This window comes from Chenopodium quinoa, unplaced genomic scaffold (genome assembly GCF_001683475.1).
Source record: "Chenopodium quinoa cultivar QQ74 unplaced genomic scaffold, ASM168347v1, whole genome shotgun sequence".
In the NCBI taxonomy this organism is placed as follows: domain Eukaryota; kingdom Viridiplantae; phylum Streptophyta; class Magnoliopsida; order Caryophyllales; family Amaranthaceae; genus Chenopodium; species Chenopodium quinoa.
In genome coordinates, this window is record NW_018742390.1 from 8,276,061 (window position 1) to 8,348,149 (window position 72,089).

The 72,089-nt window shown below is 36.2% G+C and overlaps 2 long non-coding RNA genes and 1 pseudogene across 3 annotated transcripts; 2 read left to right on the top strand and 1 right to left on the bottom strand.

Moving 5' to 3' along the window:
• The first annotated feature begins 614 nt into the window (after positions 1-614).
• On the top strand, positions 615-39,271 carry LOC110701429 (annotated as a pseudogene).
• LOC110700752 lies at positions 28,923-31,095 on the top strand. The gene is made up of 4 exons (XR_002507269.1): positions 28,923-29,067; positions 29,868-29,939; positions 30,046-30,472; positions 30,589-31,095. It is a non-coding gene; the product is annotated as an uncharacterized LOC110700752 (long non-coding RNA).
• Positions 33,134-36,112, bottom strand: LOC110700766. 2 transcript variants are annotated; one of them, XR_002507273.1, is made up of 7 exons: positions 35,064-36,112; positions 34,910-34,987; positions 34,067-34,223; positions 33,840-33,980; positions 33,663-33,737; positions 33,494-33,573; positions 33,134-33,397 (listed from the first exon to the last, which is right to left on the bottom strand). It is a non-coding gene; the product is annotated as an uncharacterized LOC110700766 (long non-coding RNA). The 2 variants fall into 2 exon arrangements; XR_002507272.1 differs by having other exon boundaries at positions 34,067-34,752.
• Positions 39,272-72,089: the final 32,818 nt, after the last annotated feature.

A 72,089-nucleotide genomic window follows, 5' to 3' on the forward strand; every position in this document is an offset into this window, starting at 1 on the left:
ATGCTTATCAACCATGACACTCATCATTGTTCTTGTTTCTCTATTGCTTATCATATATTGCTCAGGTTCCTTATATATATATATATATATGTGACATTAATTACTCAGTTTCCTTGTATTCTGTTCCAAGAACAACTTGTTCTTTCTATGCACAACTTAACAAACACGTTAGATAGATAATCATCATTAGTTTACAATAAAATCATAAAAACCTAATTAATCAACACACTTAATTGATGACTTTTTCCTCCTTAATTCCTGGTCGTTTTACTTTCTCCATTGCCTTATAAATCAACCTTATTCACCTCTAAAAAACATAACAACAAAAAATCAGCCATCTTTGATTTCTTACCTTCTCTTAAAAAATATCCTTTCTGTTTTTGGGCAAGTATTCTGAGTTCCAGCCGGGTTTGTGAGTGCACACAAATTCCAGCGTCGTGCTTATCCTGGAGGGTAACCACTTGTTGTCTACTGCACCAGGGTAGCGCGTAATCGTCTTTTAGGTCAGTGGTTCACCACGACGCGACAATTGTCAATTTGGTCTACACAACATTGAGATAAGTATATTCCGTTTAATTTGCTTATTTACTAACACTCGTAACTCATTCTCAGCCATGACCGAACAACAAACATTAAACCCGATTAAGCTAGTAGAAAATGGTGCTTGGCAACTAATTGCTGCAAAAGAATCAGATGTTTCCATAAAGCGTCTTGCCTCTCTTAAAAAACCTGAAATCCCAACCCTTGTGCTTGGATGTTTATCTGCAATTGTCAGTGGCGCGATTTTTCCAATTATTAGTATAATTTTTGCTAGTGCAATTGAAATGTTTTACAAGCCACATGATACTTTGAAAAAATATTCAAGGTTTTGGACGCTATTGGCTTAGCAGTATTGTTATCATATCCAGCAAGAACTTATTTCTTTGCCGTAGCTGGTTGTAAATTAATACAAAGACTCAGAATGTTATGTTTTGAGAGAGTAGTCCACATGGAGATTGGTTGGTTCGATGAGCCAGAGAATGCTAGTGGTGCTGTTGGGGCAAGACTATCTACTGATGCTGCATCAGTACGTGCTTTAGTTGGAGACGCTTTGGGATTGCTCGTTCAAAATATTTCATCTGGTGTAACGGGTTTGGAAATCGCTTTTCTAGTAAGTTGGATCCTTGCATTTGTTGTTCTCATATTAGTCCCTCTCATAAGAATAAGTGGTTACCTCCAAGTAAAGTTTACAACAGGATTTAGTGCAGATGCAAGGTTCTATCTTCTTTCTCTTATATATATTCGACTACTAGTAATATCTTTTCTTTGTTAACTGTGTTAATTGTTATTTCTTCCACTTTTGTAGAAGAAGTTTGAGCAGGCTAGCCAAGTTGTTAATGATGCTATTGGGAGTATAAGAACAATTGCATCTTTCTGCGCCGAGGAAAAAATAATGCAACTGTACAAATTGAAATGCAAAGCGCCTTTAAAAGCTGGTATAAACAAGGGATTGATTAGTGGGGCGGCTTTTGGATTGTCTTTTGCTTTCCTTTTTGGAGTACATGGCTTATGTTTCTTCGTCGGAGCACAGCTTGTTGGCCACGGGAAAACAACCTTTACAGACGTTTTCAAAGTATATTTTTCTTTTACAAGCATCAACCCTGTCTCATAACCATTGAACATTTTGAATGAAATATGGGGAAATCCGGATATCCCCTGATTCTCATATTAAGAAACGAAATTTGTTTCTCATGGGTCATTTTCGAGGATTAATTAATACGGAGTAACTTTTTCATAATTATGGGCTCCATAATTAAATAAAGTTGTTAGTTTATTTACGAAAATGTCACGTGAGCAATAAATTTTGTTTCTCACTCTGAGAAAATAGGGTATCATCATATGTAAGTACGTATATTTCTCAGACATGTCTCATAATTTTTGCAGGTTTTCTTTGCACTTGCTATGGCAGCAGTAGGAATATCACAAACAAGTTCATTTGTTCCGGATACAAGTAAAGCCAAGAGTGCTACTGCCTCTGTATTCTCGATCCTCGATCGAAAGCCTATGATAGATTCGAGTGATGAATCTGGGGCAACAATTGATCAAGTGAAGGGTGACATTCAATTCAAAAATGTTCGCTTCACCTATCCCACTAGACCTGATATTGAGATCTTCCAAGACCTAAACTTGACAATTAATGCAGGACAGGTAATTATGTCACAAATGTATACTTCCCTCTGTTTCACAAGATTGCAATTACTACCTCCGTTACATGTTATGTGCAACGATTTGACATAAATCTAGAGAGGGAAAATGTCTAATCGTTGCACATAACCTGTAATGGAGGTAGTATTTGACTTCATCATTTCTCTTTATATAAACTAAATTTGAGCCTTTTTTTCACTAAAATATAATTTGTAAGTGCTGATATAAATAAAAAATTCTACAATGGTCATGTTAAATAAATGTCACTATTCTTCAATCTAATTGGTTGGTTTTTCCTTTTTTAAACATACTTGGTCAAATCTCTTATTTATTTATTTATTTATTTTAATTCATTTTCTTTTTTCCAAAAATTAATTTTTTTTTCTGATTTTAGGAAAATTAATCTTTTATTTTCATAACTATTTCATTAAAATAAAAAAAATATATATATTTAAAAAAATCAAAATAAGGTTTATCAAAAAAAAAATCAAAATAAGAAAAAATTGTTAATTGTTAAGATAGAATATATCTTAATATTTTCAATTCTCAAAAAAAAAGAAAGAATATATCTTAATATAGGATAGGAAAGAATATATTGTGTGTGATCTTGTGAGGGGAATTGTTCCCCAAGGCATAAATTTTGTATAAATATATCATATTAATGAATGAGAAGATCAGGAATTTGAGCTCAATTTGATATGGTATCATGAGCCAAAGTTGAAACCTTACAATTTTTTTCCAAGAGATTTTATTCAGTAAAACATGGGTGAGAAAACTTCGATTGATTTAGTTTATTACCTAGGGTCGAGTGATAGTCCCGGCAATTGCGTGGTGAGAATTATGATGAATGGTCACAAGCTATTCGAATTGCTTTGATGACTAAGAGAAAATTTGGTTTCATAGATGGAACTATCACAAAACCAGAAGAACCAGATACGAAGGTTGATGATTGGATTGCTGTGCAAACTATGCTAGTGTCGTGGATAACAAATACCCTTGATCCGAAGGTGCGTTCGACGATTGGTGATTATGATGATGCAAGTAGTTTGTGGACAAACCTGAAGAATTGATTTTGCGTGGTGAGTGGTACCCGTATGTGCCAATTAAAGACAACATTAGGTGAATGCAAGCAAGGTAGTGCCAATGAGTCTGTGGTTGATTTTTTTGGCCGCCTCTCGAAGGTGTGGAAGGAGCTTCTCACATTCATACGTGTGCCCAAGTGTGGGTGTAGTGTACCTGCAATATAGTCGCTCAAGTTGAGGAAATTAGAGAAGAAGAATACCCTCATTATTTTTTAATCGGGTTGGATGGTCATTATGCATCAATTCAGACTCATCTTCTTGCTCAAAAGCCTTTGCCGTCGGTAGATATTGCCTATCAAAATATTATGATGACTGAGCGACTCCGTGATGGTGCCACGCTCAAGGACAATAAAGACACAGTGAGTGCCTTTTGATTGGATGCCCGATTGAAACAAAAATCTGGGGATAAAAGTGACAAATTTTATAACCATTGTAATCGGGAAGGCCATGATGAAGAAGGATATTTTCAATTACATGGTTATCCCGAATGGTGGGGAGATAGAGTTCGTGGCGGACGAGGTCGTGGCCGAGGTGGAGGGCGTAGCAGTGGAGGTCATGGGTCACGCACAGATAGCAGTGGCATGGCAGCTGCTCCTTCTTCATCTTCTTCGCAGAACATGCGTGCAAATAAGGTGGCTGGTTGTTCAAGTAACACGCAGCACTCAAAGGTGTCCTCTACTGATGCAATGAGCCTGGTTGGTGTGAATGATACCCAAATTCAACAAATATTGGATGTCTTAAATCCAAAAAAATAGGCAGTTACATGGTAAAGAAAATAATATCCCTTGGATTGTTTATACGGGAGCATCCAATCATGTGACGTGTGATTTTTTGATACTCAAAGATGTGTAGCGAGAACAAACCTGTCCCGTTGGATTGCCTGATGGAAAATCGACAAATGTAGATCAATTGGGATTGGTGATATTGCCCGGAGGCTTACAGCTTGATAATGTTCTTTATGTTCCTCAATTAACTTGCAATTTAATTTATGTAACTCAATTGAGTGATGAATCTAAATGTGTGATGCAATTTACTAACAAAATATGTGTTATACAGGACCATCGGATGAAGAGGGTGATTGGTGTGGCTGAACGTGAAGATGGATTGTATCTTTCCGTGGTGTTCCTCAAGTGAAGGTTCTTGCGGTTGATGGAGAATCTTTGTTTGATTTATGGCATCAACGGATGGGTCACCCTTCAGAGACGGTATTTAAGATGCTTCCGATTGTGAGTAGTTCTTCTAGGAAACATAATAATAAAGCATGTGATGTTTGTCCTCGTGCTAAACAAACTAGATGTAGTTTTCCAATTAGTGAGAAAAATGCAAGCCGTATTTTTGAACTCATTCATATAGACTTGTGGGGGGTCGTATAAAACTCCTTCCTCGTGTGGTGCACATTATTTTTTAACTATAGTTGATGATTTCTCTAGAGGTGTTTGGATTTATTTATTGAAAAATAAAACCGATATTGAAAGGATGTTCTTTAATTTTATTGCTATGGTTAAACGATAATTTAATCAAGAAGTAAAAATTGTTAGGAGTGATAATGGTACGGAGTTTAACTCCTTGCGTGATTATTTTTGTAAAAATGGCATAATATTTGAGACATCGTGATGTGTGGGAACCCCACAACAAAATGGGAGAGTTGAGAGAAAACATCAACATATTTTTAATGTTGCGAGGGCATTGAGATTTCAAGGAAATTTGCCATTAAAATTTTGGGGGGAGTGTGTTTTGTCGGCTTGTCATTTGATTAATAGAACCCCGACACCATTTCTTGGTAATAAAACCCCGTTTGAAATTTTGTTCAATTAACCACCATCTTATGATTATCTCCGTGTGTTAGGGTGTTTGTGTTATGCACATAATCAAAATAGTAAGGGTGATAAACTTTCGAGTCGGAGTAGAAAATGTGTTTTTTTGGGGTATCCATTTGGGAAGAAAAGGTTGGAGAGTGATTGATTTAGAAACCAAAGAAATTTTAATTTCGTGAGATGTGCGGTTCTTTGAGGCTATATTCCCATTTAATACCCCTATGTGTGAGAGTACATCGAGGGAAGGTCACTCACAAATGGTGGAAGCTTATGGAAGTGATGATGATGAGTGGTTGTTTGGAGAAGTTAGTGTGTGTGGGAGAGAAGAGCCACAGATAGCAGGCTCCACAGCCAGGCCGCGGCATAAAGGGGCAGACCGCAGCCCGCCTGTGGAGGGGACTGCCCGCAGTCCAGCTTCTACTGTCTAGCCCCATGCATGGAGAGCCAGCAGGCGCTGGACTGGACAGCTCGTAGTGCCGAGGTGATTTACAGTAGCCTGGTGCGTGTGATGGGGCTGCTTGTGTAAGGGAGCATCAACAAAATTGTGAAGATGAGGTGGCTACTAGCATGCGTGAGCAGGGAAGTAAGGTTGAGGAGTTGGGAAAAGGGAAGCGACCAAAAATACCATCGATAAAAAATGCGTGATTATGTGACTCATACAATCCGGAAAAAGAGTCCATCCAACACGGTCACATCTACATCATCTTCCTCAGGTACTCCTTATCCCCTCACATATTTTGTTGATTTCTCACGTGTTTCTGAAAAGCATAAAAAGTACATTGCAGCTATAATAGAAGGTCATGAGCCTAAAACATTTAAAGAAGCTATGAAGCATGCAGGGTGGAGAGACACAATGGCTGCTGAAATTAGAGCTCTTGAAAAGAAGGGCACATGGGTTCTTGAGAAACTGTCGCCTGGGAAGAAAGCTCTAGGAAGCAAGTGTGTGTATACTGAGAAGAGAGATGAACATGGCAACCTACAGCGATTGAAGGCGAGATTAGTAATCTTAGTTAATCACCAAGTTGAAGGCATAGATTACAATGAGACCTTTGCACCAGTAGCGAAGATGGCAACGGTTAGAACATTCCTGGTAGTTGCAGCTGTGGAGAATTGGGAAGTACATCAGGTGGATGTGCACAATGTCTTTTTACATGGATACTTAGAGGAAGAAATATACATGAAAATTCCTCCTAGTTTCAATAAAAATATTTTTTACTATGTGTGTAGGATGAAGAAATCGTTGTATGGTCTAAAGCAGGCTCCGCAATGTTGGTTTGATAAATTGATTGCTGCTTTGAAGAAGTATGGATTTAAACACTCCTATGGAGATTATTCTTTGTTCACATTGAACAAAGATAAATTGCAGTTGAATGTGTTGATCTATGTTGATGATTTGATTGTTGCAGGGAATGATAAAAACGCTTTGTCGAAATTCAAGGAATATTTAGGAAATTATTTTAAGATGAAAGATTTGGGAGTGTTGAAATACTTCCTAGGTCTTGAGGTATCTCGAAGCAAACAGGGTTTCTATATTTGTCAGAGGAAATATTCCCTTGACATTATTTCTAAGACTGGATTATTAGGTGCTAAGCCTGCAGATTTTCCGATGGAACAGAATCACAAGTTAGCTCTCGCGGAGGGAAGATTGTTGGAAGATATCAAGAAGTATAGGAGGCTTGTTGGCCGCCTAATTTATTTAACTTTGACTAGACCAGATCTTGTGTTTTCTGTTCATATATTATCTCAGTTTATGGAGAGTCCGAGAGAAGAACATTGGGAGGCTGCACTTCGTGTGGTTCAATATTTGAAGAAGAATTCGGGCCAAGGAATACTTCTTAGGTCGGACAGTGCATTGAATCTTGAAGGATAGTGTGATTCTGATTGGGCGAGTTGCCCTTTGACTAGAAGGTCGTTGACTGGTTGGTTTGTGTTGCTAGGTTTTTCCCTAGTGTCTTGGAAAACTAAGAAGCAACCTACGGTGTCAAAATCCTCTTCGGAGGCGGAGTACAGGTCTATGGCAGCAGTGACTTGTGAATTAAAATGGTTGAAACAAATTTTACGAGATTTGGATGTGCGACATTCTTAGGGTATGAATTTTTTCTGTTATAGTCAGTCGGCTTTATACATTGCTCAAAATCCGGTGTTTCATGAGAGAACCAAACATATTGAGGTTGATATGCATTTTGTGCGAGATGCGATTAAAGATTATGGTTTGATATGTCCTTCGTATGTTCCGACTAAGATGCAGTTGGCAGACATATTTACGAAGGCATTGGGTAAGGCTCAGTTTGAGTTTCTACTTGGCAAGTTGGGCATTCGGGATCTCCATGCTCCAACTTGAGGGGGGATATTGAGATAGAATATATCTTAATATAGGATAGGAAAGAAAATATTGTGTGTAATCTTGTGAATATTATCTTGTGAGGAGTATTATTCCCTAAGGCATAAACTTTGTATAAATATATCATATTAATGAATGAGAAGATCAGGAATTTGAGCTCAATTTGACATTAAATGTTCTTTACCGTGGTCGTTCATTGTTCCAACATTAAAGGTGATTCTTTAACGTTGATTCCTTAGGATTCAAGCTCTGTAACATAGATTTACTATTCCGTTGATGGAAAACCATTACTTGATTCTTCTATCCTTCGTAAGGTGTTTTAGTTTCTTCAGCCTCATGAAGTTCAAGAGGAAGTGTTAGATTACAATCAATGTTCATTATCAAATTAATGTGGTTTGGTTAGAAATTAGACATTATTGACTATAGGAGTAAGCTATTTAACATGAAATTTAAAGAGTTGCAACTATAACAAAAGATAATTAATATTTTTCACTAGTATATAGAAATATTGCATCTTTTTAAGGCCCGGTTTGGTTGGGGGTAAAATGTTTTCAATGGAAAATGATTTTCCATGAAAAACCTTTTCCATTAGAAAATGTAATTTCCTACACGTTTTCTTTTGGTTATATTTAAAAACATTTTCCCTTTCAAAAAAATATGTAAAACAATTTTCCAATTTAAACATTCCTTTAAACAAAATAAAACTAATATTAAGTGAGGCAATTTATCAAGCACTTTGTGGACATGATAAAAACATGTAAATATATGAATAAAAATAAAATTCGCAACAAGTAAATTGCATCTAATAACAAATTCCCAATTTATAATCACCTTTAGAAAATTTAATCACATCAAAAAAATAATTTCGAATTGATGTATTTAATAATTTTTGTGCAAAAACACCATAAAATAATCAAAAAATGGATAAAAAAATACCCTAACATAATAAGATTTTAAACTAAATTAAACCCTAGAGTAATAATCATGTCAAGAAGAGATTGAATATTACCAATTTGCAGCAAGAGATAGAGTGAGGAGATGTACTTGAGTTTTCATCTTAAGAAGAATTGAAGAAGGGGAAAGATAAAGAGCTTCCACCAGTTCATAAGCCTTATGAACGAAATTCGTTCATAAGATGGCATTTTCAAAAATATTGAAACATCTTTCATTATTTTATTATTTTCCCTCTTTTTAGCTGACATGGCACTTAACTGGGAATATTTTGGCCGTTAGATTGTGGGTAAAAGTACTCCAATTCACATCCCGTTTTGTGTTCTCCTTCAGAAGCTATGCCTCACTATTCGTCTGAGAACACGATCTCATCAAGCTGTGCTCTCTACATCTGCACTCCATTTTTTTCAAGGTTTGAATATTGCGAGATTCCGAATTGATGCCCCTTAGCGTAATCTATTATTGGTACCAGCTGAATTGGTAAGTATTCCTTAGTTTTTCGAAAACCCTAGTTTTTGGAACGTCGTTAATTGGTGTTAATTTCTGAAATTGGTATATCTCGTCTGTTGTAATTGGGAAATATATGCATGTGAAGTGGTGAATTGAAGTTAAATCAAGTTGAAAAGGCAATTGCTTTATACACATAATAGGGGTTTTAATTGCTGAAACTAATTGGAAGTAAGTGAAGAAAGAGGTAACTAGCAATTTGATTATGAATTATTATCGACATGCTAAGTAATTGTGTTGAATTTTGATCGCATTATATTTGTAAATATTAATATTCAATTTGGCTAATTTGAATTGGAATTTTCATAGTAAATATTGCATCTGCTATTGCGTGTTGTTGATTATTCCCCGCTATTTAGGTTCAAAGTTACATAAATCATGTTGTTTGTTTCTGAAGTGGCATTCACACTGTATGTTGGTAACCATTACTCACTTTGGGTATGAAATCATGACTCAGTTTGGGTATGAAATTATAGTGTCTTGTTAATTGATGTCCTTTCATGAATGCTAAATTGCATGAGTTTGGTATTATATCAACTGTGTGTTGTTTTTAGTCATTTTGCTATAGAAATATGCAATTTGAAGTGAAATTGACTCAGTTTGGGTATGAAATTATAGTGTCTTGTTAATTGATGTCAATATGAAGTTATAGTTTTTATAATGCAATATGGTTATGGAATCAGATTGTGATCCTGGAAAAATGGGAGAGCCTATTTGGAGTTCCGCTATTGATGTTGAGGAGGGACAATTATTCACTTCTGGTGTTGGTACTGATGTTCCCTCTCTTAACCTTGTGCCATGGAATGTTCCAAACTCTGCTGACAGATTAGCTGCCATGTCTCCAATTAAAACGGTTGAAACAGTGGAGACAATTGTCTCAACAAACATGGTGACCATGTACAGTTATGTGGAATCACCTAGGTTAGGGATGGTTTTCAAATCCTTTGAAGATGTAGAAACTTACTATAAAGAGTACACCGAGCAGAAAGGTTTTGGAGTATCAAGAGTTTCATCCAATTTTTCTAAGAAGGATAAGGAGCGGAGAGGGGCGACATGGAGGTGTGAGTGTTATGGTCCACCTGATATGAGGGCAAGGAGGGAGGCAAAGAAAAGGTCCAAGTCTATGGATGCTTGTGGCACAGGTGGAATAGTGAATGGTGAAGTTGGGGAATATATGTTGCATCGGGCGAAAAGGACCTCCAAAAATTGTGAGTGTGGTGCCATGTTATACGTTGGGGTTAACAGTGATGGGTTGTGTTATTAGGAAATTGCAAAATGAACATGATAACCATGCCCCTATACCTAGTGATGCTAAGTTGGTAAAGGAGTATCGAATGAAAAATTACACATCGAATGTAAGGAAGAAATTGTTCAATTTCTACAATGAAGGTGTCCCCATAAGGCAAATACATGGGTGTATGGGTACTGAGAATGGGATCGACAACCTCCCTAGTGTTAAGGACCTTGAACATGAAGTGCAAAAGGAAAAGGTAAAGCGGTTGAAAATGGAAGATGGTGTTGCGGCTGCTATGATGGCGTACTTTGACCAGATGCAAGAGGATAATCAGAATTTCTATCAAGCACACCGTTTAGATGAAGAGGGTCATTTGAAGGACGTATTGTGGGTTGATGCTCGGAGTACAGTGGCTTTTGAAGATTTTGGTGACGTTGTTTGTTTTGATGCCAAATATCTCACTAATGAGTATGAGCTCCCTTTTGCCAATTTTATGGGGTTAATCACCACGGTAAATCTATATTGTTAGGTTGCGCACTCGTTTCACATGAGGATTCAGACACATTTGGTTAGGTATTTAGGCAATGGCTGTCATGCATGAGAAATAAACAAACCGGGGCTATTCTCACTGATGAAGCCGCTGCTATTCGCAAGCCGTTGGAACAAGTGATGTCCAATGCTCGGCATCGTTGGTGCATTGGCACATACTGAAGAAAATACCAGATAAGCTTGGAAAATGTGAAGGGTAAGTAGTATATTGTGTATGTTTAGTAAGTTTCGACACACATATTTGTGAAATTAAATATAAGTGCAAGCTAAATTTCAATTCTATTCCTGTATTTGAACAGTCTGACATTGTCATGTTGTTTATGAATATGCATTTGTTTTCTTATGTTATGGTCACATATATCAGTTGACAATTATTTTGTTCATGTGCAGAAATTTTGTACTTAGCTTATCTGGTTATGAAGTGAAAGTGTGGAAAGTTTAGTGTTGCGGATAGTTTTAATTTCTTTTCTCTTCTCTCTGTTTTTGAAAACCTATTTTAAGAAAACAGCCAATCCAGTTTGGTTTGTCCATGATAAGGGTCCAATAGTAGTGTAGTTGGATAGGGCTTGAAAAGATCTTTCAGACGATATATTATAAGCCCAATTCCGATAAGTATTGAGGAAGTTATGGCCAAGTTACTGAACTGGGCCCGGTTTGAGCCTCATATGCGGCCCAATGATCTAGAGGAGGGCCTAACATAGATTTATCATTCCTAATGCAATTAGGAATGGTTTTAGTCTTCTAGATTCTTCTAGAAGGTTCTTTTCATTCCTAATTCAATTAGCATTCATAAATTGACTTTTTAGAGTTTTAATCAGAATAAAAGAATGTTTTTGAGGAAAATACGATTTTATCCTTCTGTACGGGCAATTTCTATCTGATTTTTAGAAAACGCGTCAATAATTAAGTCAGCGCCAAACGCCAGCATTAGCGCCTGACGCTAAGCTTGCCGCTTGGCGTTAGCGTTAGCGCCTGGCGCTAATGTCATCGTCTGGCACTAATCTGGTTTTACGCGTCAGAACTCTGTTTTGATTTTTTATATTTTTGGTTGATTTTCTTTTTAAATAGCTTTCTAAATACTCCGTTTTCATTCATCAATTCTCATTAATAATCACCAACTCTCATCAAGAATTTCTTGATTCTCTCTTTTTTTCTAAACCAGCCCTTTTTACAAACACAATTCCTCATACATTAGCACTAGACACACCTAGCCAAGTTTGAAGTTGCCTTTGCCCTAGACGTAAAAAGGTTTGATATTTCTGATGGTTTGGTCCCAATTCTCTATTTAAATTATTTAATTTAATTGTTTTAATTATTATTTTCCTTGAAGTTACTAACGTGTGTATTTTGTTATTAGAAAGAGGTACGAGGCATCCAAGTAAGTTCTTTAATAGTTTGCATTGTTATTATGATATATAGAAATCATGCATAGATTATTATTATGATTCCTAGTGTTTTGTTAGGGCGTTTTGATCTTCCTAGTATCATGTCTAGGTTGTTATTATGATTCCTAGTATCATGTCTAGGGTAACTTTAATATCAAGTATGATTAAAAGTATGATGCTTCCTATGTTCTTCCTAATATTTATGATGGTTAGTATCATGTTAGGGTTAAAGCTTTGATCTTTAATGTTTAGTGACATGCTAGGGTTTGTTATTAATCTTATTAGTATCATGCCTAGGATCTTGCTATTAATATTATGCTTTAACATGATTATTATAATTATGATTATGATTATAATTATGATTTATTGTTGTTATGTTGCTTGATTTATAGTTATTGCTTGATCACACCTTTTTATGCATGTTTAAAGGGAATTGGTACATGTTATCACGCTTAATAAGATAATTAATAACCTTGTTTAGGGTTAATCTGATTATAATTCAAGTGATCGCCAATAATAGTTTTGTTTGTGCATTAATATTCAACCAACATAGATAAACAGGTTTAGGGTTAATCCTATTGATTGCATGTTAGTCATAAAGTGCACATGAATACGATCAGAATAAAGTATAGGCTTATTATTAGGGCAAGTTCAATCTCTTTTAGGTTGGATTTGTACCTTCATCACCGAACTACCAGTCATGGTTCAGGACCTATTGGAGTTGACGATCTCCTGGATCATTAAGGTTTGTAACCTTCACCCTGTGAACGGTTTACAAGTTCCTAAAACTTGTTGGCGACTCATTTTCTCTAGCTTCTTTCCCTTTGACGCCACCATACTTTAGCGTATGACCACAGTGGGGTTTAAGCTAGGGGTAATGCTTGAAATATTCCCTATAGTTTTTGGCGACTCCATTGGGGAGGATTTCTATTTTAATTCCTGAAATTTATTTGGCAATGATTTAGAATGAGTGGATGAGACTCGAAAAGTTCTAAGTATTTCATGTGCGTAATTTTTATTAATATTATTGTCATATGCATAAAAAAGATCTCATTGGAAAGACCATCCGTAATGAGTTAAAACATAGGATTTTTACACGTAGGAAATTTGAGGAATATCTTTCACAACTAGGACTGAAATAACACTACGCGAAACTGGAAAATTTTATCGAGCACCGAAAGCTGCTGAGGCATGTAGGCATGTAGGAATTAGCGTCAGCGAACACAAGTTAGCGCCAATCCTTTGACTTTAGCGCCAGACGACAGCTCTGTCGCCAGGCGCTAAAGCCAAAAGTTGGCGCCAATCTCTGATTGCGGCGCCAAATTCTTCCAATACCGAGCCAGTAATATGCGTTCTAATTTCGACCAGTTTTTAGCATTGTTTGCTTGATCCTACTTCCTGATTAAGTTTTTCTCACTTTTCTGAAACCCATATGTGTTATACATATGGACATAACCCTCTGGGAATTCATGCTCCATCTACCTGATTGAACGCTCTGTGCAACAAATGGTACATCCGAGAATATTGAATTCACCAAACCATGGAAGCGGTTAGGCTTCCGCGCGGTGCATCAGGACAATTAACCATGGAACCTCTTTGACTAACCCATATCCCGAACTTTAGAGAACTAGAGCCATGGTTAGGTTGCAAACTCATTGCATCATGTTGTAACTACTTGACTACATGGGCATCTCTTACTTGTGCATACTTATTATGTGACTAAACCAATCGTTTGGTTTGACTTGTGATTAAGCCTAAATAAACTAATTAATGACTAAAGAACTTTGTTTAATTAATTAATTAATTAATTTGAGCTAAAAAAATATACCTAAAATCGAGTCATAGCTCCTTTAAGTCAACCCGGATTTTTATTCCCATATACTGCACAAGCGTCAACTTTTTTTTGTCATATCTAGAGTTCTAGGAAGAACTACGAGTCGTGAAACATATGGATCTATAGCCCCGAGTTTTATATTTAATTTTGCGTTGGTTTAATCCCAATCAGAGTCATAGATCAAAAGTTATGACTAAAATACCACAGCCTGTCCAGTTTAATGCATATACGTGGGTCTTAACTTAGTCTTTGCTTGAGTCTAGTCACATAGTCTAGCCACATGGTCATGACAAGAGTCTTAACTTGTCACCTACACTCACTAGTCCTAGCACACACTTTGTATATGTCACCATGACCATGTATTAGGTTCATGCATAAGTCGGGTTTTTTTCCGTCATTTGAGTTGGGGGTACATTCTATTCCTAATTTTTTATTTCATATCTCTCCATCTACATCATCTTTCCATTCTCTACATGCTTTCTCCATATCACAACCTTCATTCTTCCTACCTTCTTCCATCCATGTATGTTGAATCGAGTTTGAGTCATGTGATTGACAAACAAAAAATGAGGGTAATGATGAAACAAATGCACAAGGCAAGCTTCAACGACGAGATTTCGTGACCTCTTTTTTCTATTTCTTTTTCATTTTTTTCCTTTCCCCAATGAGTCTAGCATAGGCACCTTTATTTTCCCTTAAATTTATTTTTGTAGGTTTTTTCTTTTTTCCCTTTCAATAAAATGAGCACTTATTTCCTTGCATATGATCATTGCATTGCATTGCAAAAAAAAAATAAAAAATAAAAATCCATGTCAAACTAAGAACAAGGTATACCAATAATTTGAGGCACCCCTTGTAGCCACATCATATCACCTTTCACCCTTCAAATTTACAATCCTTTTTTGATAAACCACTTTGAGCCTCGTTTAACGATAGACCTTTCATTTTTCAACCCATATCTACCTAACCTTGCGATGGGATGGTGTGCAACTTGTGCAATTTTCAATTTCATAAAAAGGTTGAGTGACTTCAAAAGATTAAAATAGCAAAAGATAAATAAATAAATAAAAGTGTACAAAAGGGCAAGTGTTCCAATGTCTTTGATATGAAAATGTCTTTGATAAGAACACGTCTCATATTGCGTCTTTTATCGAGTGCTCGGTACCGTGCCTAAGAAACATGAATGCCAAGTGAGTGATAGACTGCATGATCGGGATTGCTCACACTTATTAAAATAAAATAAATGCTAAAGCAAAAAAAGAGCTAAAAAGAGTAGAAACTCAAGCATAAAAATATAAAGCTTTCAAAAGCAAGGTTGAACACCTTGGGGGCTTATCTAGGGTCTTGAGCCTTTATCCCCTTCTTCTTCAACCTTTAGCCTAACCACGTTACAACCCCTTAAAAAGACCTTTTTGAGTTATACACACACTTGTGCGAGGTTCGGCTAGAGCTACGGTCGGCCTGATTCCTAATGGATACGTAGGCAACCTCACATCGAGGTGCGGTCGTAATAAACATGCATTCGTATTCACATTCACACACCATGATCATATCAAGGGATCTCCTATGCTCATCCCTATTTACTTAGAGCTAGACTTGGGAGCTTGATCCCTACATCATTAGGTTACCTAGCCTAAGAGTCACCACCATTTGACTCTTTTCAATATATTTTCCCACACACTTAGCCCTCGCGGCCTAACTTTAGTGTCACTATCACACACATCACACATACATGACCAAATATACTTCCCTTAGGAACCCTTTGTCATGGAATCTTAACACAACGCTGAAGCATGCCTTGTCATATCAACATCACTCATCAATCATAATTGTTATTGCATCACGAAGTATGAAGTGCTTAGCCTCCATCCCTAAGTACCCAAATGCTTTCATCATTGAGTCAAAAATTGAGATAGCCTAGGATGGGTTAATCCTTGCACCTTGAGAGATAGTATCAAATGACATTTGACTAAGCTCATTCAACATGCACCTTCAAAAACTTCGCTTCTTTCTTTTTTGCGTCTTTCTTTTTCGGGAGAAATTCGGTACCCTCCACAAAAATGACGGAAATTTTTTGCTTTTTTTGCATTTTCGAGTCGCACGATCACATTACAATGCACACACGAGTCATGTACACATTGAGTCATGTCGTGTTATCACATTGAGTCAACACTATGCACACACGAGTCACATGAGGTGAGTCGTCTTACCTTGAGTCAAGAAACACTAAGTCTTAGGTCAACCCTAAAGAAAGATAAGCAAAGTCCTATGGTCAAAGATATAAATGCAGGTGCATCAACAAGCGAGGACATTCCCGGATCTTTTTTTTGAAAAATCCGCGAGTATGACACAGGAGATTCCTCCAAGATAAGAAGAGTTACATAGATCAGTAAATTAGAGATGAAGAGCTTTAATTTACAAAATATTTGAGCGGATTTGGTTGAAAGAAAATGACCAAGCTCAAAGTTCGGTGCAAAACCAAGCAACAACGGCAACAAGAGCAGAATAGGGAAGACCCGACTCCAGCACCAGACGACAAGGTTGTCGTCTAGCAACAACATCTGGCGTCTGGCAATAACATCTGGCGTCTGGTAACAGAGTTTAGCGCCTGACTCTAGATCCCAGCGTCTTGTGACAGAGCCCATTCTTGACGCCAGAGATATTTCAGCAGCGACATAGCTCGAAGCCTCTCAGAAAGGTGATTTTGACCTCATGCAGCAATTTCGGGTTCCTTGGTACGCCAGTTAGCCCATATAAGAAATTTGTCATGATCAAGTAGTCAGCTTGATTACAATCGCAATAAGTGATCGACCTAACGAAAGATCGTCTCACCTAGCTTAAAGCGCCTAAGCATTGGCTTATCTCAGAGACGCCGACGTACTGGTTCATAAATAACAAAGACACCATGTAAGGAATAATTTCAAGCCTTTAAAAAATTCCACTAGCTTGAACCCCACTGTGATCATACACTAAAGTACGGTGGCGTCCAAAAGGGAAGAAGATAGAGCAAAAGAGTCGCCAACAAGTTTTGTAGGAACTTGTAAACCGTTCACAGGGTGAAGGTTACACCCCTTAACGATCCAAGAGATCGTCAACTCCATAAGGTCTAGAACCAAATAAGGGTTCGGGGATGAAGGTACAAATCCAACCTAAAAGAGGTTGAATCTGCCCTAATAATAGGCCTCTACTTTATTCTGATCGTATTCATGTGCGCTTTTTAATTAACATGCAATCAATAGGATTACCCTAAACCTGTTTATCTATGTTGGTTGAATATTAATGCACAAACAAACCTATTATTGGCGATCACTTGAAATCTTAATCACATTAACCCTAAACAAGATTGTTAATTATCTTATTAAGCGTGATTACAAGTACAAATTCTCTTTAAACATGCATAAAAGGCGTGATCAAGCAATAACAATATAAATCAAGCAACATAATAATCAAAGTATAAAATATAATCATGGTCATAAAATTATAACAATGAAATAATCATCATAATAACAATCATATTAACCATAATAATAATCATGTTAATATTAAAGCATAATAATAGCAAGATCCTAGGCATGATACTAACAAGATTAATAACAAACCCTAGCATGTCACTAAGCAATAAAAATAAAATCTTTAACCCTAACATGATACTAATATAAATATTAGGAAGAGAATAGAAAGCATCGCATGAATCATAATAAGCATATTTGATATTAGAAATTATAGTTATTACCCTAAACATGATACTAACAATCATAAATATTAGGCATGATACTAACAAGATTAATAACAATAGCAAGATCCTAGGCATGATACTAACAAGATTAATAACAAACCCTAGCATGTCACTAAGCAATAAAAATCAAATCTTTAACCCTAACATGATACTAACAATCATAAATATTAGGAAGAACATAGGAAGCATCACAACAATCATATTTAATATTAAAGTTACCCTAGACATGATACGAGGAATGTCATAATAACAATGTAAACATGATTTCTAAATCATAACATCAATAAATCATTAAAGTACTTACTTTGATGCCTCGTACCTCTTTCTAATAACAAAATACACACGTTAGTAACTTCAAGGAAAATAATAAACAAACAATTAAATTAAATAATTGAAATAGAGATTTGGGACCAAACCCTCAGAAATGAAAACCTTTCACGTCTAGAGCGAAGGCAACTTCGAATATGGCAAGGTGTTTCTAGATCTTGTGAATGCGGAATTTTGTATGAAAAGCAAAGTAAGAAGAAAGAATTGAATAATTAAGAGAACACTAATTAAAAATGATTGTAGATGAGAACTCGTGAATGATGAGAATTGGTGAATGAAAACGGAGTTTTTAATACGTTATTTATAGAGAAAATTAGCCAAAAAGATAAATTAAACAAAACAGAGTCTGACGCGAAGAAAACAGAGTTGGTGCCAACCCTGGCTAACTGGCGTCAGGCACCAACACTAGCGTCGGGCGCCAATGGCTAGCTCCAAGCGCCAAGGCCTGGGGTTAGGCGCCAAGCTCAAATTTAACGCGTTTTCGAAAATCCGATAAGTTTACCGTACTGGAGGATAAAATCATATAATTTCCTCAAAAATGCTATTTGATTTTGATTAAAACTCTGAAAAGTCAACAAAAGTCAATTTATCAATGCTAATTGAATTAGGAATGAAAAGAACCTTCTAGAGGAATCTAGAAGACTAAAACCATTCTTTATTGCATTAGGAATGATAAATCATATTAGGCCCTCCCCTAGATCATTGGGCCGTACATAAAGCTCAAACTGGGCCCAGTTTGGTAAATTGATCATAACTTCCTCAATATTCATCGGAATTGGGCTTATAATATATCGTTGGAAAGGTCTTTGAAAGCCCCATCCAACTAAACTACTTTTGGACCCATATCATGGACCAACCAAACTGGATTGACTGTTTTCTTAAAAATAATTTTTCAAAAACAGAAAGAAGAGAAAAGAAATTAAAACTTTCCGCAACACTAGACTTTCCACACTTTTGTTTCATTCGATTATGATTCGACGTGAAAGGTACTCATCATTGGGTTTGGTTTTGGGGAGACACAAATGGGTGTCTATAGAAGCCCCCACTTTGACTGAGTTTGGAGAAACGCGAGTTTCGAAAACAAAAGTCAATGTAGCGATAGGGACGGAGAATGATTTAGAACGTTCTGCGATCCTAAATCAATCTTGCAACGCTGATACCTGCAAAACTAGCATTAGTTAAATAGATAAAAGAGTTAAGAAACGCGTATCTTGCACCATCGACCACACGTCTCTGAAAGTAACCGATTTGCTGTTTCGATGACCTCCTGCAAGCTAGAGAATGCCATCTTGCTTGAAAACTGCTGCGCCTGTAACTGCTTCCAAATTTTGGAAGATTGCTTCGCCTGAAAGACCCTCCTCCGCATTGATAATATTCTACGTCTAAGGGAACACTATCGAAGATTATTTCTCTTGAAATAATCCTCATCCGCATTATGACCATCTTCCATGCCTAAGGGAATATGATCGAAGACGACTTCGCCCGAAATTACCTTCAGTTGTTTGTGACAACTCTCCGCAAGCTAGGGAATGCCGTCGAAGATATCTTCTCTTGAAGTCATCCTCATTTGATGCGATAATTCTCTTAAGAGAATCACCGAAGATCCACATCTGTCAATCTTTAAAAGTTCGCCTGAACTTTGCTCTCGCTATGCCCGTACGTCGGCGCTTTCGTTGCTTGTGAACCAGTATGTCGGTGCTTTTGCTGTGATGACAAGCCTCTTTTCTTTGGGAATAGTTTCCAACACAACTCTTGTATGATGTATGACAATCCAATTTAGGTAAAGTTGTCAATGCTTCGTAATAATCCATCCTTGGAAATGTTGCCACGATGAAGCGACAATCCGTATCTCCGAAAATTTGCCAAAATCCAATTTTTGGAAAATTTTCCAATGCTTTGTAACAATCTTTCATAAGAACTTTGCTACGATCGACAATCCACATCTTGGAATATAACTCTTGAAAGCAATCCATCTTGGAAATTTGTCGATGCTATGCGACGATCCTTTTGGGAAAATATTACCACTATTGACAATCCGCGTCTTGGAACATTTGCAAAAAAGAGTCGATCGAAAATCCACTTCGGGAAAATTTGCCACTTACTGAAATGAATGACAATCCACGTTGAGGAACCTTTGCCGAAATTTATGATGAATAGAGACCTACAACAATCCTTTGGGAAATTTTGCCATAGGGAACTGTGTGTATGACAATCCAATCTCGGAAAACTTGCCAAAGATCCATGAATGTATGACAATCCGAGCTTGGAAAAACTTGCCAAACAAAGAAGGAGCACGACAATCCATGCTTGGAAACTTTGCCAGAGATGACAATCCAATCTTCGAAAAATTGTCGTTGAAGAAGATGCACGACAATCCATTTTTGGAAATATTGTCAGTTGGGGATGACAATCCAATTTTTGGAAAACTTTGTCGTTTAATAAGAATGCGCGACAATCCATATTTGGAAATATTGTCGTTTAAGTGCTTGCTTTTGAACCGATGCTTTGGTGCTTGTAATGAGCCAATACTTAGGCGCTTAAGCTAAGTGAGACGATCTTTCATTGGGTCAATCACTTATTGCGATTGTAATCAAACTGACAACTTAATCATGTCAAATTGCTTATAGAGGCTAACTAGCGTACCAAGGAACCCGAAATTGTTGTATGAGGTCGAAATCACCTTTCTAAGAGGTTTCGAGCTCTGTCGCTGCTGAAATATCTCTAGAGCCAAGAATTGGAGTAGGGTCTTCTCTATTCTGCTGCACCTGTATTTATTTTTGACTATAGAACTTTGCCAATTTCTTTAATTATCTTAGGGTTGACCTAAGGTTTAATATTGCTTGACTCGTTGACTTGACACAACTCAAGGTATAAACTTGACTCTCTGTGATTGACTGACTCGAGGTTGACTCGACTCAAATGGTTTGACACATGTGTTAGACTCAAATCAAAGTGAAATGACACGTGTGACTCATGACCCGTGTGTGCATAGTGTTGACTCAAAAAAGCAAAAATTTTCCGTCATTTTTGTGGAGGGTACCGACTTTCTCCCGCAAAAGAAAGACGCGAAAAAGAATCGAAGTTTTGAAGGTGCATGTTGAATGAGCTTAGTCAAATGTCATTTGATACTATCTTTCAAGGTGCAAGGATTAATTCATCCTAGGCTATCTCAATTGTTGACTCAATGATGAAAGCATTTGGGTAACTTAGGCACGGAGGCTAAGTACTTCATACTTCAATGTACAATGACAATTATGATTGATGAGTGATGTTGATATGACAAGGCATGCTTCAGCGTTAAGATTTCATGAAAAAGGGTTCTTAAGGGAAGTATTTGGTCATGTGTCTGTGATGTGTGTGATAATGACACTAAAGCTAAGCCACAAGAGCTAAGTGTGTGGAAAGATATTATTTTTAGAAGAGTCAAATAATGGTGACTCTTTAGGCTAGGTAAGCTAATGATATGAGGATCAAGCCCCCAAGTCTAGCTCTAAGTGAATAGGGATGAGCATAGGATATCCCTTGATATGATCATGGTGTAAGTGTGTGAATTTAAATATGAATGCATGTTTATTACGGCAGCACCTCGATGCGAGGTTGCCTACGTATCCGTTAGGAATCAGGCCGAACGTATATCTAGCCGAACCTCGCACAAGTGTGTATACCTTAAAAAGGTCTTTTTAAGGGTTGTAACGTGGTTAGGCTAAAGGTGAAGAAGAAGGGGATAAAAAAGGCTCAAGACCCTAGATAAGCCCCAAGGTGTGCAACCTTGCTTTTGAATGCTTGAGTTTCTACTCTTTTTAGCTCTCTTTTATCTTTTGCTTTAGCATCTATTTTATTTTTATAAGTCTGGGCAATCCCGATCATGCGGTCTATCACTCACTTGGCATTCATGTTTCTCAGGCACGGTACCGAGCACTCGATAAGAGACGCAATCTGAGATGTGTTCTTATCGAAGATACTTTCATATCAAAGACATTGGAACATTTACCCTTTTGTACACTTGTTTTCACTTTTTATTATTGCTTATTTTGTTTTATTGCTTTCTTTTGAATTTGCTCAAGCTTTTTTTAGAATTGCATAAGTTGCACACCATCCCATCCCAAGGTTAGGTAGATGTAGGTTGAAAAAAGAAGGGTCTATCGTTAGATGAGGCTCAAAGTGGTTTATGAAGAAAGGATTGTAAATTTGAAAGGTGAAAGGAGATATGATGTTGCTACAAGGGGTGCCTCAAATCATTGGTATACCTTGTGCTTAATTCGACATGGATTTTCTTTTTTTTTTTTTATGCAATGCAATGAAATGATAATATGCAAGGAAATAAATGCTCATTTTTATTAAAAAAAGGGAAAAGAAAGAATCTACAAAATTAATCTAAGGGAAAAGAAGGGTGCCTATGCTAGACTTATTGGGGAAAGGAAAAAATGAAAAAGAAATAGAAAAAAGAGGTCATGAAATCTCGTCATTGAAGCTCGCCTTGTCTTGTATTGTTTGCTCCGACATCATCCAGTCTTCTCGCTAGCTAGAGGCAATGGGATCTTATTTGCCTCTATGAGATCTTGAATGAGGTTTTGAAACCGGTAGCATTCATCAGTAGTATGACCGCGTCCTCGATGGTACTTGCAATAGGAGTTTGGATTCCAGCTCAAAGATCGATTTTCTGGTGTTGGATCCTCGGTAAGGCCAATAGGTTTGATTAATCCTCGATCATAGAGACGATCGAAAGCAGCATCGTAGGTCATTTCAATGGGTGTGAACTCTCGCCTGGGTTTCCTTTTAGATCCTTGATTGTCCATGGCTAAGACACCATTATGGTCGAAGGTACTAACATTATTACTAGAGTGGGCGTTTTCGGAAGAAGAAGGATTGTCGTTCTTCTTTCCTTTCCAGCCACCATGGTTACTATTGTTAGTAGATTTTTGCTTTGCGAGGTCGTCTTTGATCTCAATACCTATGTCATAGATGGCCTTGAAAGTATTCAGGTTGTGTTGATATTTTAAGTGCTTTGAATACTTTTCTTGGAGATTCTTGATAAACATCCTTACAGACTCCTTTTTCAGTGGGGACCTCAATCATCTTGGCGGAAGTTTCCCTCCATTTATTAAAGAAATAAGTAAAACCTTCATTCTCTTTTTGTCTTAGCATCTCAAGTTGCGTATGGTCGGTTTCAACTTGGATATTGCACTTGTACCTATCAATGAAAGCATTTACTATCGATTCCCAAGTAGAGGTTTTCTCTTTGCCAAGGGAGAAGTACCATTATTGTTGGCAAACGGTTTCAAGAGATAGTGAGAACAGAGAGGGAAAAACCTTCTTATCGATACCCTTAATACTCATTATGGTTTCAAAAGCTCTTAGATGAAAGTAAGGATTATATGTTGCCTTGAATTTTGGGATGTCGTTGGCATTGAACTTGTGCGGAAAAAGATCTTTGTCCAGCGAGACCCCTTGTGATGTAAGATCTTGAAACTTGTAATCGCTAGACAACTTGCTTAGGCTCTCTTGCATGAGGTCCATCTGTTGTTGCTTCACGGGGTCATCAATTTTGAGTGCGAGAAGCTTCAGTGTCTCAGTCACGGTAGCCAGTTGGTTCTTAAGATCATTGACTTCTTCTTGAGTTGCCATTATCTTCTTAGCCTTCCTCTTTTGACGAATCGGTTTATAAAAAAGCGAGACCTGAATAAAGAGGTTGTCCTTGATTAATCGCCCTTCTCTCCTCGACCAAGTATTGTGGAAAAGGAATTTGGGGATACTTATTGTTAATTATTTGACTCAAACTTTATTCAACATGCAATGGAAGGAGGATGTGAAGAAAAATGAAATAGAATGTGAAGAAGAAAGATGGAGGTTGAGGGATATGAAGAATTAGGAATAGAATGTACCCCCCAACTCAAATGACGAAAAAAAAAAAAAAGTTCGACTCATGCGTGAACCTAAGACATGGTCATGGTGATGTGTACTCAAAGTGTGTGCTAACACTAGTGAGTGTAGGTGACATGTTAAGACTCGTGTCATGACCATGTGGCTAGACTATGTGACTAAGACTCGATTAATGACTCGACAAGGTGTTATTGACAGCGAAAATTAACCGAATTAAACAGAAAAGTGATTAAATAGACCCTAGGTGATGACTCGACCAATAATCCGAACTGTCGGCCAAGCGACAGGACTGGTGTCACACTGTGGAGCTTGGCGCCAGACAACATAGCTGTCGTCAGGCGCTACACTCCATAGTGTGGCGCTACAGCTCAAACCTTGGCGCCAATATTGGAGCTTCGGTCTGGGACTGTTTTCGGTGTTATTAGTCAACTGGGGTATGCCTAAAGTCGTACTAGGTCAATTCCGATTAAAATATTAGACTTCATTGACTCAAATTAATTAATTAATTAGTTAATTAGGCAAAGTTCTTTAAGTAATTAATTTATTTAGTCTCAACACAAGTCAACAAACGGTTAAGAGAAACATAGAATATATATGCACAACCAATAATGCACAATTAGTCAAGTAGGCACAATATGATGCAATGAGTTTGAAACCTAACCATGGCTCTAGTTCTCTAAAGTTTGGGATATGGTTTAGTCAATAGAGGGTCCATGGTTAATTGTCCGGATGCACCGCGCGGAAGCCTTACCGTGAAGGGTTGGCGCGAGTGGATGGGACACCGCGAGTTTTAGAAAAAACTCGCTTCCATGGTTTGGTGAATTCAACATCTCGGATGTACCCTTTGTTGCACGGAGTGTTCAATCAGGTAGATGGAGCATGAATTCCCAGAGGGTTATGTCCATATGTAGAACACATATGGGTTTCAGAAAAGTGAGAAAAAATTCAATCAGGAAGTAGGATCGAGCAAACAATACGAAAACTGGTCGAAATTAGAACGCATATTTCTGGCTCGGTATTGGGGGAAATTGGCGCCAGCAATCAGAGACTGGCGCCATCTTTTAAATGTAGCGCCTGGCACCAATACTGGCGTCTGGTGTTACGATTAAATTGCTGGCGCCAAGCTCTTTCCCCTGACGCTACTTCCCACATGCCTCAGCAGCTTTCTGTGCTCGATAAAATTTTCCAGTTTCGCGGTGTTATTTCAGTCCTAGTTGTGAAAAATATTTCTCAAATTTCCTACGTGTAAAATCCTATGTTTTTAACTCATTACGGATGGTCTTTCCAATGAGATCTTTTTTATGCATATGACAATAATGTTAATCAAAATTACGCACATGAAGTACTTAGAACTTTTCGAGTCTCATCCACTCATTCTAAATCATTGCCGAAACAAATTCAGGAATTAAGATAGAAATCCTCCCCAGTGGAGTCGCCAAAAACTGTAGAGAATAATTTCAAGCCTTTAAAAAATCCCACTAGCTTGAACCCCACTGTGATCATACACTAAAGTACGGTGGCGTCCAAAAGGGAAGAAGATAGAGCAAAGGAGTCGCCAACAAGTTTTTTAGGAACTTGTAAACCGTTCACAGGGTGAAGGTTACACCCCTTAACGATCCAAGAGATCGTCAACTCCATAAGGTCTAGAACCAAATAAGGGTTCGGGGATGAAGGTACAAATCCAACCTAAAAGAGGTTGAATCTGCCCTAATAATAGGCCTCTACTTTATTCTGATCGTATTCATGTGCGGTTTTTAATTAACATGCAATCAATAGGATTACCCTAAACCTGTTTATCTATGTTAGTTGAATATTAATGCACAAACAAACCTATTATTGGCGTTCACTTGAAATCATAATGACATTAACCCTAAACAAGATTATTAATTATCTTATTAAGCGTGATTACAAGTACAAATTCCCTTTACACATGCATAAAAGGCGTGATCAAGCAATAACAATATAAATCAAGCAACATAATAATCAAAGTATAAAATATAATCATGATCATAAAATTATAACAATGAAATAATCATCATAATAACAATCATATTAACCATAATAATAATCATGTTAATATTAAAGCATAATAATAGCAAGATCCTAGGCATGATACTAACAAAAAATCAAAGAGGCACATAAGATACGAACAAAATGTAAATTAGAAAAATCAAAGAGGCACATAAGATACGAACAAAAAATAACCACGTCTCGGTCGTCTCCATAATAATTAAATCATACATGCACCTAAAGAAAAACAAGCCCGTACAGTGTACAGGACAAAAGACTAGTTTTATGTAAAATATGTCCTGACTTGTCAGAACAATTACAAAGTATTTACATGTAAAGGAAATTCACATCTCCTATTTCACTTTTCAAACAACTCAATCACCTACCTCTGTGTCTTCCCCCCAGCCATGGCTCACGGCCAAAACACCAATGTTGTGATAGTGTATGCAACTGATCCTCGACGCCGAGTTCGTGACAAAGTCCACCTTCACCCAGGGCATTCCCTAATGTACTTCACACATCTTATTCCTCAAATGAGACCCGAAATTGATTTTAATAGCCTTAAGTACTACAAAAGCCAGCAACACCTTATTGAAGACAACCCCAGCTCAGTTACATTTCGGTTCGACTATATTTGGATCGGGTTTAAAACGGCAAAAACCCAATAACTTCGGCTCGGAAGATTTTGAATTGGGATGCATTCTGTTGGATGATTTCGGTTCGGTCACGTTCGGTTTGATAAAACTAAAGGAAAATTGAGATCGAGCTACTAATAAATTACTAATAGTTACATATGGTGATATATACAAAAAAGAATATCAATTTTTAAAGGTTATTACAAGATTTTAGCTCTATCAATTGTACAATCTTACAAGGTTATGAGTTCTGTAGTATTAGTTTAGATTATTACTAATTCAGTTTGTATAAGATATTTGTTACAGTTGTTCGAATTACCTTATTACAAATTCAAATTTTATATTAAAAGCTTCACATTATAGATATTGATAAGTTGATTGTTACTATGTACATTCTTTTATTTTGAGCTATAAATTATTGCATATGTATATTTAGTGTGTATATATTCATCGTTGAATAACGCCTATATTTTAAGGATAATGCAAAGTTGTAGAGGAAGTATTAATGACGGAATGTTTTGTATTTGTAAATACATACCAATGCTTACAATATTTTAAGGATAATGCAAAGTTGTAGAGGAAGTTGGGGGCAAATTTATTTTTCCAAACGGACACGTTTCACATTAGGTTCACTATTAGTATAGGTGATTAATTGATTTATTATGTTATTGTATTATAGAGTTAAACAAATTATTGAAACAGAACTTTCATATACGAATGAAAATAATCGATTCACCCTATCCACCCATTTGAGACTAGAGGTGTCAATTCGGATAACCGGATGGAGTTCGGGTCGGGTCTGTTCGGGTCGGATCTGTTCGGATTAAAATTATCCTTTTAACTCGGATCGGGTCAAATTTGGGTCTGGTCAAATTCGGGTAAAGATCTATCAAGTACTGGCCGGATAAGGGTCGGGTCAACTCCAGATCGGTTCACTTCCGTTTCAGATAAATTTGGATCAAGTTAAAAACGGGTTTAACCAGATAACTTCGGGTCGGATGAATTTGGGGGTTGATTACGATTCGTATGATTTTGGTTAACTCAACTTCGGTTTGATAAAGATAAGGTTGATCCGTTGTTTCATTAAATGGTCAGTTTCAATTCAATTCCTTTTTGTGTTTGGCTGGATTTTGGTCGAGCTGACCAAATTCATATCCAAATAAGGTTATTTTTAATATAGAGATATTATTGAGTTTTTACCTTATTATTGGTTCAAAATGATTATTAATTACGAAGCACGAAGTTTTAGTTTATCATTTTATCAAGTTATTTATAATTTTTATCTTAAATGAAAATTGAGGATTGAATAATTATTGATAACTTATCATACCTATATAAGTGAGACCAAGCTAGTGATATATTGACGAGTAATAGTTACATATGGTGATATATACAAAAAAGTATATCAAATTTTTAAGGTTATTATTACAAGGTTACAACTCTTCATCAATTGTACAATCTTACAAGCTTATGAGTTCTATACTATTAGTTTAGTTTATTACTAATTCAATTTGTGTAAGATATTTGTTAGAGTTGTTAGAATTACTTTATTACTAATTCAATTTTTATAATAAAAACTTGACATTATACATATTGATAGTTAATTGTTACTATGTACATTCTTTTTATTTGAGCATAAATTATTGCATATGTATGTAGTGTGTATATAACCGTACGATGTATAATGCCTATAATTCTAGGATAATGCACAGTTGTAGAGGAAGTAGTAATGAAGGAATGTTATGTATTTGTAAATACATAATAATGATTAAAATGTTCTAAAAATATATGGTAGAAAGAGAAAAGAGGAGAGGGATAGGAAGAGAGAGATATTTATATGGACCCCACCTACTTTTTTGTCAGATTGTCTAACGTGATGGGTTTGTAGTAAACTTAAGACTCCAGACTATTTTTTTGGTGTAAAGTAGTTAACTTATTAATAATTAGTAAATATATAGTATAAGTACTTGAATAAAAAGGTCAATAATCAATTATGGTCTGGTTAAATTCAGATCGGGTAAAAATCAAATTGAGCTAAAAGCGGGCCGGGTTAATATCAGTTGGGGTCAAAACAAATCGGATCTGATCGGTTAATTGTTGGGTCAATTTCGGATCGGGTTGAGCTCAGGTTCGGGTCAACTTGGTTCGGGTTCAGTTCTTATCGGGTCAAATCGGATTCGGGTTGAGTTCAAGTCGGATTATATCGGTGCCGGGTTAAGTTCAGATCGGGTCAAGTTCTGATTTGAGTTGAGTTCAGTTCGGTTACAGTTCGGGTTTGTGTCATGAATTTCTCGGATCAAATCGGATCGGTTACAGTTCGAAACGAATAATTTTTTTCGGATTAGTTCCGGTTTGACACCTCTATTTGGAACACGTGCAAAGGGAGGATCTAAAGCAATCGACCCTACCCACCCCTTTTGTAAACGTGTAACGTGCGGATTGAAAAGGCCAATTTTGCACACTTTAAATTTTGTATACATTCTCATTAAATTTAAACCCTAACTTCACCCTCATTCACTCTGAACTCTCTGAATTTATTCCTCCATTTCCCCATTGCCGGCCGTGATCGCAGATCCGAGCCAAATCACCTCCGACCAGGTACGTCTCCCATTCTCCTTTCGAATTTTACTTCATCATCGTGTTTATTCTTGAATTTTAAAACTTAATAATATTGATATTTGATAAGCATTCAGATTTGATTGTTAAACAGTAAGAATTCTTTTGTTTAATATATTGCCTGCACCTTAACCTTGAAATATGAATATCAATTTCTAGTCGAATTCTAGGAAATTGTTGGACTGCTTTCGTCTTTGAACTGTTAGCCTTAACATTTGGTACAATTTTTGTCCTGCGCTGTTTTGGGGGTCCTTATTCCAAAACCCTCTCCTCTGTTTTCAATGTTAATATGCTGATTTGCTGTGATTATCTACGATGTATGGCGATTTGGGCTGTGATCCTGCTCCAAATGACTAATGAAGCACCAGAATATTATTGTCTAAGAAGGACCATTAACAAACCAGTTCAATATTAGCACTTGCATTGTTATGATCATTTGGTTATGATGATTTGGTGTATTACTGTCTAAATTACGACAATAAAATTGTCACTCTGTTTTATAGCTTAGTTAGGAAAGTCTAGGCTTGGAGCTTGCAGTAAATTATTATTAATATGGTATCAGAAATGGGTTAACTGATTGCATGTGATTAAGATATAAACTGATTCTTGATGTTGTTGATAAAATTAGAAACAAGATGTGGTTTTTGGTGGGGATTGTTGTCCCATTTTGACATTCAATTGGGAATGTGTACTCTGTAATAATTATATTCCTTATTCCTACCAATTATACTGTATTTAATACACATTATCAATTGCTGAAATTTGTACATTCATAATTGTAGTGCTAAATAAACATAATGTCACTATGGCGATTTGAAGTCAAACTCGATACTCCTGAGAAGTTTTCAAAAGTGGTGAGTTTGCCTAGTGTATTATCTTAACTCTTCATTGCTACTTTCTATTACACCCTTATGCATTGGTAGTGCTGAACTAATATTAAATGTTAACAACATGTTCCAGAGAGAATGAATAGAAAGGTGCAAGAAATATGGAACAAGAATGATGTTACAGATTGTGTGTTAAGTCTTCATCGGGGTACTAAGAGGAAGGTGTACCGTGTCCACTTCAGACATGTGTTTACGGGTCCAGGTAAGTTCGAAACATATTTAAGAAAGGGATGGAATGAGTTCGTTACCGCAAACAATTTAAGAATGCAAGACTGCATCCTATTAACCTTAGAAGACCATAACAAAGTGGTGTATATGGTTAGGATATGGCGTGACAATAAAGAAATAACTATTGTGGACTCTTTTGTACTCATAGACAATGATGGTTCAATAAGTGACAGTGACATCATCTTAACTGAGTATGTGCCCATGGAGGTTTTTTTTAACCACCTTCTTTTGAATTCACCTTCTCCAAGGGATATATGGACAAAACTAAAATAGTGAGTTTATCCTAGCCTATCCGAATTCAAAGTTCATTAATATTATGCTTCTATTTGGTAATAAATAAATGTCTTCTAGTTGGTAATAAATAATTTTTATGTTTAATGTAAATCAGAACATTCCGGTGTCCTTTGCCCGTGCACATTTCCAATAACTTGAAGACCAGACAAAAGTTGAATTGCAGGTGAGCAAGTGCTGGAAAGCAACAATGCGTATTAGGTTTGATATCAACAACAAGATTATTACTTGCGACATCAAGAAAGGATTGCCCGAATTTATTAAGGGTGAAGGGGTCGTACAAGATGAAAAGGCTTTGGTTTAAGCTGGAAGGTATAGATCCTCCATCATTTAGCCTTACATTCACTTGATCCTTCGTAGTTCACAAGATGGTTTTTGTATGTATTTTGGCTATTACTTACCTAGTAGCAAGTCTATGACTCTCAATGGTTGATTGGGTGCTGTATTTTGGATATAACTTAACTAGTAGCAAGTCTAGGACAGTTTGATAATGATCCGTTGCAAATATTATTAATATTAGGGAGTTTGATATTGTAAAGTATTGCACTACTTGGTTGGATGCTCCTGTATTTGCATTTTGAGACATGATCAGAATTTTTGAATATATGTTGGATGCTCCTGTATTTGCAAATTGTTATAGTTTTTAAAAGGCAGCCATATTTGGATAACATGGTGAATTAGACCGTACCCATATTGTTTGTGGATAACATGGTAACTCTATAGTACACAACTCTTACAAATGTTCTATTCATAAACTAAATAGTGTGATTTTTTACAAATGTTCTAACCTAGCACCATAACTTTGTTGTTGTACTTAGTGTATGAAGATATACTCAGAATTATCTATTTGTTGATTATCTCAAGCAATCGTTAGAGTTGAGTGGCCTTATTCACTCAAACCTAAACCCTAGTGAATTAGAAATGCTGGCATCATTTGTGCCAGGCTTCTAATCCTTCCATCATTTGTGCCAGGCTTCACTCCTAACAACAGGGTAAGGCCAATACACTTGCCGGACTTATCCTATATGGCTTTGCTACCAATAGGGGTTAAGCAATTTGTAAGATGGGTGCTATCTACCCACAGTGGTAAGGAGGGATTGGGTTCCTAACATATCATACCAAAATCAGTGATGAGCTTGGTAGATCCTCCCTCGGATATACCGCCTGTTGTTGAAACTTGTAATTTGTAATATGGTGATCATCACTTAAGCATACCAAGTTATAGGAAATATTTTAAACTATTTACTATTCCATTTCCTATGTATACGTCTAAGATTTGCATGGAGTGTAAAACCTACTCCTCAAACGTACTAGATGGTAGAGATGTGGAGGTCAATATCCAAGTTCTCGAAAATGAACATTTAGGAATTTGGATTGAAGTTGGGGAAAATGGCATACGTGGCCTAGTTTGGAATTGCCATCATTTGGGAAAGGAATCATTTCTGCCACAAATGAGGTCTACAATAGAAATGCATATGCCTCATTTGATAATTTTAACGGAAACTCGAGTTTCTATTCATATGGCACGTCTTATTTGTGGGTATTTGACACCATTCGCTGTGTATGGAATATCACAGACTGACACCGGCGGAATTGCCATGATCACCTTCTCCAAGCATATGAGGATGAAGTTGGTTAGTTCTTTTGCTAATGATTATTGTTGGGCCATAGATGTTAAGTGAATTGCTTTTAAAAATATGTCCATTGTGGAAATCATTGTAAGCAATTAATATTGTTGGGCCCTTTTATGTTAAGTGAAGTGGTTTTAAAAATATGTGGTATGGTACTTTTTGCAAATGCTAATGGTTAAGGATCCCAAATCAAAAGGGTCCAGTTTACAATTGTTGGACTATGTGATGATAATTGTTTGTAACAAAACTTTATCCGGTTATTTTAAATATATTATGAATTATCTTATCTTCACCTTTCCTTTTTTGCGCAATATAACTTATACTTTAATACCAAAATATTCTAGATTGTAACCAAATAATTAGTATCCATTAAAGGAAAAATTGAAGAAACAAAGCCCATCTATAAACGCCTTGTAAAGGTCTACTATAAATGGCATACAATTATTTCACAACCAAAACTATAAGTTATGGAGTATATTATGTTTGCCTTTTTAAGTTGGAAATTATAACTTTAAATGTTATACAGAAATATTTAAAATTGTATAAATACAACTAATCCAAAATGGGCTATTAAAAGTCAAATATAAATGGCTTACAATAATTTCACCAAAAACTATTACTTATGAAATATTTCATGATCTTACCACAAATGAATAAATTTCATGATCTTTTTAAGGAAATGCATATGCCTCATGGCTTACAAATTCTAAAACATTTGTTCATCGTATCCAAATATTAATGGATATGTAAATAATTCTTAGCTTCTAAACTACGCCGACGGTACTTGAATTGTTGCCATTAATATTTGCTCATCATATCCAAATATTAATGGCAACAATTCAATCTGTATATGGTACAGACTAATAAGCAGCCCCGACCGATAATTTGACCCATAATGTAAATCCACCGTTAAATCCAGTTGTGTAATGGGTACAACAATAAGCTTTGTCTACTATCCACTGTTTTTCGTGTTTTAAGGCCCATTAAATATGACTCATTTTCAATATCCAATATCCCATTAAACATATGCAATTTATTTGGGCTTGTAAAGCCCATTTACATTAGTCTTTTAAAAAGCTTAATATTTACACCTCACAAGTCACATAATATGAAATGTTACATTCAGCCCAATCTCACAACAAATTGAAAAATAACTTGGTAAAGTTTCATGTATTCAAATCTATCGTGCACTTCACATCTTTAGTTATGATGACATTGCTGTTGATATCAGTGCGGGTTGATACGCCATTGTAGATAACAGATTCAGGTTCCAACCTGGATATATAAAGATCGGTATAACTTTGGTAAGCATCACTAAATTAGTACATTAGCAACACATTTATGTGTTAAAAATTCTACTTCTGTGTTTACCTCTTACGCTTACATATGGGTATCTGTTTTCATGCAACCTTAGCCCTATAACAAACACTACCGCTGCCCAATCTCTCAACCTGTAAGTTATTACAAATGTCATAATTAAATGTAAAAAAATTTAACACCTTAAATTAATGTAAACAGAAAGATTTAATCAATCTCACACCTTGGATGTGCCATCAGGCCCATTAGTATCCCTTGCCTCCGTAGGATGCATTTCACCATAAGCCACATCAAGAGTCTAATAAGAAAACCAAAGATTAATCAAACCAAACAGTAGTAAGCAACACCTTAGAATTAATAGACCTAACACTTCCTATACAAATTTTTTTTAGTATCTTACCCCAAGCTGTCCAAAATCACAACCATTTGGAAGACGATCTTCTCTAATAGCCAATCGTATCTCTTCCATGTTCCAAACCTCCATCCTTGGGAAGTAGCCCCAGCGTACCGGATGTCTATTAAGCCGATCTAAATACATAACCTATGTATAACCATAATGCTATACTTAATGCACTGGGTAAGATAAAAATAAGTTTATGGAAAACATTAGACTAACCGATCACATACCACAATAAAAATGAGGCAACCAACGCAACCACTGGCTACGCCTGATGCGTAAAACCGCCTGCGAACATCGCTACACTTTCCATGAGCTTCTTTAGCACAAGGGAACACCAATCATAATCAGCAGCTCTTGAAGCACACGTTAAAGCGGGCACCAAATCTGCGGCCAACCTCGACGCCTGATTAGGGCATAGCAACATCTCAAGTGACAACAACAAAAAAATTGTCTTGAACTCTTTCGCTTGATCTTCCTCCCATTTCCCCTCCAGCCTACCAATCAGGTCACTATTCACTAGAATACCCTCATATATGTACTCCCGACCAGTTTTTATTGACTTGTTATTCCAAGATTTACCATATGTCTTCAAAATCATTTTGAATTTTTCAGACATATCAATATCCAACGACTTGTATGTCGGAACAGGTAAACTCCCATTAGGGATACCTAACTCCCAATGAACCTAATTTTGAGACAACTTAAATACTTTCCCATCTAGGCTAGTTAATGTACAGTTAAAAGGATCAATTCGAGTCATCAACCAGTACGCCAACTGTCTAGGAAGATTCATATAACCACCAATTTTTAATAGCTCACCAAACCCCATTTCACCTACCAAGCGCCTACGTTGCTCATCAAACTTTTTGAATATTCTCCCAAAAGACTCTATCCGACAGCTTGTATTTGCCGGCTACCAATGACAGTAAAGGAAAACAAATCAAACAAACTTGAACACATACTCAAACAAACTTGGTCACAAATCAATCAAACTTGCACACATAATCAAACAAACGAGAATCTACCACTTTTAATCCACATAAACACATACTATAAATAAACTAACTTACCCTACATCGCGCCTTCAAATGTTGCACCAACACTTCACCTTTCCTCTTCACCTCCCCACCAACACTTACAGAGTCATCCTACAATAACTAGCAACTTTGTTAGCGATTTACTTATTCCGACTTAAGGTTTATTGACAACAACAATTCTAAATACCTTGAATATCTCTGGATAATTCTTCTTCATGTGACCTGTTATACCCTCCTGAGAATAGGCAGGTTTATACATATAGGTTGATTACACACATGACCAATGTATAAAGAGATAAATATGCTCTAACAAAATAGTCAATGGATATACCTCAGAAATATTTGCAGTTCTGCACCTTTTCCAGTTACGTTTTTTTACTATCCAATGAATCTATTCTCATTCAAAAAATTCCTAAAATCTCATATCAATGATCATTCGTACTTCAATCCCAAGTCCTGCTACTAAATATCAATTATAGTACAAAAACATTAATTTGGACTATGGCAATTTTAATCCCAATTAACCCAAGGCTTACTGCCCCATAATCACCCGTGAAATCCCTTTGCATCATATGATATATCTATAAATTGCGCATTCTAAACTATGAATTGCACAAACAAATCACACACTACCAGAAAAATTAACCCGCCATTATGAATTCAATCAGAACTTTATTTTAAACAACAATGGGTCCACGATTATACAAGCCAAAATAAAAAATATTTAACACAATATCAAACAGCCGGTATGAATTCGATAAAAACACCAGTCAAATCAGACTCGAAATTGTCATACAGTTGAAACAAGATAATGAATCACCAGCAACAATTACACAGCCGGTATAAATTGAATTAAAACCACAGTTTCAAAAACAATCAAAAGCAAATTACACACAAATCAATTGAATTATACAACCTATGACAACAATTTATACAAGACAAACAATGAATTGCAAACACAAACACGAACGATAAACCATAAATTGCATACACACACAGGAGACATAACTGTCGAAACCCTAGCTATGCATTCCTCATTCGCGGCCAACTTCAGTGCATGGGATTATAGTCGCCGCCAATTCGACTCACCGCCACCACCTCCTCCACACTTTATCATCCGTATACAGCAAATTGGTACAGGCGAAGAGCTTTCAGACAAACCCAATTGCTTTGTTGAATTCACAGTTCCATTCAGATGCATAATCTTGTTGTTATTGAAGCTGGGTGCAACGGGATGGAAATTAATAATGGGATGTCAAAATTAAATAAACTTACGGCGCTATGTTGAAGTTAAGAGGCAGATTTCATTTGGACGACTTTACCCTTACTATTATTGCCGAAATGACGTGATTACCCTCTTATGTACAAATTTCATTCATAAGCCTTATGAACGAGGATTTTCTCAAAGATAAAAGGAAAGTGGAAAAATGACTTTCCTTCTAATTCGAGGGAAAACAATAGTTTTCAGCCCAAAATTTTCTTTTCATATTTGGCCCAAACCAAACAATGTAATTTAAGGAAAACTATTTTAGAAAAGGTTTTCAACTCAACCAAACAGGGCCTTACTCATAGCTAGCTTTTATGACCGGATAATGTTCCAAGTTATTGCAATAATTCTACAATTGAAATTCATATTTATTTTTAATTTTAATTTAACAATATGATACTCCCTTGTCCCATAATATAGTTCTTGTTTGGTTTTTTTCACATTATTTAAGAAAATAGTAGAAAAAAGTTGATAAAATACATAAATAAAGTGAAAAGTACAATTATAGATAAAACTTAGAGAGAGAAAGTAGAAAAAAGTACAAGGCATGTGCAAATTCAAGGGTAATTTAGAAAGTACAATAAATAAAGTTAAAAAAATGTGAGGATATAATAGTCTTTAAATACTATCCAAATATAGAAACAAGAACAATATTTTAGATTTCCACAATAGATAAACAGGAACTATATTATGGGACGAAGGGTGTATTTAACTTGACAATAGTTTAGGGGCTTTTACCTTAAGTTATGATTTCAATTAAATGAAAATTAAATAAAATTGGAAAGCGTCACGTGTCATCTATACTGGTTTAGTAACGCCTTTTATCATATATAATTGAAGTTTTAACATCTCGCAATTTTATGCATTTCACTTTTTAGAAAGTGGCTCTTGTGGGAGATAGTGGAAGTGGAAAATCAACTATCATTTCCCTGTTGCAAAGATTCTATGATCCAAATTCAGGCTACATAACTCTAGATGAGATTGAGATTCAAAAGCTCCAGCTAAAATGGTTAAGGCTGTTGGAAATAGGTAATGTAAACGGATTCTCGCGCCCGATCGGGCGGTGGTTCGCCCGACCGGGCGGAGTTGGCTAAGGAAAATAGGAGAACTCTCGCTCCCGATCGGCGGCCCTCGCCTGACCGGGCGACGGGCTCGATTTTTTGACGAGCCCGTTCGGGCGGCCCTCGCCCGACCGGGCGACGGGCTCGAGTTTTTGACGAGCCCAATCGGGCGGCTCTCGCCCGATGGCTCGCCCGAGGTGGGTTTTCTAGATCGCCCGATCAGGCAGTGTTCGCCCGACCGGGCGCGACACCAGGTCTGGAAAAACTTTATCTCTCGCCCGATCGGGCGGATGTTTGCCCGATCGGCCCCACCTCTTTTCCTAGGTCGGTTTGCTGTACTTGTCTCCTATTTTCGGGACTCATATAAATACGAGCATTGCCTCTTTATCATTATTCAATTACTTTCAAACCAAAAAGCACAAAAACATACCCTTTGAGATCTGAACAGTTCTTGAGCAATTCAACTCTTCGGGTTCGGGTGCACGGATTACAGAGAGAGTTGCGTTAAACTTGGGGGGCGTGCGTCACTAGGAATCTTGTACCGGTGGTGGCATATTTCGCTTCTAAGGCAGTGGATTATTGTTCCACGGCGCGAATGTGAGTTTGGGATCTTTAATCCAGGAAAGTTCTAATCTTTTGTTTGTTATAGATTTCAACAGTTATTTTACCAACAAAGGCAACAAATGGGTCTTGTGAGTCAAGAACCTGATCTTTTTAATGACACAATACCAGCTAACATTGCATATGGAATTGGAGGCAACGCCGTGGAAGACGAAATTATATTTGCTGGAAAGCTAGCAAATGCTCACAATTTCATTAGTAGCTTGCAACAGGTATGTTGTGATATTTTTTTTATAAAATTCTTACTAGATTAGTCAACACGTTTTGACCACTAGAAAAGTTTTAACTAATGGATATTTGTTACAATTATCCTGTCTTTTTAATATCTGTATCTCTAATCTTCAACTTATAATGTGTGATTGGTGCACTCGGAAATAACACTAGGTATATTTAAAATAACATGTATGGGCGAAAAAAAAAGGAAAAAAGAACATTAGTGACATTTATAAAGAACGCGATTATAATATGATCTTTGAGTTATGTTCTTTGAGTTTGAACTACATGTTCTTTACATTATATAATATGTTCTTTAATGTATCAGTATGTACATGAAAAAAAAATGTTAAATTCAACAATCTAAGTAACCATGGAAAGAACATGTTCTTTAATATGTCATATTCTTTTGTAAATTATGTTCTTAATCTAGAGGTGACTTAAGTTAGCCCGGCTTGTTGGCCCAGCCTGATTTTGAGCGAATTTTTCGGCCCGAAATCGGTTGGGGCTGGCCCGAAAAATTTATTTTTGGGCGGGTTTAGAAATGCGTTTTTATGTATTTTTAATTGATTTTTTTTACTTGGTTAAGAAAGCCCGCCCAATTATCACCTATATCTTTGTCTAACACAAACATAATATTTTGTCGAACATAGGGTTCTTTTTCAAAAACATTCAATCACTTGAGTTAACATGAAAAATAACATGTTCTTTTCGTAAGGACTTTATGTTCCTTGTAATGCCATATTCTTTGTCAAACAAAAACATATTATTTTGTTAAGTACAAGTATGTTATTTTTCAAACATCAGTATGTTCTTTTTTTTTCGCCCATGTTCTTTAACATATAATATGTCTAATGTTCTTTTCAAGGTACACCCGGATGCACTATACTATTTTTAGCGTGTCAAAGATAACTTTATTAAAGAAGTCTATCAACAAACTAGAGATAGAAAAGTACGAAATAACAATTAAAGTCTAATAATAAAAATATTGTTTAGGGCTATGATACCGTTGTTGGGGAAAGAGGGGTACAACTATCAAGAGGCCAAAAACAAAGAGTTGCAATTGCACGAGCCATAATAAAGAATCCAAAAATACTTCTATTGGATGAAGCTACAAGTGCGCTTGATGCTGAATCTGAAAGAGTAGTACAAGATGCACCTCATATTGTTACGGCATGGAACAAAGTGAATACGTTTTTTCATTTGGGAATGGCCAAGGAATTATTTTTCTAGTTAATAAAATTCACAACCATGATATATATGAATTTAAAATGTTTGTATGATAAGTATTATAGTCTATTTAGACAACTCATGCACCATAAAATTGGTTGCACCTTGAATTGCTAGGTACAATCAGTTTTTTAGTTTGCTCATTTGATCTAAATGGGCAAAACTTGTACAAGTTCTTTTTAGTAAGAAAAGTTTAACAGTTCTCATTTTAATTTAAAAGTGTAAAAATAATGTTCGTTTGAAAAATATTTACATTAAAATTCGGATGGAATATTAAAGATAAACAAAAGTTGAGATTATTTTGGACGAATGAGGCAAAGTTTTGATTATTCTATAAATTTTTTCGAAAATAAAATTCAAAGAGAAATTTTTTTTACGTTTAACTAGATTTTTTAAGAGAAACTAGGTTATGTCCCCTGCCATGCACGATGATTTTTAATAATTGTTTCATATTAACACTACATTTAGGGTCTGTTCTCACACGTTTATTTTCAGTTCAGCTCAGTTCAAGTTCGGTTTAGTTGAGTTCAGTTCAGTTCAGTTGATTTCTGTCTATTAGAACAAACCCTAAGTTATAAAATAAAAAATTTCCTAAAATATTATGCTGAATTTATGAAAGAGCCTGTTAGCCAATATATTTCTTTAAAATTACTTTTGGCTACACATACCCTATGTGCACTTGGTGATAATTGACCACTAACAAGACATGATTTTAAAATACGCATGTGTTAATATGCATATATTTTTGTATATATCTGACACTAATAAATTACATTGGTATCATTTATTAACCAAATAAATTTCCTGAAATGTAGGATATTACAAATTATGTTAAGTTTTTTATTTTATTATTTTTTTTTGCTTAAATTTAAAATAGTTTAATTTTTTGGGAAGGATACGTCAAATCTTTAATTTTAAGTAATTTTTTAATATCTGACATTCGGATTATTTTCTTTAAATATATAGTTGTCAATATATTATGGAAATATACATCAAATATTTTATAATCTTCTATATATATGTATAAATTTATTATCTTTTATTTATTTATTATTGTATAAGATTTGTTATCAAACAAATTTTTTTAAACAAAAATAAAAACTAAGGACACATCAGAAAATGACACGTGTCATTGTTGGTGTGTCTTTTAGTATATAGTTATTGATTGATTGGTAAATATAATTTCAGCTTTCACATATTCGCTTCAACTAAATCCCTACTTTGGATTTTTTATATAATCCGAACATTTAGGGGTATTCACTTTCATTGGTCCTAACCAGTCACCCAACCTAATATAATAGGTTACTAGGCACGTGTCAGCATTTTACTGGTCAAAATAATTTTTTTTTTAAAAATGAAATAATTTAAATAAATTAAAACACCGAGCTCTGCCATCTCTGCCAAGTGACGCCCTTTCCATCTCCGACACCCTTTGCCACCTCCGACACCCCTAACCCTGCAAACGACCACCCCTCCCCACGCTATCCCTTGACTTTGTTGCCCCTTAGCCCACCACCCCAAAAACGACCCTCGTCCCCTAGCACACCACCAGAAACCCCACCCCTCCCTTTCCCCAATCCCGAATTGAAAAACATTAGAAGAGGCGTCTTAGAGCTAAGGAACGAGAGAAGGGTGGTTTTGAGGTAGCTTAGGGGAAGGGGCGGGGACAGTTTTTGGGGAAGGGGTGTGAATTAGGGTGATTCCGGACTGTGGGCTAAGGAAGGGGAAATTTCAAAGGGTGTGAGTAAGGATGGAGAGGTGGTCTTGGTGATAAGGAACGGCGAAGGTAGGCCTGTTGGAGGTGGTGGTGGAAAGGTGGCGTGGTTGGAAAACTGGCCTTGTTTGGTAATTGGCTGCTGGCTGTTGGCTGTCGGCTAGTTGATTGGCTGTTTGTATTGGTTTTTTTGTTGACTGTTTGACTTTTATTAGTGTAAAAACATGTTTGGTAAAATTGGTTATTGGATGTTATTAGTAACTTAGGTAACCAAAAGCCAAAAGCTACTCTAAGTAGCTTTTTCATTATGGCTTAAAAGTCAGCTTTACAGCTGGCGAAAAAAGCCATTTATCAAACGCAAATTTAAGTTTGACCAAATGAAAAATTCAAAAGCCAATCAAAAGTCATTTACAAAACAATCCCACTATTTTTAATTTATTTTATTTTAATTTAATTATTTTAATCACGTGCTGGTATGTGTCCATAAAATCCAAAAAGAAATTTACCAATTTATTGATTACCGGTCGCTTGAGAGTTGGGACCAATAAAAGCGAATACATTAAAGTTGTGATTACTTTATCCAATTGTTCCAAATATTTGTATTTAATAAAAAAATTTAAGTTTAAGTGAGGAATACTTCAAGTGGTTAGAGCTTCCCTTCCTAGTTCCTATTCCAAGAATTGCTGGGATTGATTCTCACCTCCGCTCTTGCGGCTCTATAAAACACCCAAAAAAAAAAAAAAATTCTTGCGACAAAAACATGGCCTATATTTTCTGGCACAATTCCAATCCCTCTCTTTACCTTAAGGAAAAATTCAATAGACCTCTTCATACATTCCTACGACTACCTACCCCAAATTTCTGTATCCAATTCAAGATAATATTCAATAGACCTCTTCTAAATTTTAAAAAGGCCTAATCAATTAATTTAACCTTATGTCGTTCTCTAACCTTAGTCAAGTCTCTAAGTAACCAAGATTTTGTTGGGGACAATAATACTATATAATTCATCTACAACTCAAACTTATGACTTTTACAGGATTGAGCTTACTTTCCCAAGAAGGATGTTTTTAACATGTTCAGTGTACATCATTCAGTGTGTCATGGTACCTTAGATACTCCTTCCATTTTTTGTAATCACAACATACTTTGTATTATTTAGAAGTTTTGACTTTTGGTACCCCTAAAATACCCTACTTTGATTTTTGATGCTTATTTAATTTTTTTTTCATTTTAAAAATTTATTACTCCCTCCGTACCTAAAACTTGACTGGGAGAAGATGACTAAGTATCGAAAGTCTTGGGGTTAATCATCATATTCCTTATCTATATAATGTATTTGTACGTAAATAAACATAAAAACACCACAAAAGTCTAGAATATGTGTAGACACCCAAATGTGTCTCCCCAAAACCAAACCCAGTGATGAATACCTTTCATGTCATTTGATTATTGAATGAAGCAAAAGTGTGAAAAGTTTAGTGATGAGGATTTTTTTTATTAAAATATCTCTTATTTCTGTTTTTGAAAATATTTCTTTTCTTACCCTATTTATGAAAAACGTGCATTCCAGTACATTTTGGTCCATGATAAGGGTCCAATAATAGCGTAGTTAGATGGGGCTTGAAAAGTCCTTTCCAGCAATATATTATAAGCCCAATTTCGATAAATAATGAGGAAGTTATGGTTAAAATAATAAACAAGGCTCAAACCGGATTTTACCTACGGCCCAATGATCATGTGGAGGGTCCAAAGGTTTAATCCTATTCCTAAACTAATTAGGATTTATTAGAAGCTTCTATGATCAGTTTCTAAAAGATCTTAATTATCCTTTTTGAAAAGATTAAATCAAAGAATTTGAAATTGAATAAAACTTTCCTGTTTTTTAAATCCTAATTCTATTCTAATTTAAAGATGTTCAAAGACAGTCAGATATTATTTTCGTGTCTCGTAATCTTTATCCAAATATTACATGGTTGGATAAATCTTCAATTATCTTTTGAATGATATATTATAATATTAATTCCGAGTTATAACGAAAAAGATATGAAAGAGATACGAAACTCTATCCAAATCTGACACCCTTCCACTATTTTGGTCATATCTTTTTATCTAATTTTTTTTAATATGATTCTAATTGGGTTGAAAATTAGACTTCAAGAGCTTTCTAACAACATATTATATGACGTTTTTGGACTTCTAGATCAAAAGATATGATAAAAACAAAATCCACCTGGCGACAAGCCCTGTCTTTGGCGACAGAGGGTAGTTTTATTCTTTTTCAAACTCTGATTCTTTCTTATCAATTCCGAACTATTTTCTTATAAATAGGGTCCTTGGACCTCCGTTTTTTGATAACCAAAATTCTTTTCTCTCTCTCAAGTTAAAGCTTATTCTCTATCTCCCTCTTTCTAGCCTAACCTTTTAAAAACACAGTTCCTCATACATTAGCACTAGACACACCTAGCCAAGTTCGAAGTTGCTTTCTCCCTAGGCGTGAAAGGTTGATATTTCTGAGGGTTTGGTCCCAAATCTCTATTTCAATTATTTAATTTAATTCTTTGATTTTATATTTTCCTTGAAGTTACTAATGTGTGTATTTTGTTATTAGAAAGAGATACGAGGCATCCAAGTATGTACTTTAATTGTTTAATTGATATTTTAATATAGAAATCATGTTTAGATTATTATTTTGATTCATAGTATCATGTTAGGATGTTTTGATTGCTTCCTAGTATCATGTTAGGATGTTTTGATTGCTTCCTAGTATCATGTTAGGATGTTTTGATTGCTTCCTAATATCATATTAGGATGTTTTGATTGATTCCTAGTATCATGTTTGGGATAGTGAATAAGTTTCTTATATCAAGTATGATTGTTATGATGCTTCCTATTTTCTTTCTCAATATCATGTTAGTATCATGTTAGGGCTAGAGCTTTGATTTTTATATGTTTAGTGACATGCTAGGACTTGTTATTAATCTTTTTAGTATCATGCCTAGGATCTTGCTAATATTATATTTTAACATCATTATTTTGATTATGATTATAATGATTATGATTATTTTTATTGTGTTGCTTGATGATTATATATAATGTTATTGCTTGATCACACTTTTATGCATGTTTAAAAGGAATTCGTACTTGTAATCACGCTTATAATTAATAATCTTGTTTAGGTTAATTTGATTATAATTCAAGTGATCGCGAATAATAATTTTATTTGTGCATTAATATTCAACCAACATAGATTAAAAAGGTTTAGCTTTAACTATTGATTGAATGTTAGTTAGAAAGCGCACATGAATACGAGAAGAATAAAGTAGAGACCTATTATTAGGGCAATTCTTTCTCTTTTGGATTGGATTTGTACCTTCATCCCCGAACTTCCAGTATTGGTTCCAGACCTATTGGATTTAACGATCTCCTGGATCGTTAAGGGGTGTAACCTTCACCGTGTGAACAGTTTACAAGTTCCTAAAACTTTTTGGCGACTTTTTTACTCTAACTTCCTTCCCTTTGGACGCCACTATGCTTAAGAGTATGATCACAGTGGGGTTCAAGCTTGGGGTAATGCTTGAAATATTCCCTACAATATGATACACATATTCCTGTCTTTTTTTTTGTTAGCAGTATTTTCATATTTCAAGGTCTCATAGAAATACTCCCTCCATCCACTTTTGATAGTTACTTATGGGCAAATTTTAGTCCCAAAATGTTCACCCCATTTGCTTTTTCCAACAATCACTAATATTAATTTTTTACCAAAATTCCCTCCAATTTGAAACAATACTTGTGTAAATTTAAATTTCCCATGTGTAGGGAATATTTCAAGCATTACCCCTAGATTGAACCCCACTGTGATCGTACACTAAAGTACGGTGGCGTCCAAAGGGAAAGAAAATAGAGCAAAAGAGTCGCCAACAAGTTTTAGGAACTTGTAAACCGTTCACAGGGTGAAGGTTACACCCCTTAACGATCCAGGAGATCGTCAACTCCAATAGGTCTTGAACCATGACTGGTAGTTCGGGGATGAAGGTACAAATCCAACCTAAAAGAAATTGAACCTGCCCTAATAATAGACCTCTAATTTATTCTGATCGTATTCATGTGCGCTTTCTGACTAACATGCAATCAATAGGATTAACCCTAAACTTGTTTATCTATGTTGGTTGAATATTAATGCACAAATAAAACTATTGTTGGCGATCACTTGAATTATAATCAAATTAACCGTAACAAGATTATTAATTATCTTATCAAGCGTGATTACAAGTACCAATTCCCTTTAAACATGCATAAAAGGCGTGATCAAGAAATAACAATAAAAATCAAGCAACATAATAAATCATCATAACAATAATCATCATAATAATAATAATTATAACCATAAATCAAAACAATTATAAAAATAATCATGAATCACGTTAAAGCATAATAATAATAGCAAGATCCTAGGCATGATACTAACAAGATTAATAACAAACCCTAGCATGTCACTAAACAATGAAAATCAAAGCTTTAACCCTAACATGAATAAATATTAGGAAGAACATAGGAGGCATCATACTTTTAATCATACTTGATATTAAAGTTACCCTAGACATGATACTAGCTAGGAATATCAAAACGCTCTAACATAACATTAGGAATCATAACAAAAACCTAAGCATGATTGCTACATAATAACATCAATAAAAACCATTAAAGCACTTACTTGGATGCCTCGTATCTCTTTCTAATAACAAAATACACACTTTAGTAACTTAAAGGAAAATAATAATTAAAACAATTAAATTAAATAACTGAAAGAGAGATTTGGGCAAAAGCAACTTCGAATTATGCTAGGTGTATCTAGGTCTTGTAAATGCGGAATTTCGTAAGAAAGGGGGTAATTTTATAAAAGAAAGAGAGAGAAGCTTTAGCTTAGAGTGAAAGTTGATGATTGTAGATGAATGAAAATGGAGTTTTTAGAAGGCTATTTATAGAGAAAATCAGCCAAAAAGATAAAAAATCGAAACAGAGTTCTGACGCGCAAAAACAACGCTAGCGCCAGGCGCCAGGCTTAGCGCCAGGCGCTAATGGCTGGCGTTTGGCGCTAATTAAATTTCTGACGCGTTTTCTAAAATCTGATAGCAATTAACCGTACAGGAGGATAAAATCGTATTTTCCTCAAAACCATTTTTTTTATTCTGATTAAAACTCTAAAAAGTCAACAAAAGTCAATTTATCAATGCTAATTGAATTAGGAATGAAAAGAATCTTCTAGAAGAATCTAGAAGACTAAAACCATTCCTAATTGCATTATGAATGATAAATCCATATTAGGCTCTCCCCTAGATCATTGGGCCGCATATAATGCTCAAACCGGGCCTAGTTTAGTAATTTGGCCATAACTTCCTGAATATTCATCGTAATTGGGCTTATAATATATCGTTGGAAATCTCTTTTCAAGCCCTATCCAACTACACTACTATTGGACCCATATCATGGACCAACCAAACTGGATTGACTATTTTCTTAAAATAGGTTTTCAAAAACAGAGAGAAAAAAAAAGAAATTCAAAACTATCCGCAACACTAGACCTTCTACATTTTCACTTCATTCAATTACGATTCGACGTGAAAGGTACTCATCACTGGGTTTGGTTTTGGGGAGACACATTTGGGTGTCTACACCATGTAAATTTTGTTTTCCCATGTACTTTTATTAGTTTCTATCTCTACTTTTTTTTTGCATACCCAATGTTAATTTACTTTTTCAATGTAGCTTAACTATTCTTATTTGTGTTTATTAATTCCCGTAAAATTGTCCATACGGGACTATCAAAAGGGGACGGAGGGAATATGTTGAATACATATTTGTACGTGTATGTTTAATTATGTATCATTGAAATGTATAACAAAAATTAATTCTATATCATAATGAATCTATCAAAATCTTACATGATTTTATTTTTTCTTATACTTCGTAATTGAATGAGAATACATAATTACAGGTGATTTTTACGAAGTTACTCCATAATTTAATTTATTTTGACTTTTTGAGTAGTACACATGGAAAATAGAGTAAGATTAGTCAACATTTTGTGAAATACATAGACTTGATTCAATGCATGTCTTCCATGGTCAAACTTGTCTGCCAAATGTGACAAACATTTTCATGCGACCAATCAAATTAAAGTTGGTCACTTCAATCATACTCCCTCCGCCCCTTTTGATAGTCTCTTATGGGCAAAGTTTAGTCCCAAAATATTCACCCCATTTGTTTTTTCCAACAACCATTAATATTAATTTTTTACCAAAATTCTCTCCAATTTGCAACAATATTTGTGCAAATTTAAATTTCCCATGTAAATTTTGTTTTCCCATGTACTTTTATTAATTTCTCTCTCTAATTTTTTGCATACTCAATGTGAATTTACTTTTTCAATGTACTTTTACTATTCTTATTTGTGTTTATTAATTCCCGTGAAAAAAGCCCATAAGGGACTATCAAAAGGGGATAGAGGGAGTAGATTCACCCGGTTTTCTTTCTCCCTTAAACAAACCATGGTATTGCAATTGCCAAACCATAAAAATGAGATCATTGCTAGCTTACCTTACTGCGTTTCATTAATCTCCATAAACACAATTAGGGCTTGTTCTCATTAGATTATTTTCAGTTCAATTCTTTTCATTAGATTATTTTCAGTTTAGTTCTGTTCATTTTAGTTCAACTTTAATAAGTTTATGTCTGATGATATTGTTAATGATTTAAAGCCAAATTTCATACTTTTAAGCGTATATTACAACAACGACAATAATAATAATAATAATAATAATAATAATAATAATAATAATAATAATAATAATAATAATAATAATAATAATAATAGGAAAACGCTAACGAATGCCCCGGAGGCGTTGGATAAGCTAGTTAAAATTAGAAAGATTAAAATAAACTTAATATTAAATACACCGATCGACGCGTGATTTTGTCATGCTTTCCCAAATAAATACCACTTTAAGTAAGATTTTAAAACATGGAACCCCAAAACATTTTAAAAACATAATAATAATACTACTACTACTACTACTACCACTACAACAACAACAACAACAACAACAACAACAACAACAACAACAACAACAACAAAAAAACAACAACAACAAAAACAACAACAACAACAACAACAACGAAGACTTCTACGGCATGCTGGCATTGTTGGTCTTGGACGAGCCTTTCAGGATGCTTGAGTCTGTTTACTGGAACGGTTGAGTCTGACATTTTGAGTAATCCTAGTGAGGTCGCTGCCCCTAAACTCATGAATCCTCTTATTCTTTAACTCCTCGACAATCAGCATTATGGAAATCACAGAAGGGATATCACACCTCTGCTTGGCTTCGGGCAGTCCCTATTTGGGGGTTGGATCAGACGATGAATACCAAGACTTATTGATGTGTGTTGTGGTACCAGTTAGGTGTTCCTTTATTCTCTATCATCACGACGTCGTGCTCTGCTTGTTCAAGGGTTTTTGTTGGGGATATTTTCGGTGATCACACAGTGTCTTGTGCTAGTATTGTGGGCATTAAACATCAACATAATGTTGTTCGGGATACCCTTGTTAATGTTGCTACCGATCAGGTATTTCAGCTAGAAAGGAGGTTGACATTGAGTTATCTGGAGGGAACGACGAAGCCCTCAAACCTGCAGATGTGTTACTTTATTCATGGGATCATGGTCGTGATGTTTGTGTTGACTTGACAGGGTCTTCTCCTTTGACAAAGTTTGGGCTATCTGACTATGATGCTAGACGGGCAGTGGCTGACGCTGTCAATCAGAAGCGGGTCAATTATGAATCTATTTATCGAACAATTGGATATGGCTTCCTACCTTTCTCTTTCTCTTTTCTTGGGGAGTTAGAAAAGGAGGTTGTTGCACTACTAAAGTGGATCTAGAACTTCTCAAAGACTTAGAACATTGGAGCACGTGCTGCAGCTCATATCTTCACTAAAAAAGGGTTTGCTCATTACTATAATTCGGCCGAATTGCGACCATTTTTCTACGACCGTCATGAATCTCAAAAAATGATATTTGCGACCATTTTTGGCTTATAAAACGATCGCAAAGGTACTTAAAGATATTTTTAAAATAAAATTCATGTGAAAATTTATTCATAATTAAATTAATTTTGTTACGATCGTTAGTAGCGGTCGTAAAATACATTAATTACGACCGTTTGAGAAACAACCGCAAAATTACGAACGCCATTTTGGTCGCAAAATGCGTTAATTACGACCGTTTGAGAAACGGTCGCAAAATTACGACCGCTAATATCGGTCGCAAAAGTGCTTTTTTAAATAAAAAAAGGGTATAAAAGGAGATCCACCCAAACCCTAGTATTAGAAGCAGCCATCTACTCTCTATCCTCTTCTTCTCTCCTCTCTCTCTTTCCTCTTCTCTTCCTTTTCTCTTTTCTCTTCTCCTCGATCTCTTTCCTCTTCTGCTTCTCCTTTTAAAGAGTCCGATGATGGCAGCGAGTTCGGTGTTGGCGAGTTCAATGATGGTGTAAACAATTTAATGGTTTTCAAGGTCAAATTCGACCATGAAAACTCTAGATATAGACTTTTCATGGTCGAATTTGGCCTTATTAAACCAAATATGAGGTAAAATTTGAAGTTTGAGGTATGTTTTCGTGTTTTTGGTTTTTTTTATTATTTCGTTTTTGGTTTATTTTCGTTTCTTTTTGGGTTTGATTTTGTTTTTTTGTTGATTTTTGGGTTTGATTATCGGGTACTATTTAATTGGATAATTTTGTGGCTTAATTTTCGTTAATTTTAGGTTTTGATATTCGAAGTGAAATTGTTTGATTTTTGTTATTTTTGGATTTGATTTTCGATAATTTTTGGGTTTTCGTGTTATTTTGTTTATTTTTGGTTAATTTGGTTTATGGGTGGCTTTTGTGGTGGTTGATTTGGGTTTTCGTGGGAAAGGGGTGTGAATCCGGGGTGGGTTGGAGTTTTTGTGGTGGCAGGAGGTGTTTTCGAGGTGATTCGGGGTGGCAGGAGGTGTTTTTCGTGCTGGCTGAAGGTGTTTTCGGGGTGGCTAGTAGTATTTTAGGGTGTGTGGTAGTGGTGGGTAAAGGTGAATAGGGTTGGAAATGGTGGTGGGTAAAGGTGAATAGGGTTGGCAGTGGTGGTGGGTTGGTGCGGCTGGATACGGGTGATATGTCCAATTTATATAGTGTTTTACCCCCGTCCCTTGGTCATAAATAGTGGTGTTTTTGGCTCTTTTAGAGCCACTTTTATTACTAATTGGTGTTTTCTAGTGTTTTTGTAGTTTTGCTTGAGTTTTGTAAGAAATTGCACATTTGGAGTGTTTTCCGGGTTTTTCATGAAGCAACTACGAGCATTAGGAGGACACGACCATCTTTGAAGCCCAGGACCGGTTAGAGTCGGTGATTAAGGGCTCGGTGTGTGATACCGGGGCATTTGGACCGAGTATTCAAGACTCGAAGAGGAAATCCGGATTGGGCCGAAGATTCGAGCCCAATCGAAGTCCAAGCCTCGAAGAAGAGACCGGGCCCGATTGGGCAAGCTTGCGCCTGATCGGGCGGGTGCGCATATGAGAGCATCAGCAAGAAGGCGCGCCCGATCGGGTGAGCGTAAGCTCGATAGGGCGCTGCTGCCCCGGAAGAATGAAGGAAAAAAGGCGGGCCCGATCGGGCGGCCCTTCACCCGATCGGGCTCGTGTTTTTGGAGCTGAAGTTTTAGTTTTTAATTAGGATTTGTTTTAGGGATGTTTAAGTACGATTTTTTTACGTAATTTTGATTACCTTCTCTTTTAGATTTTCTCTCTCTACTTAGAATATTTTCTCTCTCTTAAATTCTCTCAACTTTGTTCTTAATTCCATTCCTTAATCCAGATTTACTTTTGGTAACAATTTCTTCTCTTTTAATTTCAGTTATTTTCTTTAATTCTTTCATCATGTTTTATTTTATTGTTTTGATTAGTTTAGATTTAATTATGCTTGAGTAGTTTTATTTTTAGGGTTTATGGGGATCTAATAAATAATATAAAGGGGTAATTTGTGTTTGTTGATTATTAATGCTTGATTAATTTCCTATTGATTGATTTAATGCTATGCAATTAGGTTTGGCCAGATTTAATTGTATGAGTTTAGCAATATTGATTTGAGATTCGAGAGATGAGAATTGATGTTTAGGCTTAGTTTCAATAGGCAGACTAATTTATAAATGGTTAAGTCGAGATTCAAGAGATGAGATTTAATACCGGTAAATTAACTTTGTGATTATAATACGTAGCGAAAGCCCTTTATAATCTGATTAATTGATCCATTGATGATTGCTTATTATGATTTGCCCTGGAATGTTGTTTATTAGTGAACCTATACCCTAGGTTTTCTCTTCATTGATTTATCTCCTATTTTATTCCTTTCCTACTCTTACTTTTTAGTAGTTTAATTACCTTTTTTACAACAATTAGGTTACTTGATAATTTAGATTGCTTTTAATTAATTAGGAATAAATTGAGCTATTTCCTTGTGGTTCAACCCTTCTTCCCTATCTACATAGTTAATGGATTTAGGTTTTATTTTTTATTAGGTGAATACGACTTGAGCCTGTCAACGGGGTGGGGGTGATTTTCTTTTTTTTTTGTTCTTTTTTTTTTTAGTTTTAGCGACGGCTTAAGACGGTCGCTAAATCCAATTTTGCGACCGCTGACTATACTGGTCGCAATTATATTTATTTGCGACCGTTTTCCAAACGGTTGTTGAAAATATTAAAAACGGTCACAAAAAAATTGCGACTGTCAAACGGTCATAATTTTGTTTTTGCGACCAAGTTAATAACGACCACCTCATTACGACCATTGACGGTCGCAATTATGTTTAGCGATCGTTTTTGCTATTTTCAACGACCGTCAGAGGCGGTCGCAATTTGGCTGAATTTTAGTAGTGGCTATCGCTAGAGGAGTGGGGGCCCAGATTGTATATCGACTTCCCACTAATTTTTTGTAGGTTGTATGGCTTTGTCTATTTTTGAGATAAAATAATAATAATAATAATAATGATGATGATGATGATGATGATGATGATGATGATGATGATGATGATGATGATGATGATGATGATGATGATGATGATGATGATGATAATAATAATTATTATTTAATAATAATAATTATTATATTATCATCATAATGGTGTAGCTATGCCCTTAAAGTGAACATATGATAAATATTAACTAATTAAAGTGAACTGAATTGAAATTAAGCTGAAAAAAACAACCCCTTAAAGTGTCTTTAACTCTTTACTACTATATCAAAATTAATTTGATTTATGAAACGCTCCATATATGGCACAAGAATTAAAATGACCTATACCACTAAATCAAGCTTAATTACTACCTCCGCTATACATTATTTGCAACGATGAAATTTTTCTCTCTACTTTATGTCAAATCGTTGCAAATAATATGTAACAGAGGTAGTAGTTTGATATCTAAAATGAAGACAAAATTAAAATGACACGTATGAGATGTGGTAATTAATCACCTTCATTTAGGGGCGTCAATTGAGTTTGCGATTTGGTTTTAGGTTCGGTTTATCGATTTTCGGTTTGTAACTGGTTGTTTTAAACGGATTGGAATTATTATCAGGCTAGTTTGAGTAGGTTCGATTTATTTTTATTAGTGTTTCTTTTCATTTCAGGTTCTAATTGGGTCGAGTTTTAATTGGTTTGGGTTAAATTCGGTCGGTTTAAAAACGGGGTTCGTTAGTTTGAAGCGGTTTTTGGGTCAAAACATATCGGGTCCTAATCGAGTCGGGTTGTAATCAGTTCAGGTTATAATCGGTTCGAGTTGAACTCAGTCGGTTTGACAACTGATTTTGCCAGCTTTAAACGGGTTTCATTTGAAAGGAATGGTGTCCTTCGAACAAGTGTATTATTCTGATAGTGGGTTCAAGATTATTAGAAAGCTAATATATTCAGTAAGGTCAAGTGATCGGAATGCCTGGGTGGAGGCCGCTTCTGATAAGTTTTATTAATGCATCATTAATTTTATAGCTTAAACTTGACTGAACCCTTCGGGTCAAACCCAAGCAACTAACGAGCTGAAGCGACAAATTAATTCAGAAGTAATTAACGAGTCGACCGAGTAATTTATATTTAGACGTCGGAAATTCAAGCTTGGAGCGTCGAAACCGAGCGTCGGAGAATCTTAAATGTCGAGCCAAAATTAAGGAATTGGCGAGACGGAAAAATGCTTCAAGTAACAAGCAAAAACCCTAGCCACGCAAAGCCAAGATAAGCGCGCCAAACAAGAGCATGCCACGTGGCAGCACGCCGTGTGGCAGCACACGTGGCCGCCACCAAGTGGCAGTGCGCCACGTTGGCAGCGCGCTATGGTGGCAGCGCATGTGGCATGGGGGTCGTGGTCCCGGGTGACGGGTCATGGACACGGGCCAAAAGAAAGTAGCCCAACCGAACCAAACTTGGGGCTCAAGGTTGGGTGACACATGGTTAGCTCACAATGCATGTGAGTTGCCCTGGGGACCAAGTGAGAAAGTGGTCCTCACCTAACCATGTGACACTTGTTACTTGTTCCATGGTTTATTTAAATAAGGGTTGAATTCATCAATCTTTCCATGTGAGATATTTTGTGAAAAAGTCCCACATTGAAAGATGAGAGGAATTCACAAGGAAGCTTTCCTTATAAAATCCAAGGCATGGTGTAGACACCCATTTGTGTCTCCCCAAAACCAAACCCAGTGATGAGTACCTTTCACGTCGAATCATAATCGAATGAAGTGAAAGTGTGGAAAGTCTAGTGTTGCGGATAGTTTTAATTTCTTTTCTCTTCTCTCTGTTTTTAAAAACTTATTTTAAGAAAACAGCCAATCCAGTTTGGTTGGTCCATGATATGGGTCCAATAGTAGTGTAGTTGGATGGGGTTTGACAAGAGCTTTCCAACGATATATTATAAGCCCAATTCCGATGAATATCGAGGAAGTTATGGCCAATTTACCAAACTGGGCCCGTTTTGAGCCTTATATGCGGCCCAATTATCTTGAGGAGGGCCTAATATAGATTTATCATTCCTAATGCAATTAGGAATGGTTTTAGTCTTCTAGATTCTTCTAGAAGGTTCTTTTCATTCCTAATTAAATTAGCATTGATAAATTGACTTTTTGTTGACTTTTCAGAGTTTTAATTAAAATCAAAAAGCATTTTCGAGGAAAGGCGCTAGCCATTGGCGCCTGGCGCTAGTGTTGGTGCCTGGCGCCAGTTAGCTAGGGTTGGCGCCAGTTCTGTTTTACGTGCGCCAAGTGTTCTGTTTTGATATTTATCTTTTTGGATGATTCTCTTTATAAATAACGTATTAAAAACTCCGTTTTCATTCATTAACAATCAGTTTTCAATTTGATTCACCTACAATCAGTTTTCATTCGCAATCATTAATTCCCTAATTTTCTCTTAATTCATCCATCTCTCTTCTCTTTAACTTGCTTTTTCATACAAAATTCCGCATTCACAAGATCTAGAAACACCTAGCCATATTCGAAGTTGCCTTCGCCCTAAACGTGAAAGGTTTAATTTCTGAGGGTTGGGTCCCAAATCTCTCTTTCAATTATTTAATTTAATTGTTTTGATTATTATTTTCCTTGAAGTTACTAACGTGTGTATTTTGTTATTAGAAAGAGGTACGAGGCATCAAGGTAAGTGCTTTAATGATTTTTATTGATGTTATGATGTAGAAATCATGTTTAAATTGTTATTATGATATTCCTAGTATCATGTCTAGGGTAATTTTAATATGAAATATGATTGTTACGATGCTTCCTATTTTCTTCCTAATATTTATGATTGCTATTATCATGTTAGGGTTAAAGATTTGATTTTTATTGCTTAGTGACATGCTAGGGTTTGTTATTAATCTTGTTAGTATCATGCCTAGGATCTTGCTATTTTTATTATGCTTTAATATTAACATGAACATGATTATGATTATAATTTTATTGTCATATGTTGATTATTTATTATGTTGCTTGATTATATATTGTTATTGCTTGATCACACCTTTTATGCATGTTTAAAGGGAATTGGTACTTGTAATCACGCTTAATAAGATAATTAATAATCTTGTTAGGGTTAATATGATTATAATTTAAGTGATCGCCAATAATAGTTTTATTTGTGCACTAATATTCATCCAACATAGATAAACAGGTTTAGGGTAAACCTATTGATTGCATGTTAATCAGAAAGCGCACGTGAATACGATCAGAATAAAGTAGAGGCCTATTATTAGGGCAGGTTCAATCTCTTTTAGGTTGGATTTGTACCTTCATCCCCGAACCCTTATTTAGTTCTAGACCTTATGGAGTTGACGATCTCTTGGATCGCTAAGGGGTGTAACCTTCACCTCGTGAACGGTTTACAAGTTCCTAAAACTTGTTGGTGACTCTTTTGCTTTATCTTCATCCCTTTTGGACGCCACCGTACTTTAGTGTATGATCACAGTGGGGTTCAAGCTAGGGGTTAACGCTTGAAATTTATTACCCACACATGGCTTGGGATTACTTGCTTGAGTAAGAGTTGGAAAAGGCATCACTAGTAGTGAAACCTTTGAACTCAAGAGTTGAAAAATGCATCACCTATGTGAAAACCTTTGAACTCAATTACTTGGGTTTCGGTCGGGCCTTGTGTAGGGAATATTTCAAGCATTATCCCTAGCTTGAACCCCACTGTGATCATACACTTAAGCATGGTGGCATCCAAAGGGAAATAAGATAGAACAAAAGAGTCACCAACAAGTTTTAGGAACTTGTAAACCGTTCACAGGGTGAAGATTACACCCCTTAACGATCCAGGAGATCGTTAACTCCAATAGGTCTGGAACCAAGACTGGTAGTTCGGGGATGAAGGTACAAATCCAACCTAAAAGAGATTGAACCTGCCCTTATAATAGGCCTCTACTTTATTCTGATCGTATTCATGGGCGCTTTCTGTCGAACATGCAATCAATAGGATTAACCCTAAACCTGTTTAATCTATGTTAGTTGAATATTAATGCACAAACAAACTATTATTGGCGATCACTTGAATTATAATCAAATTAACCCTAAACAAGATTATTAATTATCTTATTAAGTGTGATTACTAGTAGCAATTCCCTTTAAACATGCATAAAAGGCATGATCAAGCAATAACAATAAATAAACATCAAGCAACATCATAATAACAATAATAATCATAATAATAATCATAATAATAATCATCATAAAAATCATAATCATGTTGAATCCTAATAGTAGCAAGATCCTAAGCATGATACTAACAAGATTAATAACAAACCCTAGTTTGTCACTAAACAATGAAAACCAAAGATTTAGCCCTAACATGATACTAACATGATATTAGGAAGAGAAGGAAGCATCATAACAATCATACTTGATATTAGGAATTTTTAGTTATTACCCTAAACATGATACTAGGAAGCAATAAAACATCCTAACATGATAATAGGAAACAAAATAACGATCTAAGCGTGAATTCTATATCATAATATCAATTAAAAAATTAAAGCACTTACTTGGATGCCTCGTATCTCTTTCTAATAACAAAATACACATGTTAGTAACTTCAAGGAAAATAATAAACAAACAATTAAATCAAATAATTGAAAAAGAGATTTGGGACCAAACCCTCAGAAATTAAAACCTTTCACGTCAAGGGCGAAGGCAACTTCGAACAATGCTAGGCGTTTCTAGATCTTGTGAATGCGGAATTTTGTAGAGAAAGCTTGAGAGAGAGAAGAAATTCTTGAAAACTAGAGAGAAAAAGAAAACTAATTGTTGTTGATGATAATTGATGATGGAAAATGGAGGTTTTAGGAGACTATTTATAGACAAAATCAGCCGGATTGATAGAAAAACGAATTAGGGTTTTGAAGAGGAAAAACAGCTTAGCGCTAAACGCTGGACATTAGCGCCAAACGCCAAGCCTTAGCACCAGGCGCTAATCCTGTCGTTAGGCGCTAGAAACCAGCTTCACGCGCTTTCTTAATTTTGATAAAATTTAGTCGTATAGAAAGGCAAAATCGTATTTTCCTTAAAAACAATTCTTTTATTCTGATTTAAACTCTAAAATGTCAACCAAAGTCAATTTATCAATGCTAATTAAATTAGGAATGAAAAGAACCTTCTAGAAAAATCTAGAAGACTATAATCAATTCTAATTGCATTATGAATGATAAAAAAAATATTAGGCCCTCCTCTAGATCATTGGGCCGCATATAAGGATCAAACCGGGCCCAGTTTAGTAATTTGGCCATAACTTCCTTATTATTCATCGGAATTTGGCTTATAATATATCATTGGAAAGCTCTTTTTGAACCCGACCCAAGTACATTATTATTGGACCCTTGCCATGGAACAAATCAAACTGAATTGGCTGTTTTCTTAAAAATAGGTTTTTAAAAACAGAGAGAAAGAAAAGAAATAAAACTAAACGCAACACTAGATTTTCCACACTTTCCCTTTATCCGATTATGATTTGACGTGAAAGGTACTCATCAATGGGTTTGGTTTTGGGGAGACACAAATTGGTGTCTACAGAATCCCCCACTTTGACTGAGTTTGGAGAAACGCAAGTTTCGAAAACAAAAGTCAAAGTATCGATAGGGACGGAGAATGATTCAAAATGTTTTGCGATACTAAATAATTCTTGTAACGCCGATACCTGCAAACTAGCGTTAGTTAAACAGATAAGAGAGTTAAGAAATGCGTATCTTGCACCGTCGAGCACACGTCTATGAAGGTAACCGATTTGTTGTTGTTGCATTGCTGTTGTTAATGTTTACTCGTCTCTAAAAAAAAGAGCTTCTTTTTTAGGATTGTTCACTCGTCTTTGAACAAAAGAGATTGAAATACATGTCCACGCGTCTCTAAAAAAAGAGCTTCTTTTTTAGGATTGTTCACTCGTCTTTGAACAAAAGAGCTTGAAATACATGTCCACGCGTCTCTAAAAAAAGAGCTTTGTATGATATGCCCACGCGTCTCTGAGCAAAAGAGCTTTTTTTTAATGTGTCAATGCGTCTCTAAACAATGGAGCTTTGATGTTCAATTGTCTTTGAACAATGGAGCTTTTGGAAGAAATGTCCATGCATCTCTGAACAAAAGAGCTCTTTGATTATATGTCCACGCGTCTCTGAACAAAAGAGCTTTGATAATATGTCCACGCGTCTTTAAACAAAAGAGATTTGATGATATGTCCACACGTCTCTGAACAAAAGAGCTTTGATGATATGTCCACGCGTCTCTGAACAAAAGAGCTTGAATAATGTGCCCACGCGTCTTTGAACAAAAGAGCTTTGATGATATGTCCACGCGTCTCTGAACAAAAGAGCTTTGATGCTTAAATGTTTGTTGCGATCGTTCGGTTAGCTGCGAACAGGATCTTTACTGAATGGTGGTATCTTGTAAAAATCAAAAAATTGCCAAAAGACTTTGCTAGTGCTTTTTTTATTTAGGGTTGACCTAAGGCTTGATTTTTTTCTTAGGGTTGACCTAAGGTGATTGACTAACTTGAGGTTGACTCAATGCGACTAGATGAATTGAGGTTGACCCAAGGTGAATTGACTAACTTGAGGTTGACCCAAAGGTGAAATGGCATGTGTGACTCATGAACCGTGTGAGAATTGTATTGTGATCGTGCGACTTGAAAATGCAAAAAAAACAAAAATTTTCCGTCATTTTTGTGGAGGGTACTGACTTTCTCGCGAAAAAGAAAGAAGCAAAGTTTTTGAAGGTGTATGTTGAATGAGCTTAGTCAAATGTTGTTTGATACTATCTCTCAAGGTGCAAAGATTAATTCATCCTAGGCTATCTCACTTGTTGACTCAATGATGAAAGTATTTAGGTAACTTAAGCACGGAGGCTAAGCACTTCATACTTTGTTATGCAATGATGATTATGTTTGATAAGACAAGGCATGCTTCAACGCTATGTTAAGATTTCATGACAAAGGGTTCCTAAGGGAAGTATATTTGGTCATATATATGTGATGTGTGTGATGGTGATACTAAAGTTAGGCCGCATGGGCTAAGTGTGTGGAAAGATATTATTTCAAGAAGAGTCAAATGATGGTGACTCTTAGGCTAGGTAAGCTAATGATGTAGGGATCAAGCCCCCAAGTCTAGCTCTAAGTGAATAGGGATGAGCACAGGGGATCCCTTGATATGATCATAGTGTGAGTGAGTGAATGTGAATGTATTTTTATTACAGCCGCACCTCGATGTGAGGTTGCCTACATATCCGTTAGGAATCAGGCTGAACGTAGTTCTAGCCGAACCTCGCACAAGTGTCTGTATACCTCAAAAAGGTATTTTTAAGGGTTGTAACGTGGTTAGGCTAAAGGTTGAAGAAGAAAAGGATAAAGGCTAAAGACCCTAGATAAGCCCCCAAGGTGTGCAACTTTGCTTTTGAATCTTTGTATTTTTATGCTTGAGGCTTTCTATTCTTTTTTAGCTCTTTATTATTTTGCTCTCTTTTTTTTTTGCTTTTGCATTTTTTTTATTTTGAACCTTTTTTTGATAAGTGTGGGCAATCCTGATCCTACGGTCTATCACTCACTTGGCATTCATGTTTCTCAGGAACGGTACCGAGCACTCGATAAGAGACGCAATCTGAGACGTGTTCATGTCAAAGACATTGGAACACTTGCCCTTTTGTACACTTTTATTATTATTTTTCATTTATTTATTGAATTCACTCAAGCTTTTGAAGTTACATAAGTTACACACCATCCCGTCCCAAGGTTAGGTAGATGTGGGTTAAAGAAAGAAAGGTCTATCGTTAGACGAGGCTCAAAGTGGTTTATCAAGAAAGGATTGCATATTTGAAGGGGTGAAAGGTGATATAATGTGCTACAAGGGGTGCCTCAAATCACTGGTATCCCTTGTGCTTAGTTCAACAACGATTTTTTTTAATTTATTTTATTTATTTTTAATTTATTTTTATTTTTTATTTTATTTATTACTTTTTTTTTTTTTGCAATGTAATGAAATGATCATATGCAAGGAAATAAAATTCTCATTTTATTAAAGGAAAAGAAATAATGATCCTACAAAATAAATCTAATGAGAAAAAAAAAGGTGCCTATGCTAGACTTATTGGGGAAAGGGTAAATAAAAAATAGAAAAAAGTTCATGAAATCTTGTCGTTGAAGTTTGCCTCTTGTCCCTTGGCTTATCATCACTTGGTGTTCTTGCCGACTGGAGGTACTGAAAGCCCGTTATTGTCGATCAAATATTGGATTGCTTCCTTTAGCTTCCAACAGCTCTCAGTAGTATGACCCCTACCTTGGTGGTACTTGCAGCATACATTTGGGTTCCAACTAGGCAATCTCTTCTCCGGTGGGGGATCTTGAATGGGTCAATAGGAGTAATGAGTCCCTTTGCATGGAGTTGATCAAAAGCAGCATCGTAGCTAATTCCAATAGGGGTGAAATCCTTTCTTAGTTGCTTTCTAAATCCTCGATTATCCATGGCTAAAATTTCATTAAGGTCGAAAATACCAACACTGTTACTAGAGTAGGTGTTTTCGGAAGAAGAAGGATAGTCGTTCTTCTTTCCTTTCCAGCCACTGTTGTTATCGTTACTAATCTTGGCCTTCTTGTTGCTTGGAGGAACATGGAGGAGACTTGAATTAATAAGGTCTTGAACGCGATCTTTGAGGATGAAGCGTCCTTCGGTAGTGTGATCATGGCCTCTATGGTGTTGATAATGAGAACGTTGTCGATAACCATTATCCAATCTCTTAATCCTTCTATTGCACCCATCAGCGTGACAATGGTATTTCTTAATTCCTTAACATCCTCTTCTAGACTTTGATGAGCTTTCACTAGTATTACTTAAGAAAATTTCTTTTTCGCCGGCCATTATTACAACCCCTTTTGTGAAAAGTGATGCTTTATCAAAAGTGTTGTCTTGGTTAAGTGCTCTTCTCTCCTTGATCAAGTACTCTTGAAAGGGAAATTAAGGATATTCTTTGCTAATTATTTGACTCAAACTCTATTCAACATGAAATAGATGGAAGGAGGTTGGAAGAATGAATATTATGATATGAAGGAATCATGCAGACGGGGGGATATGAAAAAATTAGGGATCGAATGTACCCCCAACTCAAATGACGGAAAAAACTGACTCATGCATGAACCTAAGACATGGTCATGGTGACATATACACAAAGTGTGTGCTAAGACTAGTGAGTGTATTTAACATGTTAATACTCGTGTCATGACCATGTGGCTAGACTATGTGACTAGACTCAAGCAAAGACTAAGTTAAGACTTCATGTATATGCATTAAACTGGACAGATTGTGGTATTTTAGTCATAACTTTTGATATGTGACTAGGGCTGTACAGAGTGCGGTTTAGACCGCACCAAACTGCAAACCAAACCGCAATTTTGCGGTTTGCGGTTTGAAATTTGCGGTGCGGTTTTTAAATATGACCAAACCGCGGTTTGGTGCGGTTTCAAAAAATATAAAGACCAAACCGCACCGCAAACCGCACTTTAATGCGGTTTACAATTTTTATACTATATTTTTATTAAAATTATATAAAAGAACTCAATTATATGAGCTAATCTTTAACTATTAGTTAATTAAATATTAGTTAAAAGAGTTTAATATTTGAATTATAAACTTATAATTATAAAATAAAATAAAGGTTTTGTTTTTAAAAGAATAATTACAATTTTAATAAAATACGGTTAAACCGTATACCGCACCGCACCAAACCGCATTTTATGGTGCGGTTTGGTGCATTTTTGTAAAAGTGTTGTTTGAAAAAAATTACAAACCGCACTTTTGCGGTTTAGTGCGGTTTATGATCCAAACCGCACCAAACCGCACCGCGAACACCCCTATCTGTGACTTTGATTGGTATGAAACACCGCCAAATGAAAGATAAAACTCGGGGCTACAGATCCATAGGTTGTACGACTTGTAACTCTTTCTAGAACTCCGGCTACGACCAAAAGAAGTTGACGCTTGTGCAGTATACGGGAATAAAAATCCGGGTTGACTTAGAGGAACTATGACTTGATTTTAGGTATATTTTTTAGCTCTAATTATTTAATTAATTATTTAAAAAAGTCCTTTAGTCATTAATAAGTTTATTTAGGCTTAATCACTAATCAAACAAACGGTTAGTAAAAACACATAGAGTATGCACAAGCAAAGAATGCATAAGTAGTCAAGTAATCACGATATGATGAAATGAGTTCGCAACCTAACCATGGCTCTAGTTTTCTAAAGTTCAAGGATATGGGTTAGTCAAATAGGGTCCATGGTTAATTGTACGAATGCACCGCGCGGAAGCCTTACCTTTAAAGGGTTGGTGCGAGTGGATGGGACACCGCGAGCTAAAAACTCGCTTCTATGGTTTGGTGAATTCAACATTCTCGGATGTACCCTTTGTTGCTCAGAGCGTTGAATCAGATAGATAGAGCATGAATTCCCAGAAGGTTATGTCCATATGTAAAACACATATGGGTTTCAAAAAAGTGAGAAAAACTCAATCAGGAAGTAGGATCGAGCAAACAGTGCTAAAACCTGGTCGAAAGTAGAACGCATATTTCTTGCTTGGTATTGGAAGAACTTGGCACTAGCGATCAGAGGCGGGCGCCGCGATTTGGCTTTGGCGCCTGGCGACAGTAGCTGTCGCCTGGCGCCAGAGTCTAATCATCGACGCTAGACTCGGTTTTCTGACGCTAGTTCCTACATGCCTCATCAGCTTTCTGTGCTCGATAACATTTTCCAGTTTTGCGCAGCATTATTTCGATCCTAGTTGTGAAAGATATTCCTCAAAATTTCCTACGTGTAAAAATCCTATGTTTTTTAACTCATTACGGATGGTCTTTCCAATGAGATCTTTTTTATGCATATGACAATAATATTAATCAAAATTACGCACATGAAATACTTAGAACTTTTCGAGTCTCATCCACTCATTATAAATCATTGCCGAAATAAATTTCAGGAATTAAAATAGAAATCCTCCCCAGCGGAGTCGCTAAAAACTGTAGGGAATATTTCAAGCATTATCCCTAGCTTGAACCCCACTGTGGTCATATACTTAAGCATGGTGGCGTCCAAAGAGAAAAAAGATAAAGAAAAAGAGTCGCCAACAAGTTTTAGGAACATGTAAACCGTTCACAAGGTGAAGGTTACACGCCTTAACGATCCAGGAGATCGTCAACTCCAATAGGTCTGTAACCAAGACTGGTAGTTCAGGGATGAAGGTACAAATCCAACCTAAAAGAGATTGGACCTGCCCTAATAATAGGCATCTACTTTATTCTGATCGTATTCATGTGTGCTTTCTGACTAACATGCAATCAATATGATTAACCCTAAACCTGTTTAATCTATGTTGGTTGAATATTAATGCACAAACAAACTATTATTGGGATCACTTGAATTATAATCAAATTAACCCTAAACAAGATTATTAATTATCTTATAAAGCGTGATTACAAGTACCAATTCCCTTTAAACATGCATAAAAGGTGTGTTCAAGCAATAACAATAAATAAACATCAAGCAACATCATAATCAAAATAATAATCATAATAATAATCATTATAAAAATCATAATCATGTTAAAGCCTAATAATAGCAAGATCCTAGGCATGATACTTACAAGATTAATAACAAACCCTAGTATGTCACTAAACAATAAAAACCAAAGCTTTAGCCCTAAAATGATACTAACATGATATTAGGAAAGAGAAGGAAACATCATAACAATTATACTTGATAGTAGGAATTTTTAGTTATTACCCTAAACATGATACTAGGAAGCAATAAAACATCCTAACATGATAATAGAAATCAAAATAACAATCTAAGCGTGATTTCTATATCATAATATCAATTAAAAAATTAAAGCACTTACTTGGATGCCTCGTATCTCTTTCTAATAACAAAATACACACGTTAGTGTAGACACCCATTTGTGTCTCCCCAAAACCAAACCCGGTGATGAGTACCTTTCACATCGAATCATAATCAAATGACGTGAAAGTGTGGAAAGTCTAGTGTTGCGGATAGTTTTAATTTATTTTCTCTTCTCTCTGTTTTTGAAAATCTATTTTAAGAAAACAGCCAATCCAGTTTGGTTGGTCCATGATATAGGTCCAAAAGAGCTCTCCAACGATATATTATAAGCCCAATTCCGATGAATATTGAGGAAGTTAAGGCCAAATTACTAAACTGGGCCTGGTTTGAGCCTTATGTGTGGCCTAATGATCTAGGGGAGGGCCTAATATGGATTTATCATTCCTAATGCAATTAGGAATGATTTTAGTCTTCTAGATTCTTCTAGAAGGTTCTTTTCATTCCTAATTCAATTAGCATTGATAAATTGACTTTTGTTGCCTTTTTAGAGTTTTAATCAGAATAAAAGAAAGTTTTTGAGGAAAATACGATTTTATCCTCCTGTACGGTTAATTTCTATCTGATTTTAGAAAACACGTTAAAAAGTTAATCAGCGCCAAACGCTAGTTATTAGCGCCTGGCGCTAGCGCCTGAAGCCTGGCGCTAGCGCCTGACGCCTGGCGCTAGCGCCTGACACTAATGTCAGCGTCTGGCGCTAACCTTGTTTTTGCGCGTCAGAACTCTATTTCGATTTTTTATCTTTTTGGCTGATTTTCTCTATAAATAGCCTTCTAAAAACTCTGTTTTCAATCATCAGTTTTCATCACCAATTCTCATCTAGAATCATCAATTCTCTCTCTCTCTCTCTCTTTTCTAAACCTACTCTTTTTCATACAAAATTCCGCATTCACAAGACCTAGAGACACCTAGCCAAATTCAAAGTTGCCTTCGCCCTAGACGTGAAAGGTTTTAATTTCTGAGGGTTTGGTCCCAAATCTCTCTTTTAATTATTTAATTGTTTGATTTTATTATTTTCCTTGAAGTTACTAACGTGTGTATTTTGTTATTAGAAAGAGGTACGAGGCATCCAAGTAAGTACTTTAAGGGTTTTTATTGATGTTATTATGTAGAAATCATGCTTAGATTGTTATTTTGATTCCTAGTATCATGTCTAGGGTAACTTTAATATCAAGTATGATTAAAAGTATGATACTTCCTATGTTCTTCCTAATATTTATGATTGTTAGTATCATGTTAGGGTTAAAGCTTTGATTTTTATTGCTTAGTGACATGCTAGGGTTTGTTATTAATCTCGTTAGTATCATGCCTAGGATCTTGCTATTATGCTTTATCATGATTATTGTTATAGTTATTATTTTATTTAATATTTCGTTGCTTGATATTTATTATTTATTGCTTGATAACACCTTTTATGCATGTTTAAAGGGAATTTGTACTTGTAATCACGCTTAATAAGATAACTAATAATCTTGTTTAGGGTTAATTTGATTATAATTTAAGTGATCACCAATAATAGATTTGTTTGTGCATTAATATTCAACCAACATAGATAAACAGATTAAGGGTTAATCTTATTGATTGCATGTTAGTAAGAAAGCGCACATGAATACAATCAGAATAAAGTAGAGGCCTATTATTAGGGCAGGTTTAATCTTTTTTAGCTTGGATTTGTACCTTCGTCCCCGAACTAACAGTCATGGTTCAAGACCTATTGGAGTTAACGATCTCTTGGATCATTACGGGGTGTAACCTTCACCCTATGAACAGTTTACAAGTTCCTAAAACTTGTTGGTGACTCTTTTGCTCTATCTTATTTCCCTTTGGATGCCACCGTACTTGAGTGTATGATCATAGTGGGGTTCAAGCTAGGGGTAATGTTTGAAATATTCCCTACAGTTTTTGGCGACTCCACTGGGGAGGATTTCTATTTTAATTCCTGAAATTTATTTCGGCAATAATTTAGAATGAGTGGATGAGACTCGAAAAGTTCTAAGTATTTCATGTGCGTAATTTTGATTAACATTATTGTCATATGCATAAAAAAGATCTCATTGGAAAGACAATCCGTAATGAGTTAAAACATAGGATTTTTACACGTAGGAAATTTGGGGAATATCTTACACAACTAGGGTCGAAATAACACTACACGAAACTAGAAAATTTTTTCGAGCACATAAAGCCGCTGAGGCATGTAGGAACTAGCGTCAACGAACAGAGATTAGCGCCAGTATTTTGACTTTAGCGCTAGACGTCAGCTCTTTCGCCAGGCGCTAAATCCAAAAGCTGGCGCCAGCCTCTGTTTGCTGGCGCCAAGTTCTTCCAATACCGAGCCAGAAATATGCGTTCTAATTTCGACCACTTTTTAGCATTGTTTGCTCAATGCTTCTTCTTGATTGAGTTTTTCTCACTTTTCTGAAACCCATATGTGTTCTACATATGGACATAACCCTCTGGGAATTCATTCTCCATCTACCTGATTGAACGCTCTGAGAAACAAAGGGTACATCCGAGAATGTTGAATTCACCAAACCATGGAAGCGAGTTTTTTCTAAACTCGCGGTGTACCATCCACTCGCGCCAACCCTTCACGGTTAGGCTTCCGCGCGGTGCATCCGGAAAATTAACCATGGAACCTCTTTGACTAACCCATATCCCGAAATTTAAAGAACTAGAGCCATGGTTAGGTTGCAAACTCATTGCATCATATTGTGCCTACTTGACTAATTGTGCATTATTTGTTGTGCATACTCTATTTGTTTTTTCCTAACTATTGGGTGACTTGTGCTAAGATTTAATAAATTAATGACTAAAAGAACTTTGCCTAATTAATTAATTAATTAATTAATCAATTTGAGTAAATAAAGTCTAATATTTAATTAGAGTTGAATTAATACGACTTTAGGTATACCCTTGTTGAGCAATAATACCGAAGACAGTTTCAGTACGGCGCTCCAGCAATGGCGCCAAAGTTTAAACTGTAGCGCCACTCTGTGGAGTGTAGCGCCTGGCGACAATCCTGTCGTCTGGCGCTACACTGCAAAGAGAGGCGCCAGTCCTATCGTTTTGACGACAGTTCGGTTTATTGGTCGAGTCATCACTTTGTGTCCAATTTGCTAATTAATTCGGTTAAATTTTACTGTTAATAATGCCTTGTTAAGTCATTAATTGAGTCTAGGCACTAAGTCCCATGGTCTTACACAAAAGTCCAAGCATGTCACTTACACTCACCACATAACGCACACACCAATACATACTTTGACCATGTCTAAGAAAGTCCTGTATGCGCTTTTTTCCGTCATTTTTTTAGGGGGGTAAGTCGGATATTAATCCTCAAATTTAAATCCCTTGATTAAATATCATACTTGATTCCTAAAAATATATACCTTATTTTTTCCAAAAATATGCACCTATTTTTACTTTTCCTCTTTAAAACCGTAAAGTCAAGGTCGATTCGAGTCAAATAATTAAAACAAAAATGGTTTAAATTACAGCGCGTGGTCAAGAAAGGAAGGGCGGTTAATCAAAGACAATCTTTTTGTACAAGTCCAACTTTTTGACAAACCCATCACTTGTTAGAGGAAAGCCAGGACAATAATGGAAACACAAGAAGAAGTCAATGAGCTCATGAAACAACTGGTTACCGTGACCAAGGCTTTAAAGATTCTAACCCTCGAGATCGATGATCCTGTGAAACAACAACAGATGGACCTCATGCAAGAGAGTCTGATCAAGCTATCTAGCGACTATAAGTTTCAAGGGATTAGCTCACAAGGGGTCTCGGTGGACAAGGATCTTCTTCCACAGAAGTTCAAAACCAACGACATCCCGAAATTCAAAGCAACTGATAACCCTTATTTTCATTTAAGAGCCTTCGAAACAATAATGAGTATTAAGGGTATCGACAAGAAAGTGTTCCCCTCTCTGTTGTCACTATCTCTCGAAACCATTTTCCAGCAATGGTTCTTTTCTCTCGAGAAAGAAAAAACCTCCACCTGGGAGTCCATAGCAAACGCTTTCGTTGATAGATACTAATGCAATATTCAAGCTGAGACCGACCATAGGGAACTTGAAATCCTCAAGCAGAAGGAGAATGAAGGCTTTACCTCCTTCTTTAACAAATAGAGAGAAACCTCAGCTAAGATGATTGAGGTGCCCAATGAAAAAGAGTCCGTAAGGTTATTCATCAAAAACCTTCAAGAAAAGTACTCCAAGCATCTCAAATATCAGAATAATCTCCATACCTTCAAGGTCGTCTACGACATTGGAATTAATATTGAAGACGATCTGGCTAAGTTGAAAGCTGCCAACAATAACTCCAATAGTGGCTGGAAAGGCAAGAAGAACGACAATCCTTCTTCTTCCAAAACCACCCACTCAAACAATGTTAGAACTTTTAACCTAGGTGAAGTCCTTGCTATGAATAATCAAGGACAAAAGAAACCATTGGGGAGGAACTTTACTCCTGTTGGCATGAGTTATGACACCGCATTTGACAGATTAAATGCAAAAGGTCTTATAACTCCTATTGGACCATTTGGGGACCCACCAGTCGAAAAGAGGACGACTATTTGGAACCCCAATGCACATTGAAAGTATCACCAAGGTAGGGGCCATCTTTCCGAGAACTGTTGGAAGCTTAAAGAAGCTATCCAAGACTTAATCGACAACAACAAGCTGCCATTGCCCCCTGCCAGTAAGAAGCTAATTATTGATAATACGCCTCTCGCTCTCTCCTTGGCCATCTCTGATGAGGAAAACGAGGTTGATCCTTCATCTCTCATCAAACCTGTCAAAGAAATCCATGCTATCAAAGAAGAGGAGGAGATCTTTTTCTACGCCATGGATAACCTTCCAGAATTAGCAAGTAAAGAGGACATACAATTGCTTACACTATCTATGATGGAAGGATCGCACTTGCTACGTGAAGCCCTCGAAGTTGTAAAAGAACTTCAGAAGAAATATGACGAGGTTCCACCCTCGAAAAATAAACCCAGAAAAGAGTTCACGCCCATGGGAACGATTTGTGAGGCAAAACACTTTCCTTTACAAGTCAGCGATAAACACAAGAAGAGTAATAGACTCTACACTCCAATTGGGGTCCCATACACACAAATGTTCAAAATGCTCTCCGAGAGTGGCGAGATAAAACCTCTCGAACAGAGACCATTTGAATCATTAAAAAGGACAGATAGATATTATTGTCAATATCATCAATCAGGGGGGTCATACTATCGAAAATTGTTTTAAATTCAAGGATTTAATTCAGAAAATGATTGATGATAAGAAGCTAGTCCAAATTCCACAAGAAGAGGATGCAAATATTAATGGAGTTTGGGACAGTGACGAAGAAGATGTCTATTTAAAAGACATGGTAGGACCTCCACCTTCGGTGTCATATGCTATGGATGACTTTTGGGTTGAAGAAGATTCATCAATAGACGTCCTCACAAGATCTGGGAGAATGCAACCTCCTGTTTCGACACAACCCATGCCAACCACACAACAAGTTCCCATACCTATCATAGACGATAATGACATCGTCAAACAGTTCAAGAAAACCAAAGTTGAAATGAACGTATGAAAGCTTCTGGCAACGTCTCGAGAACATAGGTTGGCCGTAATGAATGCCCTGGATAAAATAGGTATAGATTCTGACACCACTCCTGAGGGGTTGGCTAATTTCCTCACGAGTGATCTCCCTAGTCCCATCAACTTGATCACCTTCTCCGACAAGGATTTACGCCCAGAAGGTAACAAACACTCTAAGGCATTAAACCTCACAGTGGTTTGCAAGAGAATGAAAGTCCCTATGACTCTTGTAGAAAATGGGTCAGCCATTAATGTCTGTCCACTTAGAAATGTGAGGATGTTAGGCATAAGGGATGAAGACTTAACCTCGTTGACGCAGGAATAAGGGCTTATGACAACACTCGTCGTCAAGCTCTCGGTAAAATTACCATGAATGTAATGGCGGGAGCGATATAACACACTACTACTTTCCAAGTAGTAGATATTAAAGCTTCATTCAATCTATTGTTGGGACGCCCTTGGCTTCATGACCTAAAGTTCGTCCCCTCATCTCTCCACCAACAAGTAAAACCTATAGTCGGAGGAATTCCTATTACCATCGATGTTTCGCCTATGAGAATCAAATCTATAGAGAATCCAATAATAAATGTGGAGCACTATGAAGACGATGAAGATTTGTGGGGCTTTAATGAAGAGGTCTCCTTAATCTAGGAGGATGAAAGGACCCCTCTCTGCCACGACCCCCATTCCAACATGATCGTGAATGTTATTCTGAAAAAGCAAGGACATTTTCCTGGGATGACCCTAGGAAAGAAGAAAGGAATAAAAAACCGCTGGAATCACCTGGCCTCCCTAAATTAGACACTTTCGGACTTGGTTTCGAACCGATTTGGAAAGATCTCAAGCGTGCCTAGGGAAAGTCGAAGGCACGTAGGGACGCTCGCATTCAAAAGAAAGCAATCCCAATGGATCAGTACCCTCTTACCCGTAATGGACAATTCATAAAAGAAGGAGAGGACTATCCATGCTACGAATTTCCCGAACCATCTGTCGTAAATGGCATAAGGCAACCGGGATTCGAAATTTTATTAGATTGCTATTTCACAGATGAAATCCCAACTCCTGTCCCTTAGGAGAAAGCACCCCCATGCTTTGACTTTAATGTCATGGGATTATTATTTGGGCCGAGAAAAGGATGAGCCGACATACAAAGGGGATAACTCCTCGCTCACTCAAATAGTGCTACAAAGCGAAAGCTTTGATCCCTCGAAGCTAATCACTCTAGCGGAAGGATCGCTACAAGGGTGGCGCAAGACCGTCAAGGTGACTACTCCAAGTGGAAGGAAGATCTCCATCACGACAGGGCAAGGACCGATGTTCGAAGAGTCGTCTGAGTCAGAATCAAAGTCAGAGTCTCTCCCTATAAAGTCATCTAGGTCTTTAGTTGTAGCACCTCCTCCTTCTATCCCTTCCCCAAGAATAGTTAATGATTAAGTCCCTGAGGACATATCACTCTTTGATGTAATGATCTCAGAGTATAATAATATGACTTCTTCTCCTTACTCCTTGTGTTCTACTTTAACCCAAGATGACGAGCATTGCTTAACTAACAATGAAAAAGACAAAGAACTTATTAAAGCAATTGAAACACTTGAAAAGAAGACACCGATAATTGAAGAAACTAAGACGGTTGATATCTCAAATGATTCAACCAATAAAAGAGAAGTTAAAATCGGACTAACACTTAATAAACAAGAAAGAACCAATTTAATTAACTTCCTTAAAGAATTCATCGATGTATTCGCTTGGTCATACAAAGATATGCCAGGAATAAATAGAGAAATAGCTCAATACACTATACCACTAATACCGGGAATGAAACTTGTAAAACAAAAGTTACGTTGAATGAAACCTGACGTAGCTCTTAAAATAAAAGAGGAAGTTCAAAAACAAATAACTGCAGGTTTCATCAAGGTATCCAAATGCCCTAAATGGGTCGCCAACGTCGTCCCATTCCCAAAAAAGGATGGAAGGGTAAGAATGTGTGTCGACTATCGAGATCTAAATAAGGCAAGTCCAAAGGACGACTTCCCTTTACCACACATCAATATTCTAGTTAATAACACAGCAAATCACGCACTTCTCTCATTCATGGATGGATACGCAGGCTATAATCAGATTCTCAAGGCAGAAGAAGACATGGAGAAAACAACCTTCATAACACCATGGGGTACTTACTGCTACACGGTAATGCCATTCGGGTTGAAAAACGCGGGTGCTACTTACCAACGTGCAGCGACTGCCTTACTCCATGACATGATGCATAAATAAGTCGAAGTATATGTGGACGACATGATTGTAAATTCAAAAGATCGCTCAGGCCATCAAGTAGCCTTAAGAAAATTTTTCGAAAGGCTAAGAAAATACAATATGAGGTTGAACCCATCTAAGTGTGCTTTTGGAGTCACCTCAGGCAAGCTTTTGGGTTATGTCGAAAGCTCTAGAATAATAGAGATAGACCCAACCAAGATCAAGGCAATCATGTCAATGTCACCGCCCAAAACTGAGAAGCAGATTCAAGGATTTATTAGCCGGTTGCAATACA